The 72,089-nt window shown below is 38.2% G+C and overlaps 3 protein-coding genes across 4 annotated transcripts; all 3 read left to right on the forward strand.

The window, feature by feature from the left end:
• The first annotated feature begins 40,038 nt into the window (after positions 1 to 40,038).
• LOC147509276 (uncharacterized) lies at positions 40,039 to 50,513 on the forward strand. Of its 2 annotated transcripts, none has more exons than XM_086601611.1 (5): positions 40,039 to 40,161; positions 41,122 to 41,376; positions 48,186 to 48,337; positions 49,867 to 50,003; positions 50,195 to 50,513. In XM_086601611.1, the coding sequence occupies exons 2-5, from the start codon at positions 41,129 to 41,131 to the stop codon at positions 50,360 to 50,362; spliced, it is 705 nt and encodes a 234-aa protein (XP_086457737.1). In that variant the 5' UTR covers positions 40,039 to 40,161; positions 41,122 to 41,128; the 3' UTR covers positions 50,363 to 50,513. The 2 variants fall into 2 exon arrangements, with proteins under 2 accessions (XP_086457737.1, XP_086457738.1); XM_086601612.1 differs by having other exon boundaries at positions 40,055 to 40,161; positions 41,125 to 41,376.
• On the forward strand, positions 40,073 to 41,040 carry LOC147509277 (golgin family A protein). The gene has a single exon (XM_086601610.1). It carries the CDS (start codon positions 40,073 to 40,075, stop codon positions 40,943 to 40,945), a length of 873 nt encoding a protein of 290 aa, XP_086457736.1. The 3' UTR covers positions 40,946 to 41,040.
• A 57-nt stretch (positions 50,514 to 50,570) lies between the features above and the next one.
• On the forward strand, positions 50,571 to 55,155 carry LOC147509278 (DUF1666 family protein (DUF1666)). Its single transcript, XM_086601609.1, has 4 exons — positions 50,571 to 51,309; positions 52,182 to 52,583; positions 52,857 to 53,062; positions 54,666 to 55,155. Exons 1-4 carry the CDS (start codon positions 50,892 to 50,894, stop codon positions 54,939 to 54,941), a joined length of 1,302 nt encoding a protein of 433 aa, XP_086457735.1. The 5' UTR covers positions 50,571 to 50,891; the 3' UTR covers positions 54,942 to 55,155.
• Positions 55,156 to 72,089: the final 16,934 nt, after the last annotated feature.

Consider the following 72,089-nt stretch of genomic DNA (forward strand, 5'->3'; position numbering starts at 1 on the left):
AATTCTTCATTTTTGAATGAGAATCATATGGGCAAATGTTATGCATATTAGTTATATGCATGTGTCTAATACTTTATGTTGTAGATGATATGGTGTGAACACACAGAAGATCATATCATCGATTATCTTTATAAAGTATAAGTAATCGTTCACAACCTAGATGGATTTGGACAAACCATTAGTACGGTTGTAGTATAATCTGGTATTAGTCTATCTTGACTATAAGATTACACTAATACAATTTGTGTGTATTGAACAGGACCAAGTGAGGTTGTTTCTCCTTATACTGACTATATAAGAGAACAAACACCTCTGTTATTATGGATGCTTGTCCTCCTAATCCGGATATAATAACGGGCACTTACATGCATTGTACATTGCTTTAAATCATCAGTGAGTGAGATTTATTTGTGAATCAACAAACTCGATAGATTGGGTAATGACATTGTATGTAAGGTGTGCTGTTGATTATAGAAGGAATCCGTGCCCCGCAAAGAAGTCGGGTTGATGATGTCCCCTTGAGGAGCTCAAAAAGATTGTCATGTAAACCCTGCAGGTGGATTTAATCCGACATGACAATGAGGTTGAGTGGTACTACTCAAGGATATAAGAAGTTGATTAATGCAGTTGTCAGTAACTTGACTTAATCAACGGATATTCGATATCTTAAACACGGGGAGATCAACGAGCATATAATATGGAGCCCATAAACGCTGACACGTAATTTGAGATTAGGGCGGCAGTGCAACAATGGCCTTTAGTGGAATAAGCCATTTGTTGACGGACTTGGGCCGTGTGTTCGGGGCGAACATGGGAAGCCCAAGCCCGTCAGGAGGCCCAACCCTAATTTCTCCTCATGGTCCCTATTGTAGCTTATAAATAGAATACTCTTTCTCTCTGGCCGAAATTAACTATTCACTGGTTCTGAAAAAGAGGCAAGAAAAGTAGATATGAATTCGTTTATGATCTTGAAAGAAAGAAGGGGATTGGTAGATCATTGTCCACACAACGTCCAATCTATTCTAAAAGAATACAACAGAAGATCAAGGGGTTGATTGTTGATTCAGATTCATAAAGCTTGGATTCTCAGAGTTATCAAACCGGATCTAAAAGGTATGTTCTCTATCACAAATTGTGGACACCCATTGATTCCGCTGCGCGTGGTTCTCACGGTTTGTAGAAATATTTGCATTCTGAATAACGGTTCCTACAATGAGCCCATGAGCCATACACCTTTACCCTTAGCCATGAACCAGGGCTATGACCCTGAACCTATTGAACATGGTAACAACATTTTGACTTTGACAATGACAGGTTGACTTTGACAATGACTGTTGACCGTTGATTGTGGAATGTTGACTTTTTCCAGATTTTCACATATTTAAGAATATGGACAAATGTAGTAATAAAATGTTGTCGAAATTGTATAACCTTATTTGTCATTATCTAATTAAGATTTGACGTGAGTAGTGTGTAAAACATATAAATACTGGCACGTAATAAGAGGGGAATTCTTATAAGACTTAGATATATATACGTTTTTATGAAAATTAAACTACACATGGACTCAGATTCATGGACTTTAGTTTTGGGTTTTTTGATTGTTGATCAGTTTGACCTGACTTGTGATTTGGACTCGAATAATTATGCGTGATATTTGGACTTGAGTTGTTCTTTCTTTTTAAAGTCGTTTCATTTTGATATTTGGTGGAATGGACTTATATTTTGATTATTTATATACTATTTATATTGTGCACAAATGGAAATAATGCGTGCCTTTGATGGTAAATTGAGTTCACATAAATATATTGAACGAATACATTACATGATTGATTACTATTATGAGTTGCTACTTAAATGAATGGTAGTATTTATGAAAGCTTGAGATATTCCATATGGTGTAGTGCAATATATGATTGGCACGTGAAATAATAAGTTTTGAGATTTGAAATAGAGATGCTTGGATATTATGCAATGAATAGACTTGGCACGTGGTAATGTGGATTTTATTATAACGAGAAACGTTGAGCTGCAATACAATTAAGTATACTGGCATGAGATAGAACAAGAATTATTATGAGACATGAAGGTATGACACCTGAATAAATTACGTAACGAAAATCCTAGAACCTAGCTACCACAACTCATGTGATTTGGCCCTTGTGATGGGCATATGTGATAAGATTGGTGATAACCGTAAAAATAATAGAATCCTAAATATTAATGCTACAAGAACACTAATACGTAATCCTACCGTTCTTACGTTTAAATCAATTCTTCTTACTCTCAAAACATAATCATGCAATACAACGAGTAAGGATTTCGTTCCACTCTTAAACCTTCAAGACTTAAATAGAATTCAATTGATCCAACACAAGGAACAATGGTGAGAGTGATGTGTTTGGTGTTTAAACTAAAACTAATTATAAATTTAAGACAACTAAATCTAAAGATTCTAACTTTATGAAATTTAACAAACAATAATTAAAATCTAACATCAATAACTACGAAATGACTAACAACCAAGAAATGAAATTAGATCTAAGCAATAGATAAATGACAAAATCGAATTTGATCAATAATAAACTACTTGATTTATCTAATGAAGCAATAACAATATTTTAATACTTTAAATTAAAACAAGGGAAATGAAAACTAATAAAAATGGAGATTCAAAACTAGATCTAGATCTAAAAAACTAATCTAGATCTATCTTTTTCTAACCCTAAACTCCATTAACATTAGCTTCCTAACCTAACTGCCATTAACAAAGAGTCAAGCTTTTGTTTTTATACTTCCAGATCCAAAAATCGTGCATGGGCTTGGAGCCATGTTTTGGGCCGGAAAATCGGACCCAAAACCCAATTTCTTTAGTCCAAAATGGGCTCTTCAGCTGCAGTTGGCTTCGACAGATGTTTCATCCACTTCTGCTCCTCTGATTGGGCCAAGGCTTGGACCATTGGAAAGCTCTTTTCGAGCCGGTCGTTTTGACATAAGGTAGGCCCAATTCGAGGTCCGAGTCCAAAGATATGGCATTCGGAAGTTCTCACTTCTTTTGCTCCTTTATCTCGCTAAAAAGTGGCACATTTCTGCACATAATGGACTTTGAAGCCCTGAAATGTATATAAAACACATAATCGTATTAAATCTTACTTATTATTCACATAATTGGTCTAACAAGATGATTATTAAGGGGTTAAAACTACAGTTTTGGGCTCTTATCAAACCACCCCCAAACAAAGATTTTGCTTGTCCTCAAGCAAAGATGAGAAATTAGAATAAGTGACCAAAAATGGAGTTCTAACTACTCTCGTTTACTGAGTCGCGATTGCATTGACCATATGCAACAAGGCCTTAAACCACTAGGAATTCCCTAGTGGACGAAGTTATAGCCTCGTGAGAGTTTTCCAAAACAGGTACTCACAAACTTCATCTATACTACAACGACTAAGAAATAAAACTATTGTTTCCTCATTCATGTCTCAACTATCTATACATCTCACTAGCAATTGAATACAGAATAATCATGTCGAAACCTAAGCTAATATATGCATAATAATCAATCATCTACTTAATAAACATATATACAATGAGTAATGCTATGAAATGCTTAGCGGTCCGTTTCAAAAAACTCGAATAAGCGCCCCAAGTAGGTCCTCACATAAAAGTCAAGACAAAAATCACTCTCGATTTTTCCGCTCAAGTTTCTACTCCGGTGTTAATGGGCACACACTTTACCTTATAATCTCAATGACACACAAGGAAGCCGGAGTCAATCAAACACAACCGCGACTTACTATCACACTAACCTATTCCTAATTGAGCTAGAGGTCTTTATTAGGTGTTCATGGGATTAGGAGATGGTTTAAGAAGGAAGGAAATGGATATACAAAAGACAAGTCCGAGATAATAGAGTCTTCATATTATATAACTTAGAAAAACCTTGTTATTTTCTTTTTGCTTCTATACTTTGTTTCCATCATTAGCCATATTTTTCTTTTTCTTTTCTTTGGCTTTTGACTCCCTTTTTATTCTATTTTTGGAGTTTTATTTATTTCTATTTTTTTTTTTTTTTCTTTTCTTTGGATGGAAACTTCTTTTCTTTTCCTCAAGCAACTAACTAATTTTTGTTTACACGGTTTTTCTCTTCTTCTTTCTTCACTCATTCTATTCTTAGACTTATTCTAGATTGGGTAAGTTGAATTTTTTTTTTTTTGTTTTGTTTTTGTAACAGGGTAAAGGAATTGTGGTTTATGGAAGGGCTAATGAAAGGCTCGGAGGGGCTTAATTAGCGGAAAATAATTCATAGGTTTGAATTTTTGGCTATATCGATCCAAAGAGGGCCTAAATTCTCGCTTAGGATATGGCATAGTGATCAAGCAAGTGGACGTGTGCTTTCTATCCGGTTTTTACTTCTCCCTTGTGTCATTTCTCAAATATTTCGCATCATATAAGGCTTTTAGGCTATATTCTCACAGGATTTGTAGAATAAGTACTCTAGCCTAGATTTCAAAACTTACTACTAACAATCATAGATACTCATGTAATATATTTATAGATAGATGCAAAGATTATTACCTACATATTAACCTAAGTTTCTAACAATTATTATTCGATGCAAAAGCTTCATTGAGACTTCTAGATTGTTAAGAGCATAGAGAAAGAAAACAATACCAATATTCCTAAGTGTATAGTATAAACTTATTTATTTATATTTTTGAAATTTTTAACTTGAAAACAAATGCATATTATACATATCTATATCCTAACAGATGCCTTAATTACACGTATTTCTATGCCCCCAACAAGAAGAATGCTTTGTCCTCAAAGCATTTAAATAAAAGAGGGTAGAAAAATACCATGGAAATGCGTGAAATTTTGGAACATCCGCAAAAACAAGGTTAGAATATACTAATATAGGAAATAAAAACGACGAACTCTATAAGAGTTCCACCCATTATGGGGTTAACAATTAAATTGCTTGGGACATAAGCGGACACTAACCGAAACTAAAAACTTACCTCCACTCCAAATTTACTTTCGTCATCCTCCTCTTCTATAAAGAAGTGAGGTTCCTTCGCATCCCCGCCATGCCATTATAATTTGCCAAGCTTGCCGCCATTTATCATCTACGGATCCTAACTCATTAAAAAGCCCACTTGGTCGGATGGGGTGTAAGGTGTAACCCGATGAGGTTGTATCCTCCACCCTTCCCAAGTCATTGCACGGAAAGATCGAATAATAGAATTGGTGGGTCTCACAATGTCGACCCCCAACCTAGTCCGTGAAACGGGCACAAAAAACAGGGAAGAAACATAGTATAATACGGCAAACTAATATAGGCATAAGAAGATACTTATGCCTCATGCTATGGGCTCGTGCTAAACTAGACATTAAGGTCTTAGGAAGGTCATATAGCAGGCGCCTCAAAGCTAAAGCAAGGAAAACATCGCAAGTGGCATCATTCGCGAGAAAGAAAAATGCCACTCCCTAATATGTTTAGCATGATAAAGAACATTACCGTATCACATTAAGGGACAAGCTACCAAGGGCTACGTTATATGTCCCTTGGTCCTCTACACGGAAAATGCCTGACCCATAAGCCTCATGCAAAAGTCATAAGTGTAGACATGCATATTATCTACCCAATAGCATCATGGGTCTTGTATTTCAAATGGCATGGCAAGTCCAAGAACAAATGCTAGCAAGAACCATAAGCGGTTCCCACCACGCGTGTGTGATCACCTCACAAACCAAGCACCATAAGTAGTGCTTTTGAAACAAATCTTTGAAAGACTGTTCGGTATTATTGTAGGAGATGTCATCTCAAAACTACGCCTCGAAACAGCTGCAAATCACCCGAACAACCCGCGGAAAACTGGAATTTTTCTGGTCCACGGAAGTCGGTATGCGCTGAAAGCCAACTTAACTAGGCGCCGAAGTCGCTATGTATTTATTTAAATTCCGGTGTTTGAGCGCCGAAAGTCGCGCTTTGGTATGAGGGCGGTCGCTTCTAGGTCCAAAGCGGCTGGATGAGCTGGTCGACAACAAAAATTCTTCAAAAAGTAAAGGGCGAAAGGCGCGAGCGCTCCGTAAAAAACCCCGAAAAACCGGAGTTTAGAGCAAAAAGAAGGTAAAACTTGGAGTGGAAAACGTTTTTTTTTTTTTTTTTTTTTTTACAAGGGAGCGAGGTGGGGGTAGAATAGGAAGTTTAGTGATCAAGCATGGAAAAACCAAACACTTTATTCCCCAAACAAATTTTTGAAAACAAAGGTTTGTAAAAATTTGTTTTAAAACGCAGGTCTTTTAAAGTCGATTCCCTAGACTTAAAGTGATATATATGTATTTACATGCGGTTTCCCATATATCAATAATCTAAAAAGTTGTGGGTCTTTCCACAAATAATTAACATGGAATGCACCATCAAACGTAATTAAGCACCAAGATTTCCTATGACGTAGCTTAGTGGAATGAGAGTAAAGCCTTATAGATCTAAAACCTAATCGAGCATACAGTTTCTTCTTTGTCCTCCTACGGCGGAATGCCAAGTAAATGAACATGAGAAAATTGATGGTTGTGGAAGATACATAGGATGTGGATAATTTTGAGAAGGAAAAATGGAAAAAATGAAAAAAAGTATCCGGTGGCTTTGTCCTTGGGTGTTACTTCTTCACTAGTTGGTTTTAGATAGTTATGAAGCATAGGAGAAACACCAAGGTCAAGTACAAACTCAATGGTTCTTTGAAAAGGTAGAGGCGAGGAACATTACGTGATGGAAGGTGAATGAGTGACATGAGGATGTGAGGTGGGTGAATGGTGTTCAACTAGTGTTCTTAGGTCTATGTCATCGAGGCCTTGAGATATGCAAGACATTCCTCAATAGGTGGGTAAGAAGAATCACCGGGATAAAGGGCAAAAAATTCTTCTTCCGTCATGGCGCCAAGAGATGAATGGATGTCAATAGGAGAAACTTCATGAGGCTGACAAAGAGGGGTTGCAAAAGAGTCGAAGGAAATTCTCCTTGATGTTATCTACGCCTAGGGAGTAGAAATTGTGATCCTTGTCTTCTTCCATAAGAGGGGTATCTACTAGTGTGGGGACTAAAGTGTCACCGCGACTAATGTGAGGTACAAAACTCTCAATGGACTTCACTTCTCCTTCTATAGGCAAACCTAGTTGTCCCCTGCTTTTTGTCTAAACATGTTAACTTCTACGTAAAGATTTCCAAAAGAAAGAGTCATTGAGCCATCCCGACAATTGATTTGGGCATTGGGGGTTGCCAAGAAAGGACGCCTAAAGATGATGGGAATGGAATCATGAGCAACTTCGTGGTCAAGAATAACAAAGTCGGCCGGATAGTAAAAAATCTTGAACTTTAACGAGAATATTTTCAACTACACCCTTGGGATACTTAATAGAACGATCGGCATAACCGCAAAGTCATTTTGGTTGGTTGAAGTTTTGTTAGGCCCTAATTGTTTATATAAATAAAAAGGGAGTAAGTTAACACTTCGCCCCCCAATAATAAAGCAGTTGTTATGAAGGTATCACCTAAGGTGCATTGTACAAGAGGGACGACCGAGGTCCTTGTACTTAACAATTCCGTTATGTTCGGATAAAGAAAAGGGATATTGTTAAGTTAAGAAGCGCTTCGTGGGGTATGTTGGTTTTCCTCTTCTTGGTGCACAACTCTTTTAGAAACTTAGTGTGTCCAGGTAGACTTTTTATAGCTTCTAGAAAAGGTAGGTTTATAGTCAAATTTTTAAACACTTCCCTAATCTCATCAAAATTCTCGCCCTTTTAAACACAACTAGTTCTTGGGGATATGGTGCTTTATCGCTATTTTTAGCGTAAGGGATAAAAGTATTATTAGTCTTTGCTTTATCTCTATCCGTTTTCCATCTAGGTGTCCATATTGGAACCTCTACAGGTGTAGGGTCTTCACTTCCTATTATTGAGTCTTGTAATGTTTTCCCTTTTGGTTGTGGTTTAATTGGTACTTCTACAGTTGTAGGGTCTTCAGTTTCTATTATAGTATTTGGTATGGTATCATTTTTAGTTTGCGGGTAATCTTTAGGCATAGTCACTTGGTTATCAACTACTCGCCGAACGGCGGTAGTGACTGCCCTGTAGGTCCCCTTTGGTTTATATTACCATTACCGTAAATCTTTTTATTTCAAAGGCGGTGTTTGTTGACTTAGGATTAGGCAATTGCTTGACTTGGAAACACGCCGGTTTGGTTATTATTTTGGTTAGAAGACATGTCAATAACCTTTTGGCACAAAGACTGCATCATTTTCATTGTTTGTTTCATCATATTAGAGTTTTGATCATCCGATCTTTCATCAAGTTGAGTTTTGTTGCATAATTTGATTTTGTTTCTCCAACAAGGTCACTACTACTTTGTCCGTAGATGGTTGTATTGAATTAAAGCTTGTTGAAATGCTCATGTCTTGATATTGATAGTTCTCGGGTTATGGGTACTAAACCTCTATTCTGGTCACCTAAGTTCCCTTGTCCTTGATGTTGAGTTAACCGGGTTGAAGTGTGATGGTTGTGGTGGTGTTTGTGTATAGACAAGAGGACAATAGAAGTCGGAATGCTCAAGACTACAAATGCACATTACAACGAAAGTAGAGTTAATGTTCATGACCGGAGTGGGTTGTTGTTGAACGTAGATGACATCTACCTTTTAGTGAGGGCATCGATAAGAGTTTTAAGCTCGGGATCATGTTTAACCTCAAGAGAAGAAGGAGAGGAGCGGGAGGAATCGTTACCTCCCCAATTGTTGTTCCTCTTAGATTGATCTTCTAAGAATGTATAAGCCTCCAAGGCTCCTTTACTAAGAAAACTACCCCGCATTATGATATCTAGAACCTCCTTATGATAATGTGAAAAAGCCCCTTGAAGAAAAACGAACAAAGCGTGTCTTTTCGCAAGATTATGATGTGGGCATTCAATGAGAAGATCGCTGAAACGATTCCGTGCCTCCTCAAAAGGATTCATGAGGATTCCGGGCCGCAAGAAATGAATCTTGTGAAGCATTTCATCCGTCTTTAGTGGTGGGTAAAATTGTTCCATGAACAATTGAACAAGTTGAGCCCATGAGTCCACAAAGTTTGGCGCTTGGGCAGTTAACCAAGACGCCGCCTTTGTCGGCTAGGGTGAAAGGAAACACCCTAAGTTTAACTTGATCCGACTTACGCTAGGATGATGGAATGTAGTGAGAACTTGGTCTATCCTACGACGTGTCTTTGGTAAGGCTTCGTGGTCTAAACCATGAAAACCGGTAACAAGTTAAATATATTAGGGGATTCGAAAATCCCCCACTAGGTCTGCGCAAGAACGATGCACCCTTAGGGCCATCGTTTAGGGCTTTATAAAAATCGAGAGAGAGGAGTCTCTTGTTCTTTTTAGCCATTGATGCAGTGTAGTGTGTGAAATTCTAGATAGGCGTGTTATATTTATTTCTACGAAAAACAAGCCCGATTATACTAGAATTAAAACTCCTCCGACGTAAGAGGCGAGGGAGAAGAAGAAGGAGTACTGAATGCCTCCTTTGCTACGCTGTTTGAATAAATGTCTTGTATATCGCCGATTTCAGTGTATTTAACAAGTTAGAAACACTAAATAACTTTAAGGAATAAAAATTTGCATTTTTCTGTGAAAATTGGGCTGTTCACACTGAATTTTCCCTTGAGGGCGCGAGTTGGGCGCGAGTGCCCTCTGTTTTGTCGAATGTCCAAGTTTTGGGCGCGGTCGCGCCGGGTTTGGGCGGTTTTGGGCGCGGTCGCGCTCCAGGGTTTTCAAGTTTTAGGCCTTTTAGCGTACTCCAAAAAATCTGAAATTTTTACAGTAATTTGCTAAGACGTCTATCAAGTAGCCTGTAAAATTTCAGATCAATCGGAGCTTTGAAAGTCCCTCTACAGCCCTTCAAAGTTTGCGAAACGGTTTTCGGACACAATACAAACAACCGAATGGTTAAACCATCAAACAAAATCCAAAAATTGCCAAATTTTTACTGGAGACTCCTGACAGATCCTACTTATTCCTGTAAAAAATTTAGAGCAATTGGAGTTCTACAACCTCTCCTTATTGGCTGGTGTTTCAGATATTAAGTGTTTGCAACACTGAAGAAACACACTGGAAACACTCTACTATTTAGGAGGTCAAAACAAATCAAAAACTCATCAAATTTTTACTACAAACTCCTTAGGTAGGATAGATACTCCTGTAAAAATTATAGAATTTTTAGAACTACTTAAGTAACCTTACTCGTTTGTTTTTCAAGAACATACGGTGTGAAAACTGAAATGCAGCACTGTAAAGATCGTATTTTTTTCACAAGGTAAACCAACTTTGAAAAATCTGAAAATATTCCAGTAAATCAACAACACATTAAATATTATGTATGAAAATTTTCAAAATTTTCGAAAATTTAGAAATACCTTCACCACAGTGTTTTTCTCTGTTAATCCATGCCCCTATGCCTGAAACAAAGGAACAGCCCGAAAATTCAAGAAACAAGAATGAAAAATTAAAAGGGTGGGTGGGTAGAGAATGGGGGATTGCCCCTTGGATTCAAGCAATTGAATTCTTGTCTTGAACGAGATTAAGATGGCAGCGGCGCCATTTGATATCCGTAAAAACAATAGAATCCTAAATATTAATGCTACAAGAACACTAATACGTAATCCTACCGTTCTTACGTTTAAATCAATTCTTCTTACTCTCAAAACATAATCATGCAATACAACGAGTAAGGATTTCGTTCCACTTTTAAACCCTCAAGACTTAAATAGAATTCAATTGATCCAACACAAGGAACAATGGTGAGAGTGATGTGTTTGGTGTTTAAACTAAAACTAATTATAAATTTAAGACAACTAAATCTAAAGATTCTAACTTTATGAAATTTAACAAACAATAATTAAAATCTAACATCAATAACTACTGAAATGACTAACAACCAAGAAAATGAAATTAGATCTAAGCAATAGATAAATGACAAAATCGAATTTGATCAATAATAAACTACTTGATTTATCTAATGAAGCAATAACAATATTTTAATACTTTAAATTAAAACAAGGGAAATGAAAACTAATAAAATGGAGATTCAAAACTAGATCTAGATCTAAAACTAATCTAGATCTATCTTTTTCTAACCCTAAACTCCATTAACATTAGCTTCCTAACCTAACTGCCATTAACAAAGAGTCAAGCTTTTGTTTTATACTTCCGGATCCAAAAATCGTGCATGGGCTTGGAGCCATGTTTTGGGCGGAAAATCGGGCCCAAAACCCAATTTCTTTAGTCCAAAATGGGCTCTTCAAAGCTGCAGTTGGCTTCGACAGATGTTTCATCCACTTCTGCTCCTCTGATTGGGCCAAGGCTTGGACCATTGGAAAGCTCTTTTTCGAGCCGGTCGTTTTGACATAAGGTAGGCCCAATTCGGTGTCCGAGTCCAAAGATATGGCATTCGAAGTTCTCACGACTTTTGCTCCTTTATCTCGCTAAAGTGGCACATTTCTCGCACATAATGGACTTTGAAGCCCGAAATGTATAAAACACGTAATCGCGATTAACTCTTACTTATTATTCACATAATTGGTCTAACAAGATGATTATTAAGGGGTTAAAACTACAGTTTTGGGCTCTTATCAATTGGCCCTTCTGGCGTTTCAGTGAATCTGAATGGACCTTTGGGTGTAAGTGATTTGATTGGCCCTTCTGGCATTTCAGTGAATCTGAATGGCCCTTCTGGCATAGCCGAATAGTGGCTTGAGTATTCCGTTCACAAAATTAGAACGAGATGCGCGATATTTTATGCCGAATAGTGGCAGTACTTACATAATGGCTTTCGTGTGTGGGTTACCTGGTGTCCGGCATCCCGCTCAAGGTAGCTACGCACGGAGTGGTTCATTATATATGTGAGGGGAGGCATGTGGATGTACATGTTCGGCGTTAGATAGCGATTGTGGTAGCTAGGGAAACTAGGTAAGACATAGATACAACGTGATGTTAGGGACAAGGAAAGAAAGCCTTAAATAATATAATTATGGTAATATGTTGGTTAATAATATATCTTTAAATATATGATTGTATATGGCTGTGCAGAAGGGTGGGTCAAACTAATTACTTGGGCAGAGATGACCCACTCTGTAATTGAGCATGAAATGCGGTACGTACAGAATATGTTTGGCTAGTTATTAATTTAGTTAGAACCTAAAGCGCCTCGGGGGAGGAACTAAATGCCTTTTATTATATGTATGGTTTGTTATGTGGTTAGTGAGAAGTTAAGGCACCTCAGTGGAGGAACTAACTGCCTTACATTTGTATGTACATATCGATATGATTATTTTTATTATTGGAAGCTAAGGCGCCTCAGTGGAGGAACTACCTGCCTTAATTATGGTACTTAAGAATGTTGTCTTAGTCGTTGGAAGTTAAGGCGCCTCGGTGGAAGAACTAAATGCCTTATGGATTGTGTATATATATGTATAAGTATAATTTATATTTTTGGGCTACTCACACCAAAGATTGTTTATAATGTCAATTGACCGATTTGCATGTTTGCTTATCGGGTGTGTTCATTAAATGAACATAGTTGATAAGTCTTGACAGGTTTCATGTTGAAGAAGATTGGTTGCTGCTTGTGGTTTGCATTAGCATCGCATTCATGATATGTTTTGTTTTCCTTTAAGGTGTAATAATAGATTTTAGTTGAGACAAATGTTGTTTTATATTTTCGGTTGTAATTATAATTAAAGAGGATTGAAAGGAGATCTGTAACTTAATCAGATTTGTGAATTTTTGTAATGAAGAGGACTTTTGTTTATTTGAAAATTTTTATTAGTTTTTAATTATCCGCGTATTTAAACTGATTATGGGTTTTTGGGAGTGGAGAGTGCATCACACCTCGAAAATCGAAGAGTCGGGAACAAATATTGTTTTTCCGAATTCTGTCGAAATTCGGGGTGTGACAGGAACTTGTTTGTAATAGTTAGTAATAAAAAGAAAAAAAAAACTTGGTTTTTGATTTATTTCTTATGATGAACTTGAATTAAATTTGGTTTAAGTTTAATACTTACCAAGGGATTAGAGTTTTAATTGCCTTAGGAAGTTCAAGTGTGTGAGACAAGTTGTAGATCATAGCTCACACACTTTAAATCAACTTGGTAATCAACACTCTAAGTCCAATTGACTCTAGTTAATCTAAGAGATTAATCTAAAACTAGTTAATTAGACTAAAACTAGTTAATTAGATTAATCATAGTTTAGTTTTAAGTTTGAGACCTTGAAGGCAAAGTTGTATAAATTGTCAAAAACCCAACTTGTGGGGTTTTTTTTAAGTGGGACTTTATTTGTAACTTAAAACAGGGTAAAGCTCGAAAGGTTGGGCTTGATTCTCAGATCAAGTGCCAACCGACATTGTCTTCTCCTGAAGCAGTGTGTAAGCACGGCTTGAGCGGTAAATTGTAAACCTCTTCGAAGCCCAAGTAAGAGGATATTTGTGTGTTCAAGCATGCTTACGTGATTGTTTGAAATTTACTTTCCGCACTGCAATTTACATTCGCGCATAAGGCTGAACCCGAGCCATAACAACTATTGGGAAGTCATTATCCAATGTAGGTAAATTGGACATTGCTTGATTCTTGAAAGCCCTAGACCAAAAAAATTAATTAAAAACAATCAACTAGAGCCCAAGTAGTCACGCTCCTCCAGAAAAGGATAATAATTTAGCCAGGAGGATTTAGAGTAATCAGTTATAGAATTCCAGTGGACCAACTACCTTTTTCACTCCCCTCCTCCAGATTCATCATGAGTGAGATTCTTGGTAGCACACCACTTGGTGAAGTGACTGCCTACTCTTCTGAGATGTGTAGTAGAGCCATCCTAGTCTCGCGCCCAACTGTTCCTCTGAACAGGGCATAGTAAAATATAGACCAAAGGCAAAGTTTTCAAAACTCCATACCTGCAAAAATGAATTTCGATTTCTTGAGCATATTTTGCACCGTTTGCGCATGTTAGGATAGTTTTGGGGTCTTGCTAAAAGTGTATAATACTGCGTTCAGGCACTTCTAGTATTAGCAAGAATAAAACTTACTCACGTAAGAGAGTTCATCGACCTAGACAATCTCCTGTTTCTAGTGCTCCATCTTTTAAGATGGCTGACGAAGTAGTGCAAGCTGAAGAGCCTATCTCCAACTTCTACACACCATTGCAAGATGGGCCTTCATCTTGTATATGACTCACACCATTTACGAGCGATTTTAGGGTTCCACCGAACTTGTTCAATCTTCTACCTATCTTCCACGGGTTAGAACACGAGTTACCGTACGAGCATCTACGCCGGATACATGAAGTATGTAATACCTTTCATCATCCGGGCGTCACCGACGATCAGGTTAAGCTATGAGTGTTTCCTTTCTTTCTAACTAGCAAGAGTCACGCTTGGCTTCTCTCACAGAAGGCCGACTCTTTCGATACATGGGAAAAGGTTTTGTTCTCCTTCATGAAGAAGTACTTTCCGCCAAAGAAAACAAAAGAGATAAGAAGCAAGATACAATTCTTCAAACAAAGTCCAAGTGAGACATTTTTCGAAGCATGGGATAGATTCTCTGACCTACTCCATTCATGTTCTCACCATAAACTAGAAAAATCCACTCTTCTCCAATGTTTTTTCAAAGGCTTTCTCCCATAACACAAAGTAACCCTCGACATCATGAGTAATGGTAATTTTTTGAATAGAGTTGCAACCGAAGCTTTAACCTTTCTTGAAAACCAAGCTAAAAAGAGTACCCATTGGGGCGACATAAAAAATTCTAGAACATCCCAACCTAGTACAACTAAGGCTAGTGGTATTTTTTAGGTGAAATTTGATCCAGAAATCAAAACCCTCATAGAAACCCTCACAAGAAAGATAGATGCCCTCATAACCAAACAAAAAGACCAAAACCCTCATTCTGTCATGAACGTAAATACTTTACCATGCAATTTCTGTCTAAGCTTAAATCATATAGATGCCAACTGTCCTTGATCACAAACCTATCATCACTTCAGCCAGAAAAAGTATGTGCTTTCAATGTACCAAATACACCATGGAGACAACATCCAAACTTTGCATGGACAAATATTCTATAAAACCAAACACCACCAGGTTTCAACAAACCAACAAATACCTTTAGACAAGGATAATGACAAGGTACCTATAACAATCATAACAGAGTATTGGTTCTATCCCAATTTAACCAGAACTATAAAAACCAACCTATCAACAACCAAAGAGATGTAGTTCCCGTTACACCATCAACTAGTGTCCAAACAGATAAGCCCACCGAAATAATGCTATCTATCATGCAACAGCAAACCTAAATCCTAGCATCCATGCAATAATCTCTAAACTTGTTAGCCCAAGAGAAAACTCAGAAAGGCGTGTTCCCAGGTCAAGCTATTCCTAATCCTAAACCAACGAACATAGCATTTGAACCAACAAGTGACGTGAACAAAGTTGGAGCGCTAAAAACTCTTTCTTAATCATAGCATCTACGAGGATTGACTCCTCTTTTCCGATGTATTCCTTTCCTTTCCCATTCCATTCAATCTTTTGCTTTAAGGGGATACATCAATAAGGTAACCGGACCTCTCCATTTGGAGGATGTGGTTGTAAGTGCTGGAGCCTTAGTCCATAATATATCTAGCATATTCTTTGTAAAACACTTTTTACTCGTCGTTGGAGTAACTGTGAACCTGTGGAGCGAGTATACAATTTTTCTTTTCTTTATTTTACACTTCTTTTTCAAAAATATTTGAATTCTTTGTGCTATTAATGATAGATTCTTGATACATCAATAGTTAAGTGATTTTTCAAAACGGGCAATGGATTTTACACAGACCAACCCCTAGAACTACGCAATCTAGGGGAGGTTTTAGATCAGCTTTGCTTACTAAGGGTCGCCTATATCATGGAGCTATTCGCCCAGGTAAAGATATTCCATATTTTGCGCAATAAATCCCCCAACTCGCGTAACTGAAGCTATGTCTGTCTAAATTAGATTCGCCACAGAGCCGACACGAAAGTTGCCTAAGAATATCTGTTATGATTTGTTTTAAAGTAATAACATCTAGAATCACTGCTTTTTTAGTACGAGTTTCTTAAAACATCTCTTCATAATTTTCTAAACCTTAAGATATAAAAAAATGAAAGTTATACGTCCAGAGTAACCAAAATGATACCAAAGTAACATATAATTTTATTTTTTTGGCAAAAACCTCTATATGGATAGAGATATATTTTGAATGAGAAAACAAACAAAAAAAATAAAAAATGAGGCATCTCCAAACGAGAATTAAACAAATAGAGTAACCCAAAGTGATACTATTCTCTGTTTAATTCTATCATTTTGCTTCCACCTTTCTATTTTGTCTCGAGAATCTGACGTTAAAAGACTCAAAATTTTCTTTCTTAAAAATCTTTCCCCTCTCGTTTAAATCTTTTCCCCTTCTAATCTTTCTCGTTTCTGAAAAACTTTTCAAAAATATCTTCTGTAGCAAAGAAAAACCCTCCACCTAGCAAGACTAGATGGATCAGTTTCAATGATCGTTTGCAAACACTTCCAAGAGAACTGCAGCTTAAGATATGGACACATATACCGAAAATCATTCCTAGTTTAGGTAAGAGTTCATACGCACCTAAGAGACGAGTTAAGAGAGAAGGCTGGTGCTTGCATTGTCAAACACCAACTTGCCTCAGTCTTCAACCTTATAATAACTCTGTTTATAAAGTCTACATGTGTTATCCCCCAGTGCATTATGCTCGGTCAAAGAGTGTAATTCAGCTATCTGGTTGGGATTGACTCAAGTTTTCAAAAACTTCCAAGTCTTGGGGATCTGACTTTAAACAACCCACATTTTTTAAAAATTTTGTCAAACTTATTCAAAACCCAAAAAAATTAATTAAAATTTTCTCTATGTTATTTGTACATATTTTCCCTACAGTTCCTATACAGTTCCTTCTATTATCTGTTTCTCATCTACCATTGGATGTGAGTGTATCATATACCGTTATGTTGCAATTTCGATGCTGATCGTTTTGGTACCTCACGGGTCAAGATCGGACGAGTGACAAAGCATGGATCGGCTCTCGAAGTTAGTAAGGCATTGAGAACAAGATCAGAATTTCCTAATTTATTTGAGCTTAGCCAAAATTTTAAATTCTTAAAAGAGGCACGTGCCATAAAACCCTTAACCCCACGTGATAAGAGCCCAAAACTGTAGTTTTAACCCCTTAATAATATTACATTTAGACTAATTATGTGTATAATAAATAAGAGTTAGTATTGTTTACGTGCTTTTGTGTATTTCAGGTCTTGGAGTCAAATATGTGAAGAAATATGTTATTTTAGCAAGAGAAAGGAGCAAAGGTTGGTTGCTAAGAAGTTCTATGGTTAAAACCCAAGTTTTAAAGAGAAAAAACCTTTATAAAGCCTAGTCAAAGCTGAAAAGTCAAAGTCAACGCGGGTAGAAAAATAACATAAAAGTTAATAGAACTTCTGGCCGTATCTTTGGACTCAGACCTCGTAATTGGGCCTATTGTATGTCAAAACGACTGGCTCGAAAAGAGCTTTCTAATTGTTCAAGCCTTGACCCATTCAGAGAAACAAAAGTGGACGAAAAAGGGTATTAAAGTAATTTCGCATAGAGAAACCCTTTTTGGACATATGTAATTAGGTTTTGGGCTTGATTTTATGGCCCAAAACATGGCTCCAAAACCCATGCACGAAATTGTAAACCTAACCTTCTCCTATATAAAGAGGTTTAAGGCTAAACAAAACTTGGCTACTCCCCTATTTAGTTTAGTTTTAAATTAGGGTTCTCTCTCTCTCTCCCTCTCCCTCTTTAGTTTAAGTTAGTTTTAGTTTATGAGTTTAGTTTGTAGCCACCATTAATTCAATTCAAATTATCTTTAATAAAGTAGTTATTCATTATGTTTTCTTCTTTCTATTTTTATGTCCATGATAGTCCCATGATTCATAGCTAAACTCCCCTTGGAAGGAGTTTGAATAAAGTTTTGAGAGGACTTTATTTGTTAGTATAGATTTATTGTTAGGGTTTAAGTTTAGGTTTTTCTTGACTTTATTGGTAAGACTGTCGATGTGATGATGGTAGAGACGCTTCTCAAAGGGGTTAAAAACCCCAAGTCTCACTACGCTTATCAGAGTTCGCTACGAAGGAACCAACTAGTAGTATCTCAGTGGACAACATACAACCTGCTAGGCTCGGCCAAGCCTTCGGATATAGGTAAGACGATGCTTCATATTTTATGGATTCTTTAAGAGTAGAAAAATAGCTTATGCATCATCTCCTTTATCTTCAAGCAACTCTACAAACCGAAGAAGACATCTACCCCTATACCAGTGCTGGTCACCAAGATCATGCAGCACTGGGGGTTCCAAGCACCAGATGCCCTAGTGGAGGTCAAGGACGCTACCATAGGTCCTATCTATGCCCACTGCGTCCAGAAATTATGGCTTCCACCTAAAGCCAGAGCCACTGAGCAAGCACGCCTGAATGAGAAGGTGGATTACTTCGCTAAAAATGCCACTCGACAGTTCACTCAGCCCATGGACGGAATTCACTTCTTCCATGGAGGCCAGAGGATTCTGCACTCATATCTCTACCAGCTCAGGGAAACTCATGGTAACATCATAGCGGAACAGCAGAACATAAGAGTGGAACAACATACCCTTAGAGAGGAGCAGCGGACCTTCAAGCAGGAGTAGCAACATTTTCAGCACAGTGTCACTAGAACACTACAGAGCATCAGAGACGCTGCTCCCGCATAGTGATAGACATTCCAGGCCTCGACGTTAGCAAGGAGAAGGATCTTCTAGACGTCAAGATGAGTCACGCACGGATTTTGACTAGGATTCCTAGTGTCCGTATAGTTGGATCTATTTATTTTTATGTTTCTTTTTCACATGTATGACGTAGTATAATTTTAACTTTATGTTTAATATTATCTGCTTGTTTTATTTTATTTTTCTTGTGGAATTTGGTTTATGAATAGAAGGTAAAACAAATACATCATGCCAAAATTTTCCATTTTTCTTTCGTGCATGTTTTCAAAAATACAGAAATCCAAAAAGATTTTATAGTAGAATAAATATCCCTAGCTAGTATAATAAATCATGTATTTCTGGTTCTATATCAAATAACCCATGCCCTAAACTTATTTGGGGGTGGTGTATTTTCATCATAAAGAACAGAATATAGGTGTATCGTCGTTTTTGCTCATGTTTCTATGGTAATCTCTTTCCTTATCTCTTCATACTTTAAGGACAAACATAGTTCCATCATAGAGTTGGTATAGTAATATTTTGCAAAAACTATGCATTTTCTATATAGTATATAATAGTATGTTTCTTCATTTCTAAATTTTTTTTCGAAAAAGACCAAATATATTTTTTCGTTTAGTATTAAAAAGTCTTGTTTCCTTTTTCTATGATGAATAAAAAGTTAGAAGTCTCATTATAGCAATAGAGTAAGGACTTGTTCTTTGTACTCAGACTAATATACATACAATAGTTTCTGCATCTTTCATGAATGACATACATCAGTATTTGTTTGTATATAGTAGTGAGTTTCCGAAGCCAATGTTAGAACAATTAAGTTCCATATCCTGTGAGAATCTAGCCAAAAGCCTCATCTGAATGATTATTGAGTGATGACACAAAGGATGTCCGGATAGAAAGACCACACGTCTACTTGCTTGATCACCACGCCATATCCTATGAGGGAATTTAGGCCATTTTTGGATCAATATAGCCAAATAAACATTAAAACCCCAAAAATATAGTTTTCTTTAGTTATCCCTCTTGAGCCTTCACCCTTTCTAAAAGCCTTTTTATTCTTCACCAATAATTCATAACCCATCACAATACCCAATAAAAAGTTTACCCAGCTGATGAGTTGAGAACTAGATAGTTATCAGAAAAAGAGAAAAGAAGACCTTGTACAAAAACAGAACAATTATTTGCTTAAAAAAAAAAAAAAAAAAAAAAAAAAACCCATCCAAAACCAAAACTCCAAAAATCCAAAAGAGTTCAAATAATTGAATCTCCCAAAAGTTTAAAATCAAAAGAAGATGATATCAAAAACAAAAAGAATCAAAAGCAAAGTTAGAACTCCCAAAATTCAAAATCATATGGAGTCACAAAGCCAAAGGGTTAAAAGAATGTATCACAATTCGGAAGCAAAAGAACAAAACAAGGTTTTTCTCTAGTTACAAATATCTTGAAGACCCAGTTTCTCATCTTATCAGATTTTGTCTTTCCCTTCTATTTTCTTTCTAAACCATCACCCTATCCCCGTAAATCCTAATAAAATACATCTAGCTCGATTAGGAATAGGATGGTGTGATAGTAAGTGGTAAGCGTGATCAATCGACCCCGGTTTCTTTGGACATCATTTGAGTATGCGAGGAATATAAGTGCCCGCTACACTTGAGAGAATGAACTTTGAGTGAATCTATCAGAGAGTTGTGATTGCAACACACCCCTGTGAGAACCCACTTTAAGAAAGCTCTCCAAAAGCCTCGGAAACAACTCTGCTTTTGCATTTCATTGCTCGTGTTTTGTATAATTATCTTTAAATGCTTGAATTACTGTACATATGTTATTCTAAGTTCAAAAGAGCTTGTCCTTATTCACCACTAATGAGATGTATGAACTTTTGAGAATAAATAAGGAAATAAGTTATACTAAATAGAAGAAGTTTGTGAGTACCTTCACTAGAAAACTCTCACGAGGCTTAAAGCTCGTCCACTAGAGAATTCTTAGTGGTTTAAGGCCTTGTTGCATATGGTCAATGCAATCGCTCTGCGAAATGAGATTAGTATAACTGATAATAAATCACTCATATATGATCTTAGTTTTTTTTTCTCATCCTTGCTTGAGGACAGACAAGATGCTATTTGGGGGTGTTGATTAACTCTCAAATGTGTGTTTTATTACCCGTATATTGCTGCATTACAGTTCCTCTTACGCTTAACGAAAAGACAGCTCATAACTTTTACTGCCTTTTTCAAGTTAAGAAGTATTTTAGATCACTTATCATAAAAGCAGCGTCTTAGTACCTAAAGGAGCATTAATCACGCTTATTATGAAGACCAGTAGCTGCTATGGAAAAGTGTTGAAAAAAGTCAAGTTAACCGATCAAAGTCAACGGACAAAGTCAATAGTCAAAGGACTCAAATCAGAAGACCAAATATGGAAACCCTTATTTCAAATTATGAAGACTTATCCCTAAACCTACCTTGGTCAAAAGCAAAAGCAAAAGCAAAAGTGAAAAGGGAGAGTTGTCTAGTTTAGAATGAATGAGGGCAAATCTGTAAATGGCAAAAGTAGTGGTATATAATCAAAAAGTAAAAGAGAGAGAACTCATCTATTGTCTTAGGATCCAAATCATTTGGTTTGTTTATTTTATTGTCTTGTTTTTCAATTTATGTTTTTAATTTCCTGTTATTTCATTTCCTTTATTTCAATCAAACTTGTTATTGTTCTTTGTTTTAATCTTCATCTTGTTCTTGTTTGCTTGTTTCATTTCAATGTTTTAATCAATCTTCCTTTCATGTTTTCAAGTCATTTTAATCTACAATAAAAGCTTGCAAGTTCATTAGCTTAGAACTATTCTAATATTCAAGAGTCTACCTTTCTTCTTCTATCTCCCTCACTCAAACTCTAAACAATTTAGAATGAACCTCTCAACTTCTAAACTATTTTGAAGTGTACTCACTATAATATTAAAACTTCAACAGGATTATGCGTACCAGATCTTAATCTCATGCAAGTTTTAAGTCTAATATGCAATTCCTAACGAGCATTCAAAAATAGCCTGATTATTACTAGAAATAGAATCCTCTAACAGTAATTTCGAGGATGTATAGAGGTGTTACCTGGAGCGTCCTTGCTACGCGTATAAATAATGTCTTCAACAACCTTGAAGCACGTCTATGTTACTGGAACAATTATACGAGTATTGGTCTGGGTGCATGATGTGGAGTGTGAAGTGATCAACTCCAAAATGTGTGTTTTATTACTCTTATATTACTGTATTACAACTCTTTTTATGCTTAATGGAAAGACAACTCATAGCTTTTATTGCCTTTTTCAGGTTATGGAGTATTTCAGACCACTTATCATAAAAGATGCATCTTAACACCAAAAGAATCCTTAATCACGCTTATTATGAAGACCAGAAGTTGCTATAGAAAAGTGCTAAAAAAGTCAAACTCAACGGTCAAAGTCAAAGGTCAAGGTCAAAGCCTTCAACTCAGAAGACCAGAGATGGAGGCTTTTATTTTAAAATATGACATTCTCCCAAAACCTACCTTGGTCAAGAAGAAATAAAAAAGCAAAAGAAAAAGAAAAAGCAAAAGTGAAGTGTGAGGTGTCTCATTTGGAATGGAGAAGGGCAAATCTGTAAATGGCAAAAGTAGGGTATATAATCTAAAAGCTAGGGAGAGAAAAAACATCCATTGCTTTAGGGTCTTAACCATTTGGTTTGTTTTAATTTCTTGTCTAGTTTTTCAATTCAAGTCCTTTACTTTATTATTCTTCATTTCCTTTTATTTAAATCTTGTTATTTTACTTTGTTTGTTTTCAATCTTCAATCGTATCTTGTTGTTCTATTTCAATCTTCAAGCAATACTTTTTTCAATGTTTTCATGTCATTTCCATACCAACAACTTGAGTTTTCATGTTTTCATTAGCTTAAACTAAACAATCTATACCAAGAGTCTACCTTTATTTTTCACAACTCCCACACTCAAACTCTAAACAATTTAGGATGAACCTCACTTCTTACAAACTCTTTTGAAGTTACCACCACTAACTAAAACTTCAAATGGCGCCGCCGTCATGGATTGAAGGAGCAAAAGTGTTTGGTTAAGAATCTAAGGAGGAAGCACCATTCTCATCTTTCCATTTCTATTTTTTTTTCAATTTTCGGTCATTTTATTTTGTTGTTTTTCAGTACTGATTTACTTTCTTGCAAATTATGGTGCGGGACCAACAAGTTGGAGAGGAGCTGAAGACACAGTCGAAAGATGACCAAACTTCACCGGTGCTGGCGAGCGACTGCGAGCTAGCTAGGGGGCAACTACCCAGTCATCTCCACGCACAAGGGTCCAATATTTTGGCAGCTCAGTTGGTTTTTGATGAATAGTTGAACATCAAGCCCGAATTTTGTAATAAAGTAGGAAAAATCAGTGGAACTTGTTTGTAATAGTTAGAGATAAAAAGAAAAACGAAAAAAATTAGAAAAAATTGGTTTTTGATTAATTCCTTATGATGAACATGGGTTAAACTTGGCTTAAGTTGTATAGTTACCAAGGGATTAGAGTTTTCATTATCTTAGGAAGTTCAAGTGTGTGAGCCAAGTTGTGAATCATAGCCCACACACTTTGAATCAACTTGGTAATTAATCAACACTCTAAGTCCATTTGACTCTAGTTAATCTAGATTATCAATCTAAAACTAGTTAATCTATTAGATTAGTATAGTATTAATTAGTTTAGTTTTAAGTTTAGGCCCTTGAAAGAAAAGTTGTATAAATTATCAAAAGCCCAACTTCTGGGCTTTTTAAGTGGGCCTTTATTGTAACTTAAAATAGGGTAAAGCTCGAAAGGTTGGGACTGATTCTCAGATCACGCTCCAACCGATGCCGCCTTCTCCTTAAGCAGCGTGTAAGCACGGCTTGAGAGGAAAATTTTAAACCTTCTCGAAGCCCAAATGATAGGAATTTAGTCCGCCTAATTAAATAGACTAATCTAACCTTATAATTAAACCGCAAGCGCACAACTATCGTTGAAAATAGTTGCGGCAAACGGGTCGATCCCATAGGGATTGCTACTTAGGACAAACGAGTATTAAAATTATACTTAACTAATTTAGACAATATTCTTGTTATGGAAAATTGAATTAACTACTCACTAAACTATTTAAACTACGAAAACTATAAACTAAATAATTGGGTTTTATCAAATGGAGAGAATTCTAGGACTGTTGAATCCACCTTAGACTTCTGTTTATATTTCTACGAGTAATTTTAATATGTCAGATTTAATATGAGTAGCACGAGGGAAATGTAACCCTTGCTTTCTCGAAGATATGATCGTGAAAACTCTTAACTAAACATGTATCTTCTAAAAGTTCAGCAGTAATGATCAAACTCAAAAGATTACTCGTCTTTTTACGGCACGAGTAATATCTAAACTTGATGCAAACAGTTAAAACAGGCTTAATCAATAACGATGAATATCGAACTATATCACATGTGTGACATACTATATGAAAGATAAATTCTTGCTATCAAATTACGAACTTAGAAGAATATAACGATATTAAACCAACTGGAAATCATCAAAATCAATCCTAATACACAAACAGTAATCTAAAGTTTCATCAAAGTCCTAGACAAAGTTTAGTTACACATGATAATAATAAAACTAAAATTAAAGTAAGATAAAGAAAAACTCATGTCGACAGCAAGTTTGGCTTGGCCTTCCTTCTTCTCGCTCCAATTCTTGCTCTTCGGCTCTCTGTTCTTCTATGTTGTGGAGAGCTCCCTCAACTTTCTGTCTCCGCTGTTTATATATGGGTTTTGTTCGGGTATTGGGTAATGTTTGATTAGAATTAGAACTGTCTAATTCGGTGACCATCAGCTAGTCGGTTTCGATCAATTTGATTGGAATGAGGACTGTCGGTCTTTTGTTTTTGTTCGTGAGTGAAAGAATGAAAGAATAGAATGTTCTGATCAAGTGGTCTAGTCGGTAAGTTAGGTAGTAGTGTGTGCTTATGTTTAACAAGAAATTGGTCCCAAGGCCCAATTTTGGGGAAAATGAAGTCTAGAGGACACGGTTTTTTATGAGTAACTCACAAGGACAAATTTTGGGGAAAAGTAACTCACGAACCCACTATTTTAAAATTAGTAACCCTCAAGGACAAAATAAGTTGGCCCCGCCTTTTTACATGTTTTAAAATACCAGTTATACCCTTCAGTGAAAATAACCCTCAAGGACAAATGGCCCGGATTTAAAATAAATATTTTCCGATTTTACCCTTTCTGTCATTTTACTATGAACAATGAGTGTTCATACCTTCTGCTTGGTGTATGAACAGTGATTGTTCATATCCAAATAGGTGAATGTACCTTATACAATATATTGATGTATGAACATTGAATGTTCATACCAAAAGGACTATGAACATTCAATGTCCATACGCAATCAATGTTCATACCCAAAGGACCAAGGACTATAAACATCGAATGTTCATACCCAAAGGACTATGAACATTGAATGTTCATACCCAATCAATGTTCATACTCAAGGACTATGAACATCGAATGTTCATACCCAAAGGACTATGAACATTGAATGTTCAAACCCAATCAATGTTCATACCCAAGGACTATGAACATTGAATGTTCATATCCAAGGACTATGAACATCGAATGTTCATACACAATCAATGTTCATACCCAAGGACTATGAACATTGAATGTTCATACACAATCAATGTTCATACCCAAGGACTATGAACATTGAATGTTCACTATGAACATTCAATGTTCATACCCAAGGACTATAAACATTCAATGTTCATACCCAAGGACTATGAACATTGAATGTTTATACTAAATACACCGGGTCGTTTCGTCTGGGCCGGGACGTTAATTATTTTGCGACAGGGGTATACTTGACATTTCATCTACCCGATCCATTTTTTATTTCACGTCAAGAGTATACTTGACCTTTCATCTACCCGGTCCTTGTGAGTTACAAAAATAAAAAGGTATCCTTGAGAGTTACTTTTTCAGCATTTTTGTCCTTGAGAGTTATTCTCTGTATGTTTAATTGGGTGCACATGGGCTGGTCCTTAGTTCTTGGTCATGGGTCACTTTGGATCAATATTCGGCCCATAGTCTAATGATTCTAATCAAACAAATCTATGCCTTCTTTAGTCTTTAGTCATGTGACTTTGAGCTTATGACTTAGTCCACACCCTTGCTGGTCACGTGCTCATCCAAACTTCCTTGGGCTTTACTTGATTCTTCACTTCCTAATGCTTTAAGCCTCATCTTGAATATTTTGATCCCAAACCATCTAATATATATTTCACGCCACCAAACTCCCAAAGCCAGTACAACATGCTGCTTCAAGATCATGATATATAAGTATGTAGTTGCACAACCACATTTACTCGAGTTCTAACCTTGACACCAATGCTACAACCTTTACGTCATTTTAATGTATTACACCTATTTTCTGCAAATTCACCGGAAACACACTTTATTACATAAAAGTAATCAATTAATTAGACTAACTAATATAAAATTGGGAATAATAATATAGCATTTACATGCTTATCACCAAATAAAAGGATACCTTGTGTGTTCAAGCATACTTACGTGATTGTTTGAAATTTAATTTCCACACTGCAATTTACATTCACGTATAAGGTTGAACCCGAGCTACATAACAACCATTGGGAAGTCATTTCCCAATGTATGTAAATTGGACGTTGCTTGATTTTTGAAGCCCTAGACCAAAAAAATGAATTAAAATCAATCAAATAGCCCAAAGTAGTCACGCTTTAGAGTAACTACCGAGTAATCAGTTACCAGGAGGATTTAGAAAAATATAGCCACGAGGATTTAGAGTAATCAGTTACCAGATTCCAGTTGACCAACTACCTTCCTCACTCCCTTCCCCTAGATTTATCATGAGTGAGATTCTTGGTAGCACACTACTTGGTGAAATGACTGCCTACTCTTCTAAGACATGTAGTAGAGTCATCCTAGTCTCGTGCCCAATTGTTCCCTTGAACAATGCATAGTAAATTATAGACCAAGAAAAATATTTCAAAAAGCCAAAAAAATGAATTTCTACTGTTTGTGCATCATCAGTGATTGAGCATTCATGTCTTATGCATTGCAACCGTAATGGAATTATAATGCAAACCCAAAACCTTGTTCTTTTTGCGGTAGTCCTTATCACTGGTTATCCCATTGTCCTTCATATTCCGAATTCGAGTCTACTACTGGAAATCCTTACGATTACGAACTTCAATTTTCAAACTTCCCTAGTACCCCATACACTTAAAAGTTTCTAGTCATGCCGACAATTCATGAAATTCCACCACAAATAATCAACTACCATTCATGTATCCATATAATCAATCAGAGTGCGATTTCACCTAAAACCCATTACCATTCACAGCACCATCTATATCAAATTCATATTCCACTCCACCATCCATTACATACCAACTCTACCAGGAAATGGCCAAGCAAACAATACTAAATCAGCAAATAGCAACTACCTTATGTTTTCTCCTATCCGATTCAAAATATTCCACATCTTAGACCAATATTCTTCCCACCAGTCTAGAACCCATCCAACACGAGAAACAAGGTGTTACTATAACAAAGCCCATTGCTAAAGCCCATCCTGATACTTCTGACCAATCAAATCCCCATCAACCTCTACCTGACTATAGTGTGAATTTCAGATCTTATGATGACGACTATATGCCCGAAGTCATAGTTTCTCTCACATGCCTTAATATATTATTACCCATAATTGTGAAAACTCTGGTAGAAGAAACTCAAGAGCATGTATTGGACTCGACACACTTGGACAATGGTATTAAGAATTTTTATGAAGATCTAGGCAGAGAGGACAAAGAAAATGAAGTGTTTCGAAAAGATGAAGTAAAATCTCTAGGGGGAGTGGATTTCAATTTAGTTTGGCCGTTAAAGAGTTATCGATGGAACAAATTTGTGACATCCTTACTATTGCATATATGAACCACAATCTTGTGGAAATGTCAAAACTAGATGAAGAATTCTCTGAGTCCTCGAGATCATGTGAAGAACCACCACCCAACCATTGCCATCCTAAATTAACACCTCTTGAATTCTAACCTCCATTCATAAAAAATCTATCAATTTCTGAGGACAGCACCACAAAACCATTTCAAAGAAACCTCAAATTCATACTTAAGCCAATTGCCTTTGAGATCATTCATAATTTTCTAAACCTTCCCAGTAAAGAGACTTTGCCCAATATACAAACACAAGAGTCCATCATTTCAGTAGTTGAAAAACCTTGTATGTCCTATTCCCAATCAATTGAGCTTCATGGAGGATATCTACTACCAACCTCTCAATCTTTTGGATAATTCAAACATGACGGGTTATTGCATAAGTTCCATGATGGGTTACACAAACATCCTCTTATCATTCTGTATCTTACTCTCCAACTATATCATTTCATTTTGTTTGGGGGTGCATGCTTTCATATGTTTTTCTATAAAGATCCCTAACTGTTTAGATTATTAGTATAGTTAACAGCATGTCATCCATCTTATGCATAGTCTTGGGGAATCTGACTTAAAACGACCCCGCACATATAGTCATGAATATCCTACTATAAAATATTCATGTTCTGTTTTCTCGATACATTCCATGGGAGTGCATCCTTATTCCTTAAGGTAACCGGACCACTCCACTTGGAGTGTGTGTGGCTGTAAGTGTCGGAGCCTTAGTCCACGTATATCTCGCATTTTCATTGTAAACCACTTTTTACTCGTCATTGAGTAAGTGTGAGCCTGTGGAGCGAGTATACAATTTTACTTTTCTTTATTTTACATTTCTTTGTTAAAATAGTTGTTTTTCTCCGTTCTCATTATCCAAGGCTCTCGATACACCAAGAGTTGTGTGATTTTCTTTTTCCAAAAACAAAACGAGTAATGGATTCCACATAGACTAATCCTTAGAAGTACGCAATCTTCATTCTTCTAAGGGCGGTTTGAGGATCAGTTATGTGTTACTAAGGGTCACCCATATCACCATGCAATTTATGTCTCATCTTAAACTATATAGATACTAATTGTCCCTTGCTCACCAATATATCATCATGTCAACCATCAATTATATTCAGACAAGGACAAAGTACCTACAACAATCAGAACAGAGCATTGGTTCCCATCCCATTTTAACCACAACTACCAAAATCCACCAAAGAGACCTAGTGTCCAATCAGATAAGCCCTTCCACTACGTCTTGCGTAGTAAATCTCCCAACACACATAACTGAAGCCATAGTCTGACTGGATTGGGTTCAATAAAAAGCCGACACAAAAGTTGCCTGAGATTATCTGTTACGATTTGTTTTCAAAATATTAGCATCTAGAATCACAACTTTTGAAGTACGAGTATATTTAAAACATATCTCCATAGTTTTTAAGACTAGAGGATATAAAAATGAAAATTATACGCCTCAGAGTAACCAAAATGATACCGGATCAACGTATAATTTTATCTTCTTGTCAAAACCTCTATATAGTTAGAGATACCTTTAGATTGAGAAAAACAATTACTTTAAAATTAAAACACACACACACACACACACATTTCATATGTGTCTGTATAGATAGTTGTTTACATACTTTATATTTCTAATTTTTTAGTATAATAATAATCATGCTTACATGTTAGAATTTATGCATTTCATATATGTTTTCAAAAATACAAAAACCCAAAAAGATTTTATAGTAAAATAAATATCCCTAGTATAATAAACCATGTATTTCTCGTTCTATATATATCAAATAACCCATGCCCCAAACTTATTTGGGGTGTCATATTTCCATCATGAAGAACATAATACAGGTGTATTGCTGTTTTTGCTCATATTTCTATGGTAATCTCTTTTCTTATCTCTTTATACTTTGAGGACAAAACATAGTTCTATTTGGGGGTGGTATAGCTAGTAACATTTTGCAAAAACTAAGCATTTTCTATAGTACATAAAATAGTATATTTTTTCCTTTCTAAATTTTTTTTAAAAAAAGACCAAAAATATTTTTCTGTTTAGTATTAAAAAAATCTTGTTTCCTTTTTCTATGATGAATAAAAAGTTAAGAAGTCTCATTATAGCAATAGAGTAAAGATTCGTTCTTCGTACTTAGACTAATATACGTACAATAGTTTATGCATCTTTTCATAAATGACATGCATCAGCATTTGTTTATATATAGCAGTGAGTTTCCGAAGCCAAGGTTAGAACAATTAAGTTCCATCTTATGAGAATCTAGCCAAAAGTCTCATCTGAATGATTATTGAGTGATGACACAAAAAATGTCCAGATAGAAAGACCACACGTCCACTTGCTTGATCACCACGCCATATCCTAAGAGAGAATTTAGGTCCTCTTTAGATCGATATAGCCAAATAAACGTTAAAACCCCAAAAATATAGTTTCCTCTAGTTACCCCTCTTGAGCCTTCACCCTTTTCTAAAAGACTTTTTATTTTTCACAAAAAATTCCTAACTCGTTACAACACACAATAAAAAGTTTACCCAGCTGATGAGTTAAGAACTAGATGGATACCAAAAAAAGAGAAGAGAAAACCTTATACAAAAACAGAGCAGTTATTTGCTTCAAAAAGAAAAGAAAAGAAAGACCCATCAAAAACCAAAACTCTAAGAAAATTAAAGGAGTAAAAAATCAAATCTCCCAAAAGTTCAAAAATCAAAAGGAGACGATATCAAAAACAAAAATAAACAAAAGCAAAGTTAGAACTCCCAAAAATTCAAAATCATATGAAGTCACAAAGCCAAATGACTAAAATAATGTATCACAATTCGAAAGCAAAGAACTAAACGAGGTTCTTTTCTGGTTACAAGTATCTTGAAAACCCAGTTTTTTTAACTTATTAGATTTTGTTTTCCCTTCCTTTTTCTTTCTAAACCATCACCCTAGCACCGTAACTCCTAATACAAGACATTTAGCTCGATTAGGAATAAGATGGTATGATAGTATGTGGCAAGTGTGATCAATCGACCCCAGTTTCTTTGAACGTCATTTGAGTATCTGACGAATATAAGTGCCCGCTACACTTGAGAGAACGAACCTTGAGTGAATCTATCAGAGAGTTGAATTGCAACACACCCCTGGGAGAACCTACCTTAAGGACTCTCTCCAAAAGTCTCGAAAACAACTCTGCCTTTGCATTTCATTGCTCATGTTTTGCACATTTATCTTTAGATGATTAAATTACTATACATATGTTATTCTAAGTTCAAAGGAGCTTGTCCTTATTCACCGCTAATAAGATGTATGAACTTCTGAGAATAAATACGGAAACAAGACCAGTTGTACTAAATAGAAGAAGTTTGTGAGTACCTTCACTGGAACACTCTCACGAGGCTTAAAGCTCGTCCACTAGAGAATTCCTAGTGGTTTAAGGCCTTGTTGCATATGGTCAATGCAATCGCACTCGCGAAACTAGATTAGTATAACTTATAATAAATTACTCATTTATGATCTTAATTTTTTCTCTCATCCTTGCTTGAGGACACACAAAATGCTATTTGGGGGTGGTGATCAGCTCCCAAATGTGCATTTTATTACCCTTATATTACTGCATTACAACCCTTCTTAAGCTTAATGGAAAGACAACTCATAGCTTTTATTATCTTTTTCATGTTATGGAGTATTTAAGACCATTTATCCTAAAAGCTGCATCTTAACACCAAAATGAGCATTAATCACGCTTATTATGAAGACCAGAAGCTGCTATGGAAAAGTGTTGAAAAAGTCAAAGTCAAAAGTCAAGGCCAAAGCCCTCAACTTTGAAGAGTAGAGATGGAGGCCCTTATCTCAAAATATGACATTCTCCCAAAACCTACCTTGGTTAAGAAGAAATCAAAAAGAAAAAGTGAAGTGTGAGGTGTCTCATTTGTAATGGAGAAGGGCAAATCTGTATAAGGTAAAAGTAGGGGTATATAATCTAAAAGCTAGGGATAGAGAAAGCATCTATTGTTTTAGGGTCAAAACTATTTGGTTTCTTGTAATTTCTTGTCTAGTTTTTCAATTAAAGTCTTTTACTTTATTGTTCTTCATTTTCTTTTATTTAAATCTTGTTATTTTACTTTGTTTGTTTTCAATCTTCAATCTTATCATCTTGTTGTTCTATTTCAATCTTCAATCAATATTTCTTTCAATGTTTTCATGTCATCTCCATACCAACAACTTGAGTTTTCATGTTTTCATTAGCTTAAACTAGACAATCTATACCAAGAGTCTACCTTTATTTTTCACAACTCCCACGCTCAAACTCTAAACAATTTAGGATGAACATCACTTCTTATAAACTCTTTTGAAGTTACCACCACTAACTAAAACTTCATGAAGTCCTGTAAAAATTTTAACCTTATTAGTCCAAGAGTTTTTAAGAATTAGGTTAAGGCTTTTTACGATAGGCTTCGTGTTGGGCCTTAATGTTTGGCCTGTGAAACGGGCTTTGGTAGTAGGTGGGCTTACTAACTAATATTAATTATTATTATTATTATTATTATTATTTTGGTATTTTTGTATCAAACCAACGGCCAGGCCACTTAAGAATTGAGGGAGGTTGTCCATATGTGCAGATTCATTAATTAGAGAACCCTAATTCTTTGAGTTTTCTAGACACCGTTTAGAATGAAAAAAATAATTTTTAAAATTTTGTAGTTGGTTGAATATGAGTATTGTACTGTAATCGTGAGATAATATTGCAATGAATATAAAAATATTATTCTACGCTAATTAACCTATTAGGGCACGCGCGCTTGCAAATAAGGTATATTGGGCGTGGTGCGCAAGTCAAAGTAGAGTGCGGGTCGCGCTCAGTGAAGGCAAATATGAATCGCGTGCACGCTCACAAGTAAATAAGTAGGGTTGAAAATTTTAGGGTTAGGTCACGGGAGGGTAGGGAGTTGGTTGCGCAACTTGTATGCAGTCAGACGATAGCAGAAAAATTCAAAGAAATTGCAAATAGTGTTTTCAATGTTGCATTTTGTGAATAGTAAAAACAGTGTTTTCTAATCTAAACACGCATAATGTAAACGAACTAGATGGCAAGCGGCGCCATTGATAAGATAACTTTAGAATATAATATTATGGAACAGTAGATTAGAGATGCATGAACAGTAATGTAAAGTCCTGAATTCTTATTAAGGGTAAATTAGTCAATGACCTGTGAAACCTAGGGACGATTACGTACGTGGCCAGTCGGATAGACGTTTAGCCTTACGTAACGTAAATTGATTTAACACCGACTGAGAAACCAAGTTAGTTAAGGAAAACCACTTGCAAAATTCTAAAGTTTCGTATCATTAGTTACTTAGAATATACGGATATCGAAAAAGAAAATAAATAATAAGGGATAAAATCATTCTATACATAGTAATTTCATGTGCGCATAACTAAATACTCGCTTAGTCAATACGAGTTTGTCGCCTGTAACCCGGAAACTTTAGACCCGGTTAAGTCATTTGACGATAGCTTCGCAATTACTGGATAACGTGCGCAAACTTAGACCGTTACATGCGAGAGCATGTGATCAAGCACTTGCTTGATTTATTAGCCGTAGGGTGGGCTTGGTGAGTGTCATATTAGGTACTTGAAATTTTCTATTAAGGACAAGTGTGAGTACGATTTTAATAGCTAAAATATATATATATTTTATATATATATATATATATATATATATATATATATATATATATATATATATAAGGGTAAGTTAGTCTTATTGCAATATTCCTTATAAAGTGCGTATAGGATTAGAACCAAACAATTACATACCCATTTCTTTTCTTCCTTCTCTGTCACGCCAACAACTAGACAAGCTACTTGAGAGAAAATCAAAGTTTACCCATTTACCATCTGTCCACCTCTAAATCTTCTAACCACATCTCTTGTAAACATTAAAGTCAAGTGTGAAGTTTCGAAATATGATGTTGGTGTGGCTATTAGGTTTTCTTCTTGCGACAAAGCGAGATTCTAATTTCCTTCATACCAAAGTGAAAGGTTAGTTTAGTCTTCTTCCCAAATAGCTAGTTAAACCCATTTCGAGGGATTTGATGTATTAATGAAAATAATTGAATGAGGTGGTTTTATATTTCGGCAGTAGCTATTTGGAGAAGATAAGGCTTAGTGAAATTAGTAGAGAAGAAAGCTAAAGGAGATATTCTTACTGGCTTGGTAAGAATCATTATATATTCACTCCATTTTAGAGAAGTTCATGTTGGTTCTATACTTTGTTTAAGATCATGTTGATTATTGATTGAATGAGAAGGAACACACACCTATTTTATTACTAGATTTAATGTGAATTGAAGGGTGTGGAATTTGTTTGTAGTTGGAGTTGGGAAAAATCTTAATCGTAGTGGAATTGATATGATTGGTATTGGCATAAGGGCCTGCAGTGGCTGCAAATGGCATGCAGAGGCATGTTAGAGGAATATTGCTAGAAATGGTCTGTAGCATCCTAGCACTTTAGAGTGGCCTGTAGCAGCTGGTAACAGTAGTTATAGGAAAAGTTACCGAAGCTATAGAAACCTTGGGAATTCGTTACACATGCTGTAGCAATCAGAAACACAAATTCTTAGCGTCGAGATTTCTTCTTGGCTTACATTAGAAAAGAATTACTTGTTAGTTTATTTTTTTTTATAAATTCTAATAGCCTATATATATATATATATATATGATGTATATAGGAGTTGGATACGAGTTGATTCGGTTAATTGGGACTTAAGGAAAAATGGAGCGTGCTAAGGTAGGAACTTACATACAAATATATAGCATGCTTATTTTCATGCATGATTTGATTGGTTTAAATTGGTAAAAGATAGTTTGCTTATCAACCATGCATGTATATGTGATATTCATGTTTTGCATTTGTATTTTTCCTCGATATAAACTAAATATATGGATAGCTTTTGTGTGAAAATGAGTTTTTGTGAAATCTGGGTAGTTGGGATTGTTTTCTTTGTTTTAAAAGAGAAAAAAAAAACTGGTTTTGGGAAGGGTTGTCATCTCTTGTTAGGAAGGAGAAAGAGAGATGGTATGGATTACCCGGTTGTTTGTAACTATGTGTGAGGTTATGGATTGTTCCCTGGATATAGTTTCGTTGTTATTTTCTATGATTAGCCGTTTGGGAATCATAGGCTGTCATTTACTATGACTGACCCGTTTGGGAGTCATAGGTTGTATTTAATCGATTTGTTGGAAATCCAGGAACTCACACATACAGGACCAACAGTTTTAAAGGAAAACTAAATATGTAATTATAGTATTTTGAAATAACCGGTAATACGAGTATATAGTACTATTCTTATCACGAGGGGATTTGGAAAAGAATTGGTGAATTCCTATAAAGAAGGAAATGTTGTCGCATTTCTGGCGACGGCAGTTTATTCTAGGATTTACAACTGTGGTATACACCTTTCGAGGTGGTGGGCCATCTTTAAAGGGATGCATCACAGGATGTAGTTCAGGAATTCCTTTTCTACTTTTCTAGATAACCATGTTTGTATGTGTCACGCTGTATGGTGCTTAGCTTGTGTGAGGTTACATGTTATCTCGATTAGGTTTAAACGCGAGGGGTGAGAGTTTGTCCACTCCTGGACGTGTGTTAGGATCCTGAGCAGTCTGCAGTCGTCGAACGGTTGACCACCGTAAGTTAGGGATAGCCCGTATGGGGGTCATGGTTAAAGGGCCCACCTGAGCCCTAAAAGCTTTAGGATTTTGTGTGTAAGATCACAACAACGGCATTTCAGCTCCCTGCCGGTAAAATCAGGAAACTAACAGTGCATGGTTCACACTGGGAAGTACTGAACCGAGATATTGCCTGGGACTGGGGCTGAGTACCAGTCGTATCCTCACCATTCTAATAGGATGCAACGGCCACAATGAATGTATGATGATTGTGAAAAACCTATTTTGATTATTAAAGAAGCATGCCGATATGATTTAGGCTAGTTAATCATTTATTATATAATCACGCTATTTTGATTATTATGATAGAAACTCTGCATGTTTTAAATGGTTTTGCTATAAGTAGACTATTTATTAGTTATGTGCGTTTCTACTGGGCATAGTTGTTTTGCTCATCCTACATTAACATTTTTCAGACGAACCAGTATTGAAGGAGACCATCACGACCACTAGTGATGATGGTTATGGGGATTTGGGTGGTTTCCCCTATGCTTGACGAGGGACAGGGTCAAGTTCATTTTGTTGTAGAGAGAGTCCAGTTATTTTGTTGTAATACTTGATGTACATAAATGACGGTTCATACAAAAATAGTCTTGTATATATATACATTTTCACTGTCGTCTAAAAGTTAGGTTATATGTACATATGCTTGTTAGAAGGATGGCGTTATTGATTTCCAGGTTATGACAGGTTTAAGTATACGAAACGTTGACAAAACAAAGGAAACTCCGCCTAAAATTCGATAGAATTTGGATAGCATAACGCCTCGAGATTCATGTCCACGTCCTCGGGATGTGTGTTGGGTCCTGGGGTGTTACAAGTAATTTATGATGGAAAAACAGTTATTAAAATACTCTCAATATTAGAGAAATAATTAGTAGTCGTGTTCGGTCCACTCTAGTCGTACGTTACTTGAATGCAAGTCTAGATTAGAATAATGCTTTACTAGTAAGAGTAAAAATAGTAAATTTGAGATAGAAAACAGTGTTTTATATGATGAGAGAAGGATATAGAAGGGGTTTAATCTGCCACACAATTCGATTGACTATTAGTTAGTTATCGAATTGTTTGTTTGATCCCTAATAAACATCAAGACATCTCAGATCAAGGTTTCACTAGCTTGAAAGTTTAGCTCCCCCACAAATCTCTTTGGTGGTGGCTCTAAACTCTAGTTCTTCGTTATGAGCTTTATCTCGCTCTAGACAATCACAACGAAAAACTTGACGTTCTTTATGCAAAACAATAATATACTAATGGCTACTCATCCTCACGTGGCTTCATAAACCTCATCTAATGGAGGTTTAGCCTTGTGTCATTGGAATCATATTAACTAAATAATAGAATAATAAGACATAATGTAAAAGACAAGAATTTAATTGAACTAAAGTTTTTTTATTGACGGGAATTAATGGTGGCTACAATATAAAACTTAATACTAAACTAACCTAAACTATTCTAAAAAAAGGGAGAGAGAGAGAGAGAATCCTAAATTAAAACTAAACTAATAATGGAGAGGATGAGACTGTTTTGCCTTAACCCTCTTTATATATATAAGAGAGGGTTAGAGTTACATTTTTGTGCATGGGCCAAAAAGGGGGACTTTGGACCTCTCATGTGAGCTCAAAGTCATTAGGTTAAGTACGTCTAAAGATATCATAGCTGCTGGAAATTACTTTCATGCTCTTTTTGTCTACTTTTACAGCTCTGATTGGGGCAAAGCCGGATCCATTGGAAAACTGGTTCCGAGCCGGTTGTTTTGACATAAAGTAGGCCCGAGTGCAAAGATACAGCTTTTGAAGTTCTATTGACTTTTCTGTTCTTTTTCTATCCGGATTGATTTTGACTGAGCTTGAAAAAAGTTTTTCTTCATGATTCTTGGGCTTTAAACATAGAACTTTCTCAGCATTCATCTTGACTCGTTTTCCATACAAAAGTGGTGTTTTTAGTCACTTAATCAACTTCAAATCCTGAAATGCACAAAAACACGTAAACAGTACTAACTCTCATTTATTATAAACATAATTGGCCTAAGTAGAATACTATTAAGGAGTTTAAATTACACTTTTAGGTGCTTATCAGTCATCATTTAATCATTTGCTTTTAATGATCAACAACTCATTTTACACCATGTGTATCTTAGCTAACCGAGTCCCAAACTTACATTTTATCTTCTTCATATCTTACCACCACCCCCATTACCACTCAATTATCACCTCATTCATCATCATTCAACAATCACCGTCATCTAGCTCTCTCAACTTTATACAAAGATCAAAATCATTTGTCATATTGAACTTAAAACACTAGAGGCCTACAAAAATTAACTTTGAATTTTAAATAAATAAGATTGGGTATTTGAAATTTCAACTTAAACTCCCTAATAAATAAGACAAAAATCTTAACAACTAACCAGAAATCTTAACCCGAAATCTAAAAAAAATTGAATATCAAAGATCAGTAACAAACTTGAATATTCAAAGATCGTCAACAAACTTGAAAATATAATTGTAAAGTGAAAATGTGATAAATGAGTTTTTGATTGGTAGTTGATTGTGTTAGTGGTGGTCATTGCTTTTGGATGGTGGTGGTGGTATGACAATTCAAGTTGTTATGGAGGGTGGAGGTGGTGATAGAGCGGTGTTCAAGAAAAAAAATGTTAACTGTTTAAGCTCCACCATTGGATTGAATGAATGAGATGATGTCATGTGTAATTTTGAGTAATTGGTCCTACTCTTAATAGCAATATTTGCAGTTTGGTCCTCCAGTAGGTCACATGTACGATATGTGCAAGGTATTATGGGCATTTTAGAAAATATATAGATGGAATAGACGTGGCCGTTCGGTTAACTAACTATCAAAACACTTCAACGACAATTTTGGACCAAAATACAATAAATAATTAACTATGGACCAAATCCTAATATTACTATTATCACTAGGACCAAAATGGAAAAACTCCAAATATTTGCTTTCAGTACTCAAAACTATTATATTAAACCAGCTAAAATGTCACCATTAGAACACATTTCATAAATCAAATATACCTCACCTATTTGGCATATGGCATTATTGCTTCGCTCTAATCAAGTGAGCGGTAGCGAACATTTTTGAGTTGGGTTTGGAAAGTTGGGCACCCCTAATTCTTCTTCTTCTTCATAATCTCTCTCTCTCTCCCGTTCATGCCTATTGCTCCCCCCTCACTTGATTATAATATTCTTCTCTCAAACTACCGACAAAACCCATCTCTTCCTCTCTCTCTCCTTTCTCACCAATACCCATGGCTCTCTCTTCTCCACTCATGCCCCCACTGCAATGCAGTATACTAGTAAATTAATAATCAAGTGAGCGGAGCTTAACGCTCTCAAATGAGGGGGTATGTGGCCCAAAATTGTGTTTGGTTGGTTTCTGTCCGTCTATCCTCATTCTCGCACAAACTCGCTCAAAATTTCTCTCTCGCTCCCCTCCATCTATCTCGCTCATCTTTGCTACGCTTCATCCTTCTCTCTCTGCTCAATTTCTTATCTCTCACTCACCGTTCTACTTAATTCAATATTTTTGGCTTTTCATATACCATTCAAAATATCTATCTTCAAAACACATTTAAATCGAAATCCAAACGATGCCCCCTTTATATTTCAACAAGTTTTAAGTAGAATTCATGCTAGAACTTCACTTGAATAAACAAAATGGAAGAGTTCGGTTGTAGTGGATGAATTTCAAGTTGGAGCAAAAAGTTTATTCTTTGGTTTATTTTACTGGGATTTTAGGAGTTGTTCTATTTTCACTTGATGCTTTGTGGATTGATTCTTCATTTGGCTTTTATTGATTCTCTTTCTAGGATTTTAGATTGGCATAGTGAGACGAGTTTTTCCATTTTCCCATTCCACAGTTCTTTTTCTTAGTTACACTGTAGTCACGCCAAGTTAGAAGAATAACTTTATTAACCCCTAATTTAAGAATATAATATGCTAATTGTTTTTATGGAACCACAAACTTGAAGAAGTTGGAAGTTGAGCATATCAGAATTTTTGTTTTATTTTAGTTAGTGTTAATGAAAATGCTTATTGAGCTGATTTTGAGTGAACCAGGATTGATTCTTCTTGATTGTTTTTTTCCTCCTCGAATATTTTGCTGCCGAGGTATCTCTCTCTTTTCGAGCCAAGTGTTAATTTTGTCAAATAACCATAATAACATACATAGGGGCTCAGCTCACTCCCCACTGCTATGGGCAGTTATTCTAATATAGAGAAGCGCCATGACGAACGAAAAGAAAGTAGTTGTAGAGAAGCCCATGAGCTTGGAATAATTCTGAAGCCCACAACACCCGTACCAGTCCAGCAAAGTCTCGAAAAATTGTTAGATTTCAAGGACAATTCCAAGTTTCTTTGCATAAAAATCGTAAATTCCGAAAATCTCGACCTCCATACACTTGTTTATCATCAACAATTCAACACCTATGTTCTCCAGCAAAGTACACACTTTCTCTCTCCTAAAAACTCCAGTCTTTCACAGCAAAAGCCTCATTTGCTCTATTTATAAGCTCAGGTACTTTTCTACTAGTTTCACCTACTTTATTTCAATGTCTTTATTTCTCTTCCTTGGTTCCCTTTCAGTCTCAACCATCACTTCATCTCACCCCTCAAAACTTATTACTCAAAGAAACACCATTTCATGTACTATAACACATGCAAGAGACAAAATTATTGATTTTGGTAAACATAAAGGAAGAATGCTTGGTACACTACCATCAAAGTATCTTAAGTGGGTGTCTAAGAATCTTAGAGCTAGAGATTTTGAGGAGTGGGCGAAACTTGCTGATGAAGTTTTACTTGACCCTGTTTATAAAGATAGATTAGAGTGGGAGTTTGCTGAGAATTTGTTATCTGGTGATCATGGTAGTAGTAGTAGTACTAGAAATGAGAGTACTGTTGAGGAGTTGGTTGAGTTTAGTGAAAGGTTTGGTTGGGATAATGAGGATAAGATTGGTTGGAGTCGTGTCGATTTCTCGCTACTTGGGACTTCTAAGGGTGGTAGGATTCCTAGGAGAAATTTTTCTAAGAGTGGAGAGTTTGAAAGTTTGGGTGAAAAGAAGAAGAACAAGTTGGGTGGGGTTGTGAATGAAGGGGGTGAAGTTGGTAGTGTTAGAGGGAAGAGGGAAGAGAGAATTGAGAGACAGAGAATTCAAAAAAGAGGAGGGAAAATGGATAGTTTGGAGGAGAAAAAAAATGTTGGGAACCAAGAAGAGGTGATGGCTAACAAGGTTTATAACCCGTTTCCGGGGCGTGAATCGCTTATAAAGAAAGTAATTAGTGGTAGAAGAGTTTTATGAGAGTTTGCATGGTTTGTTGGATTGAGTTTGTACTTTTTGGTGAATTCAATATGATAAATTAGTGTTTGAAGAAAAAATAAAAACATTTTGTTGTATGTTGTTTGTTTCGCACTTTTGAGTGTTTGAATATGTTTTGGGTTTTGTGTTGATTCTGATGATGGCTTATTGGTATGTAGAAGCTAAATGAAGAGGGATACTGACACTGTTGCTTTAATTGATTATACATTTGGGAAGCTACCAGATCATCTATTGACAGAGATATTTATCAGGGTACCTGTCACTGATTGGGCTCAGATAGCCTGTGTTAGAAAGCATTGGGCCATTGTGTTTCGAGGAGAATGCTTGTGGCGCAGCGCTCTTATTAGAACGTGGCCTGCGGCTGGCCAGGGAAAAGGATGGCCTGGTCCTATTCCTCGAGGCTTGAGTAGGAGGTGAGAAATATTCTACCTCTAAATTTTAGATGGCAATTGGTACACTGGACTGACTTCGTCGTGTCTTTAATATCTGTAGATAAAAAAAAACTTTCACTATCGCTGCATACTTTTTATATAGTCTCATGCTACATGAAGGATGACTAGATATGTCAAGTTTTAGTCCATCTAGTTTAGGTGGAAGAAAGAAAACTAGAACTTAGTGTATGAAGTTAAGTAGAGGATGACAAACACCAATTTGCCAATCCTGTTTTTGTATGAGAACAAACACAAATATAGCAAACACGTCTTTCTGATTGAAGTGAATAAGCATAACATACACGATTTTATTTTGATACCTTGATATAAGTTATGATGTTGTTCTGGTATAAATGCCAAGGAATTAGAAAAAAATTACATATCAGATTTGAAGACAGATCTCTAAAACAAATTAAATACTTGTAGAGTGTAGACAGTCTTCAAGTTAGGTTTAAAAAGCGGAGATGGTGTTATTACTTAGGACAAATTGGATCATTTGATTAAAAATAGAAAGGTTGTTGCAATAAAGCACGTACTTGAGTCAAATAAAGCGCTGGAGATGCTCCGAATTATGGGAGCTCTTTAAGTTGGGCCACATTTGGTGCTCCAGCTTCATGCTTTGTGGGATAAGGTTATTCCATTCTTTGATTTTGTTGCAACTTAGTGTATAATTCTGTGTATTCTAATGAAACAAGGGTGTGAAAATGGTCAGCCTTTTTTTAATCAGTATATAAAAATTTGAGTGTATAATTAATTGCAATTGAACTTGTGTTACATAACAGAGGATAGAGGCAAGCTCTGCTAAAGTGGAGACTCGATAAACCTCGGGTCGAACTATACCCTGAACACGTATTGTGTAAGTGAATTGGAAAAACCAGTTCCTTTGATTGGAAGACTAAGAAAAGGCCAAATCATTTAGGTGATTTACCATGCAACAAAAAAGGAGATGACTGAAATTAGCAAATGCACAAAGTATTATGAGCTCAATTTCCTGAAGCTATTGTGGCTGTCACATCTCCATCATAGATACTTCAAGTGTAATCTGCTATATCTATATGAATCTGACTAATGCTGATTGTTAGAACAATATGTGATCAAATAGCAGAAAGAGTAATGACAACTAGGTTAAGACAACAAACCTTGATATTTAATAATAGAAAATGATTTGTTTTGCTTCATGCCGAGGAAATCAACCTTTTGAACCTTAAAAATAAACAAAGTTATTCCAGTTAGTTTTAGACAGTAACACCAAGTGTTTCTTAAATTATATAATGTGATGCATGAGCATGGCTTATTAATTAATTAGTAGTTTATATTTTATTTGGTTTCCTAATTGAATTAGGATAAGGATTTAGAATAGTTTCCTATTTGGTTTCTAATTAGGTTTAGTAGTTGTTTTCTTATATAAAGGCATCTAGGCCTTCATTGTTAGATTGGTTATTATTGATTATTAATTCTTTGTGAATTGTTCTTCATGTTTGAAGGTTTAAACCCTAGATTTAGGTGTTTGTTTTATTAAATCTTATTGATGTTCATCCATTGTTGAAGCTTCCGCCAACAAGATACATCAAATTTGGTATCAGAGCCAATTGATTTTTGGGAATTTTTTTTAAGGAAACACTGTTCACGAGTTCCGGGTCATTGCTCATCGCGTTACTATCGCTCACCGAACACTATTCATTAATTTCTTCAATTTTCTTGGTTAATTGTCATGGAGTATCGTAGAGAAGTAGAGTCACCACCGCCCTTGATCATCGAAGTTTCCATGGGTCAAGTACTATGCCGATCACAATTATGGGAGAACTTACGATATGGATTGCAGCCGCCAGAGAGTTGTACTCCTTCAAGAAGGTATGAACTTCCTTCCCTCCTCCATCACCTAGGTTGTTAGTTTGCCACGAAAAATTCAAGTCGAGAAGGGATCGCGAATTTTCCTCCCACCTAATCGATGTATGATTTCGATTCGCCACACAAAAGAGGGATGGTGTTTCTCCTCTTAAAAATTGTCACTACCACCACCACAAAAAAAAATTACTTTTGTTGGTCAAGCGAACTCCCTCACCTTCTCTTCTTGATCAACTTAGTAAGTCATCTAAAGTAAGAAAACCTCGCCATTGTGATGAACCTGCTTGGGAAATTCCTCCACCTCAATCCTATGAAAGTGAACGGCAACGCCAACATCTTTTGTTTCAAGCAGCCTCTATAAGCTCTTGTGAACAACAAGCTTGTGCTGCCATTGATCCCACGACAAACAAACACACTGACCACCAACCGAATGATCCAAGGAATGCTTTAAAAGATTCTACTTCTACACCAACTGAAGATACAAAATCCCAAGCAGCTCATGTGGTTCGGAATAGTATCTTGGTAAGTGAGGACAAATCCAACCAACTTTCAGCATATGATACTGCTGTAAAGCATCATCTATTCCCTTCTCGTCAACAACTATTATCAATTGAAGAGGAGAAACCCTATTGATTCTACAATGGTGCAACTTTCACCGGGCGTGAAAATATTAAAAAGAAGAATCCAAGTTCTTTTTTATCCCGGTATTTTGTTTACTCCAAATATCACTTTTTCGGTTATTGTATTGGTCACCTGCCGCGTAGAGATGAGGCATTAACACTTTCGGCCGGTAACAAAGTCCGCTCATTCGGTGAATCGGGGAAAGAATGCATGGTACTTGGTTCTTTTATGAAGTCATTATTTGGGCAAAATTCGAGGGGCTAATTTTCGCAACCTCATGGTTGTCTACTTTGATGATATTTTGATTTACAGTTCTTCCGAGTCCGAACATATCAAGCATATTGAGATTCTTTTGGGTGTTTTCGCGTCTTGAGAAGCTTTATTTACAACTCAAGAAATGTTCTTTTTCATGGTTGACTCGTGGTATTTTTGGGTTTCATGGTTTCCTCGCGATGGTATTCGTGTTGATGATTCCAAAGTCCGGGCTATTATTGAGTGGCCCGTTCCTTCTACAAATGACTCGGGTTTGTAGTTTTCATGGTTTAGCTTCTTTATATAAGGTTCATTCATAATTTCAGCAGATATTATGGCTCCTTTAACTGCTTTGGACGTGTGAGAAAGCTTTCAAATGGACTCCACGAAGCTAATGAGGCATTTGACTTGATTAAGAAAAAGATGACTTTTGCTCCTGCTCTAATTTTGCCGATTTCACTCAACTCTTTGAGGTAACATGTGATGCTTGTAAGTATGGCATTGGTGCCGTTTTGAGCCAAAATGGCAAGCGGTTGCTTTATATGAGAAAACTTCATCGGTGCTAAATTGAATTATTCTACATATGACTTGGAGTACTATGCGGTTGTCCAAGCCGCATCGACATTGGCATCATTATCTTATTCATCGTGAATTCCTCATAAAGTCGACCATGAAGCTCTTCGTTATCTTAATACTCGGAAGGATGTCGATTTTCGACATATCAAAGTGGAACTCTTTCTTGCGAAATATACTTTCCACTTACAGGTTTAGCCGGAAAGGAGAATCGAGTTCTCGATGCTTTGAGTCGCCGTTAGATCTCTTGGTTACTCTCCGCACCTCTTTGTTTGGTTTTGATGAGTTACGCCGCGACTTATATGCTCGGGATGCCTATTTTGGTCCTATTCATGCCGATTGTTTTGGTACATCATGGTGTATCCGTGAATTTTTTCTCCATGATGGTTTCATATTTCGGGTTCACAGACTTTGTATTCCCGTTTCTTCCCTCCGCGGATCGATTATGATTGAAATGCATCTTTGGGGGTTGAGTGGTCACTTTGGGATCATAAAGACCATTGCCTCTATCGTGGAGAAGTACTTTTGGCCTACTATGCATAGAGATATTAACCGTTTATTGAGCGATGTTATGTGTACCGCATGCAAAAAAGGTAAAGCACACTAATCTTTGGTTTGTATACTCCACTTCCGATTCGACAAACCTTGGGTTGATGTCTCCATGGATTTTGTGTTGGGTTTACCACGCTCTACACACGAAATGATTCTATTTTTGTGGTTGTGGATCGCTTTCTCAAAGATGGCTCATTTCATTCCCTCGCGACTTTCGCATTACAAAATCTTTGCCGTCGTTGCTCATTTATACTTTCGTGAGATTGTTCGTTTGCATGGTTTACCTCTCGACTATCATCACTTCCGGCAGGGATGTCAAATTTACTAGCTATTTTTGGAAAACATTATGGAAGCTTTTAAGAGTAAGCTCCAATTTTCTCTGACTTTCCACCCACGCATCGATGGGCGACCGAGGTTGTAAATCGTAGTTTGGGTGACCTATTGAGGTGTTTGATTGATGATAATCCCAAATCTTGGGAGTTTGTTCTAACACAAGCGAGTTTGCTTATAATAACTCGTCAACCGCTCTATAGCCTTTCTCCTTTCATGATTGTAACTGGAATAACTCCTCTTACTGTTCTTGATCTTGCTCTTATTCCATCGACTGTTCCCGTTTTGTGCATCTCCAGAGGAATTTGCTTCCCGATTCACCTTATTCATGAGGATGTCAAGAAGCGTTTGGAGAAATCTTATGCCATGTACAAGACTAATGCATAAAACACAAAGCACAAGTTAGTGACTTCGAGGTTGGTGATTTGGTGATGGTTTATTTGAGAAAAGAACGTCGGCCTTCATCTCACAAGTTAATGATGCGACGATTTGGCCCATTTCCCATTATCGCCCGTCATGGAGAAAATGCTTATGAATTGGACCTCCCCCGAGATGCGTATCTCTCGCACTCATAATGTAGCGGATCTCACTCCTTTTTGTGGCAATAGTATTCCACCTATTCCCCACCAGATCATAGTGTTGTTCCCCCCATCGCTACAGATCGGATTGAAACTGTCATTGATGTTTCTACTACTACGACTCGCCAGGGTACTTATGATCGTTATTTGGTGAAGTGGTGTGACCGTCCATTCTCAGAAAATTCATGGATTTCTGATGCTACATTTCAACTCATGGATCTTACTTTCTACCAGAAATACAAGGACTTAATCTCGAGGACGAGCTCTTCTCAAGATGGGGGGATTGATGCGAGGACGCAATAGATTATCATGTGCACAACACATGCATAATGCTACAGTTAGAGTTTATCTTTTATTCTACTTCTATTTTAAATCCTTAGTTAATTAGAATTAGACTAGCTTCTATTTTAGTTTCCCAAGTTCTATTATGATTAGGATTTGTTAACTAGTTCTCTATATAAGCAGATGTAAACCTTAAGATTTTCAGACTTGATTATTATTATTGAATTAAAAGAATTTGTTTTTATTCATTAGACCCTAGTTTTGGGTATCTTTATACATTGTGTATCTATTGTTCTTGCTTCCGCCAACAAGATACATCATAATGATTTCTTAAATTAGTTTTAAACATAACATGAAGTTCCCAGAAAATTAGGATAAAGCAGTGTCTGTAAGTTTATTCTTGTTTGCTGTAGTTAAGGATGAAACTAGTGATCTAGTGTGCCATTTGCAGTTATACTCTTGCTTGCTCAAAGCCTCAAAGAACAAAAGAATTGGAAACCAAGACTATATCAGAGGAGGACCAATTTAAAAATAAGGGTCTGTGAGTTCCAAAACTAATTTTGAGGTCAAGAAGTGTCATGCTCATTTATTGTGTAAGACCATTGATTGGGATAGGTGCTTCTTAAAGACTCTTGAAACAGTCTCAACTGCATACTGAAATACTGAATAGAGTTCTTGGGCTGGTTTGCACATGTGCAAAAAAAACCAATACCAACATCTCTGAAAAAGGGAACTGTGGCGCAAGTTCATAGGTGATAGGTGTATTTTGTTTGAGTCGAGAACATAGTCTTTGAGTTGCAATGCTCCAATACCATGTTTGCTCTGATAATGAGACAGTGAAAATTATTATTTATTTCAATGAGTTAAGAGACTTTGTATGACTGTTCTAGAACTTTTACAACAGAATACAGTTACAGACATAACAGTATACTTAACTGGAAACAGTTGCAACTGAATCATGGTAAACTTGCTGATGTGGACACCTGTTTAACTGAATCTTGTTATGATATGGCTTTGAGTTGATTTGCTGGTGTGGCTTCACTCTGTCTAATACTAGTAACTAGTAAGGATCTAAAGGAACATGTGTTTTTTGACAGATTTAGGGTCAACTGACCAGATGTGTTTGTTTGTTAGCTTGCTTTTGGTAACCCCCCTTCCCTTCTCTAATTTGGTAATCTTAAATCATAAATGAAGAGCCAGAATTACAATCTGAGCACGGTAGAGGGGTGACTAGGCATCTTCGTATCCCATAGCCCACTCATCATTCCCCATCCCACATCTATGCTCCCTTAGAAATCCAGTTACTTGAAATTTTAGCTGCCTAAAGTTGGATTCCTGAGTCCTAGACTCATAATCAAACAACCTTTTATTTATTTATTTATTTTCCATCCATACCATATGAAAACTTTTTGGTATAAGTTACACCGACCACTTAGTCTCACTGTGAGAAGGTGAATGGCAAAGCAGTTTCCCGATGCTTCCAAGTTGCTATGAGTTTACAGCATACAAGATTGAGAAGTGATCTGCATCTTCTTCTGCATTGTTGCAAAGCAGACAAAGAAATGATCATTTATTTAATGAATTAATAGTTACAGACGTGGGCCCAAACTATCATCTGAAAAGCATGAATAATTTTTTTTTATGGATTCATTTAGAATTCTGGTCTACTTGTTTGATGTTCACTGCTCTCTGACATCGCATGGGATTGTGTATGCTTCACCTGAATAATATTCTTATGGTTTCTTTACCAAACTCCAGGCGATATGCAGCTCTTTACATTAGTAAATACATGTTTGCATATGATGGAGAAATTGGTGAGATCATTGGTCATACTTATTTATTTTTGAAAGAACAGCTTGAGCACGCAACTATGCCTCCTCCTTCTGGAGTACTTCACGGAACCATAATAGGTATGACCGTGAATGTCTGCCACCAGCTTTTTATTCTTGCACATTGTTTGTTTTATTACTTAAACATTAACCCCAGAATTACTTGCGCTGTAAAGGTATTTTTTTCTTTTTTTTTTACATTTTCTCCCCCTTTTCTATATTATGTATTACACTATTACCCCTTTGATTATTATCTATCAAATATTATTAGTTCAAGCATTTAAGCAAATATATATTCTTTTTAGTACTAAAATAGATATGTCCAGTGTCTTATTTATAAGGCATTTGTATGGGATACAATCAGACTTGATTGTGTCACATTCAGCCTTTTCTTTACCTCTTCCTCTTTGAAAATTTTGAGCATGGTATCTATTCCCAAGGCTAGGACTCTACTTTGAAGTATTGCTCGGCATGTTCTTTCAAAAATGAGAGAAAGGATGAGAACATAGATAATATACTCATCTTGTTTCTTTGAGAAATCTGTAATCTTACAAACCCAAGCAAATATAATATTTTCTAACTTGTGATTTCTAGAACAACAAACCTGTGTGTTTCTCATTAAGAGCTTTATAAATATAGGTAGGAAATAAACGAAATAGTGGATTCGAACGCCATGACAACAGATGCTCAGAGCCTCAGACCAAACGTCAGAAGTCAGAACTTTGAGCTAGCTACTTCTTGATGTGTTTTTGGTTGTTAATTGGGTTGAAAGGTTGTACATGTATTTGGTGTATGATATAGGTGGTAATTTCTAACATCTAACTGTAGCAACTATCCAGTTTCCAAACTCTTAGATCATTGCTTCCTTCTTCAGAAATATTCACCTACTTTTGATTCCACTTGAGACACCCAGGAGACATGTTTATGCGGTGTAGGTTTGAATCGTTTTCCTCTTGCTTAAACTTCGAGCTTTTTTTCCATTTTTTGGTTTTGAAATCCATTTTGTGCTAGTCGATGAATTAGGCTTCTCAATTCCATTGTCGCAGTTATAATATGTTGGTAGATGAAAATAACTGTCGCCTTTGATGAACAGAGGCGATGTGATGACTTTTTCCACATGCATAACCTATATGTATCTTCAATTATCGCTTCCAGTGATCTAAGCTCCTTTCACTGCTATGCATTGAGTTTTTCAGTACTTACACCATGCAGCACTAGTAGATGTCATTCGTAGCTAAGGAGGATATATTTGTAAGAGTACAAGAGTTTGTCGCGGGGAGTCATGTCTGTCTAACTCCAAAGTAGTATTTGTACTGCTCATGTAATATTTTGCATTGATGTAATAAAAAAAGATATATGTGCAGTTAAATCTAAGTCCTCTGTGCAAATCCTCCCATATCACTTTCTAAATTTAAATTTCTTATAAATTGTAGAAATGTGTTAAAATATAATCAACACAGATTGCTAAAAAGTCATAAGAAGTTAGCTGTCTTGCCATGTTAATGACATTAACTGGTAAATAGTATTTTGCAGCGTGTCTTAATCACTGCTTTGTTGTTTTTAGTTTTCTCCAAATAACTAGGACAACAATTTTGTTGCTCTTTGAGCAGATCAGTTTATTGCCTGTGGCAAATCAAGGGATAAAGCACATGAGCTCGCTTCACAGATCTGGGTAGCAGTTATCGATAATATGGATGAAAACGAGCGCACATTTCTTCTACTCAAGCATCTCGTGCAAGAAACAAACGTAAGTAGTAATGCAAATGTTCCATACCCGACTTTTCCAGATTGATAGGCCAAATGAAAACTGCTTACGAATTGGATGCACATTAAAGTATTAAACACTATCTGCGTATACTGGGAGAGTTTATATTGGTGGTTAATCGCACACTGTTTAATGTGTGAGACCGTGATCACTTTACCTATAATAATATGCAGGTTTTCCTTCCACATCCGTACTCAAGGTCATACAAAGTCGAATGGAGGGTGTTTGAAAAGCTCTTAACTGATTTCCGTGACTGTTTCAGTCGAGTGGAGTATTACGACGTCTTGGCATCTGCAAAGTACAAGTTTCAGCACATACCATCCTCTTGGTTAGGTTATTAACCATCACAATCATGGACTACGTAAACCTATATAGCTAAACAACTGTAAAGTGTAAACCAGTCCAACTGGTTTTCCTATAAATTCTCAATTAGCAAGCACTCGAATTGGAAATGGATGTTTTTAATCAACAATTGTTTGACCATTGGCACGACACCAGACAACTCACCCCCAAACCTTTTGTTGGGTAAAAGCTTGTACAAAATAGGGGACAAGTAGGTAATTACACTAAAAAAATGCATCCCTCCCTAGGTTCCCTGTTTAAGTAAATGGATGTGACTGAGTTTCTGACAATATTCCCTCTGCAAACTCTCTCTCTGCGCTCAGAATCCAATGCCCCAACATTATTATTAATTAATTAAAAAAAAAATATGGAAACTATTAATCCCACTTTTCTTAATTTCATCTCATTTCCCAAAAAACATTTATTACTTTTCAGTTCTCTCCTCCTTTCAAAATCTCATTCATTCCACCCTTTCTCGATATATTCATTTTCTTTGGAATCTTTTGAATCTGGATCTTAGAGTAAGAAATGGATTTCTTTAAAGTGAAAAAGTTTAGAAAAAAAATTGATAAGCCTGAAGATGATGATGAGTCAGTTATTGCTTTAGCAGAAGAAGAAGTGAAGATTGAGAATGGGGATGATGGTAAAAATAAGTCAGTAGTGAAAGATGATGAGATTGAGGAAGAGGATGATGATGATGATGATTTTATAACAAATGAAGTGAAAAGGAGACTGAAAGAGTTGAGGAGGAATAGTTTTATGGTTTTGATACCTGAAGAGACATGCCAAGAAGAGGAGGAGGAGGAGACTAGTTCTAGTGAGTGGAGGAGTGCTGAAGTGGAGAATCGTCAAGTTTTTTGTTTTAATTTTGATGAGTTTTATGACAAATATTGTGAGAGGATGTTGTTTTTCGATCGGTTGACCGCCCAACAGTTGAAAGAAGCAGGTATAACTTATTTGTTTCATGTACATTACTATATATATACGTTGTTTTCCTAGAATTGACATGTTTAACACTGTAAACTAATGTACATTGAGTCTCATTGGAAGATTCAGTTGATTTTGTCAACTTTCTCGAGAACCAATCACCCATCCCAAATGTTTGTTGTCAGTGGGGCGAGATGTATCTAAGACAATAACGGGCGTTAAATTATTGTGAAAAGCGTTCATTGCTATCCTAGAAATGCTGGCACATGGAGCAATTGAAATATCATGTTTGGTTTATAGTTAAACAGTCCATCCAATGCGATCCAGTATCCACATTATGTACTTAAGTGTGACAAATTTATCCAAGATAGCTCTCGTGTGTTCTGTCATTGATCCTAAGAGATAAAATCTATCTGCACTTTCTATCCATATCAGAGATTCCGTTAAGACATAAGACACTATCGAGTATCGACTGGTAATAGGTTAATATTACCAGAAGAAGAAACTAGAAAGGTAAATCTTTAATGGATTTTCTGATGGTGCTTTACTTCATCAAGTATTGAAGATAGAAAAAAATGTATCTTTGGACTTTGACTGTGTGCTAATCATTGCTATGTATGATATCAACCACTGGTGGTGGCACAGATGACAGATCTGTCAATTTTGCCACACGCTTTTGTGTTTCATACTATGCTTGATTCTTTTACTTGATTGAATCGAATAGTTGCCAGTCTTTTTGTCAGTTCCGATGTTGGGAACGGTATTCTAGCGACCCAACTTGAACTCTTTGATAGCCAACCTTCACTCTTCACATTTCTTTTGTAACTGTTTGACATGTTAAAACTTGATGTGCATCTTCTACTTGTAAGTTGATGTTTTGTTACACAACAGGTTCTCGATTATCTTTGACTCCATCACCACGATCTGCATCGAAGAAGCTGGCATCTACACTACGTAGCCTTTCTTTTAAAAAGCGTGGAGAACCAGCTCAAGACGATGATGAGCTCCTACAGCAAGATGACCCCTGCCAGGATCTTGAAACGGTATATGTAGCACACATTTCCTTAACATGGGAGGCACTTCACTGTCAGTACATGCTACTGAGCCTGAAAATCTCATCTGAGCCTGAAAGTCCTACCTGTTACAACCATGTTGCTCAGCAGTTTCAGCAGTTCCAGGTTCTATTACAGAGGTTTATTGAAAATGAGCCATTTGAGCAGGGACCCAGAGTGGAGAATTATGCTCGATCAAGACAATCCTTTTCAAAGTTGCTACAAGTTCCGAGTATTAAAGGTAAATAGCTTTATATAGTACTGATATAATGATATGAGTAGAAAAGCTTGGTTATGAACTGTAAAGCATGAGCAATTCTGCTAAGGGATTTATTTTCAGCATATTTGCAAGATGTTAGTTATATTTCCGGTCAAAATCTTCAGACACTGTGTTTCCACGACTCTACCTTCCGGTCAATTCTGTTCTACTTAATCCCTCTTTCACAGACACTTATTAGCACTTACATGCATTTTGCATGCTGTAAGTTGATCTGGTCCTGCATCTTCTTTTCAGATTCAGAGAAGAAAGGTTTTGTAGACGAAGAACCCGATTCACCCATATTGGCTTCGGACCTTATTAAGATTATGGAGAGCATGATACTCACCTTCCTTGTTTTCATTAAAATGGACAAGAAAAAGCAAGGAACTGTTCTTAATCTTTTTGGAGGCCACAACCAGATTGTCAGCCCACTTCAACAAACGCAATCTTCTCTTGAAAAGGTACTGTTATCACTTATTGGCGACTTAGTTACTGAAAAAAGTCCAATGTACATAAGTTGTTTTTCCAATTTTGGAATCTCTAACCAAATAGTACACGAAATTTCAAACTCTTTCAAGTTAGTCCCTTGTTGGTTGTTACTACACCGTAAGACTGCCATGAACGGAAATACAAAATGCTGATTTGGCTTTTAGAGGCAGTCTCACAGCATTGCATCGTATGACTAACTTGTAAATTTTTGAAACTTCAAGTACATTTTGGTCAAGAAAAAATGCATTTCCTAAGCTTAAAAAAAATTACTATAGTACATTGTACTCTTCAGTGATTAAGCATTTATTATATGTGTATTTATGTGTTCAGTGATCATCAAATTTTAACCAATTCAAGTGTAACACTATGGGTGTTTTGTACTTTTTTTTCCCCGTTTTTGGAATAGGCTTTTGTTTCCGAACTTTGTCTAACAAATTTCTACCTACTAGATGAATGATTTTACTATAAGTTTTTTTTATTTTTTCGTGAAGTACTTATATTAGACTTTTATCTGGTTAGGATGCAAATGTGCCTTATTGTCTCCCATATTTACAAAAGAAGTTTGGGGCTGGCAGGATGCTAATTTTGTTGTGTAGTCTTTGGAAAAACTTCTTTTTCTTTTTGTTTGGAGATTCTGGTCCAAATGGAATTTGAAGTTGCTTCAGAAAAAATCATATGCATTATGCACATGCCTAAGATATCATTCATGTCATTATATTCATTTAAAGTCTCACCGCCCCTAGGTGCTTGCGCCTTCAACTGCATAGGTTAGAGTGTATGTATGAGTTAGTGACAAACTCTAGAATAGGAGTTTGCATATCTATCCTCTGGTCCCCACCAGTCCACCACTCACATCCCCACCACCACTCTCCACACTTAACCACCAGGTCAACTGAACAGTTATAAACTTATATACGTATGAATTAATTTCTAATTTTTAATTGAATATAGAATAAATTACAAATATCATTTGAGTTTTGCGTCTGTGTCCTACTTTTTCGAGATATAACTGTGTCAGCATCCATGCAGCATAGATTTTTTTGTTTTGATTCATAGGGTGTATTTACATAACTAATGTATTAATCAAAGACACTATTTTTGTATTACGAAACCTAATTGAATACCCTTTTTTTTTCTTCATATTTGTTATCCATTACAGAATACCCCCTGCTTAGATGCTCCTTCCATATCCCCTTTTTTGTGTGGAAGGTCGATACTCAGTATGAAATGTTTCAAGTTCCACAGCATATATCATGATCCAACTGTCCAAACCCAGTTTGGACTGTAAACTATTGGTTCATGTACCAAAGTTTTGTGGTTTATGTCTTTGTGTTACGACCTAAGGAGCTGTCTGTTTGTTGGATATATATCAGGCTTGTTCCAGTTGCATTTTCTGTCCATTAAAATATACACACATCATTATGTCAATGAATGTATATCATGGGTTACAGTATCTTACTTTTCATCTCTTCATTATGTCAATATTGTAAAAGTTTGCTTGGTTCTCCAGCTTCCATTAATTGTTTCATGCTTTAATTGCTTTCAAAATTTGATGACCTAATCTTTGAACTCCAGAAAGAGATAAGGCTGAAAGAGCTGCTGAAAAAGAAAAAGGGGTGGAAGAAGAAATCTTGGCCTGTGACCATGGAGGAAGTGGAACTACTGTTTGGACTCATAGACATTAAAGTCATATCAAGAACTCTAAGGATGGCAAGGATCAGCAAGGATAAGTTACTTTGGTGTGAAGAGAAGCTAAGCAAACTAGAATTATCAGAAAACAAGTTTAAGAGAGACGGGACCCCAATTCTGTTCCCTTCTCAATCAGTAGAATCGTTTCCTTCTGGGGTGTAGAAAATTTGCATCAGAAGATAGACAGACCAGTGTCTTTTACTCAAGTATTTGTTGATGGGTAAACCAAAGAACCAACATATACTGGTACTCTGGAAATTTTGTAAAAACTTGTGTTATTTGTCCCGAAGCAAGCTTTGTTGGGAATGTTATAGACGTTTAAGGATTTAGCATGTTTGCATATAAATTAGAAATACACTTGAATCTTTTTATGACATTCACATTTTTTAAATACGCGAAAATATATTTTAAGCCTACCCAAATTGACAGTGGAACTAGGATCAGTAACTGTATTTTGCCCTGAATGTAATTGAAGCTTTAGCAGTGAAGACTGCATGTGCAGCTAGCGTAGGTTGTTCTTGCATCTGCAGATATTTGCTCCTTATGGCCCTGTTGGCCAATGCGTGCAAATTGAACTACTGGTAGTTCTGAGGGGACTTGATGTCTTGCTGCTAAATGTTGGAAGGATCTGGTAAATCCGTTGATAGTATCGGCGGGTAGACGGTGGTTGCCAAATAAAATATACCATGTCATATTTGTTTGACACTTTTAAGCTTCCCACAGCGTTGCATGACACGTTCCGAAAAATCTTTGGTTTTATGTCGTGAGGGGCTGAGGGCGCTCTCAGTAAGTTTATTCTTTTAATCCTCGTGTGTCTATGGTGAAGACTAAATGACTAATCTTGAGGTTCGTAGTGTGCCTTTTACGGTGCACCATGTGAGTAGTGTGTATAGGGCAGGGAATTGAACCCAAACCCGATTATTTCGGGTTTGGATACTGTAATGGAGTGATATCCTCCTTCAAGAATATCAGCGCGTACTCAACATAATGGATATACCTCACCGACCTGTAGAATTAGATCGCGTCCCCAAGATAAGTGAACGTTCGAGCGATTTGGCCAAGCCGAAGACGCGAAACTAGGTTATAACGTGACTCAGCTTATCTTCTAGAAGCAATCATGAACAGAGATGCACATGTACAAATCACTACTCCCACCATCGACCCGCATCGCCGCAGCTACTACCTGCATCGATAATCCACATCATCACAGCCAGACCTATAAAGAAAGCGGATCGCGACGCCTCCTTAATCGGGACCCCTCATTCGTGATACACTTTACACGTGGTGGGCGAGGATTCACTCTCAACATATATAAATACCCCTCTTGTGAACTACGCCAGACCTGATTCTTATCTCCCTAGCGAATCAAGAGTAACATACGTAGACAGTTCGCTCTTAAGCCGAACTCGGTCTCAATAATAACCCTTTCCAGTTCCCATCTAACTGTATTTGTAAAGGAAAGTTAAATCACACATTTACATTGGCGCCATCTGTGGTCTCGATTACTTGAGACATCATCTTCACAAAACCAAAAGAACCAAACACCAAAAACCAAATATCTCAAGCCCACGAAGCATGGCAAGCCTCGAAGCTCAAGTTCAAGGCCTCGCAAATCAGTTAGGCTTAACCAATGAGAGCATTTCCTTGCTCAGGCAAAAAAATGTTGCTCTTCGTGCACAAGTTGACGCTCAACAACAGCCAGCTGGTAACGTCGCTGAGAACGGCATCAACGAAGTTAATCAACAGATTAATGAGTTGTCGCGAACGGATCGACCGGAGCGTGAAATGCACGCAAAGACGATCCCGCATCGTTCGAAAATGCTCAAGACGTCATCGCTTCCCTCGCCACCACGTAGGTGCTCAAGAAACCCTCTCCTCAAGATTTTGTCCACCATGTTTCCCGTATACGATGGCGGACATGCCCCGCCAACATGTAGCCCGCTACATTCAAAGCCCGCCCTTTACAGCTCCCCTGGAGTTTGACCATCTTCATCGCCCGCTCTTTCCGCCAAATTTCAAAGATGGCCCACTCGATTGGTTCTTTTCACTTTCGAAGTCGGATTCGATCAAAACTTTCGAAAGCGGCTTCACCGATTTGTTTGCCCGGCTAAACGCGTGCCGCAAACAGACGTAAAAAGCGGTCTGGATTCACTCTTCCAGTTATCATTTGGAGAGAATGAAACCATCTGCCAGTTCCTAGGTCGGTTCAAAGCCGAACTGTTATGCATAGAGAGTGGCCTCAAAGAGTCTTTTGCCACACTGGCATTCTCCAACGCCTGTCGGGTGCGTAACACAGACCTCTCCAGAACGCTGATGAGATCGCGTCCAGAAACCCTGTCAGAGCTATATGCTCGGGTCGACAAATATATCAAGCAGCAAGAAGGGTTGCGACATCACGGTCTATCAGACGACCAAGAAGTTGCGGCAATCTCTAACGACACTCCACCTGCCAAAAAATGGTCCAGGTCACAAGCACCCAAATCAGGTAACCGCTTGGATAACAATAGAGTTTGCTGTCCTGACACGCTCTCCCAGCTACATACTGGAAAAGATTAAGCGAGCCTCATACTTCCAAATTTAGCGCAGACGGCAACCCGCGAGTCGACTGACATGCCCTACTGCGCATTCCACAAAGCAAAATGTCACGAGACCGACGCTTGCTGGGGGCTCAAACATTATCTCCAAGATCTCATTGAAGCCGGACAGATAAAACAGTGCACCAACATTGCTGACGGCGACTTGCGCCACAAGCTTATGGTTCGCCGAGTGCGTAGCAGATCTCCACCCCGCAGGGAACGACAAAACATCCAAGCTCGCTCCCGCAGCAGAGGACGCCCCGTCGACCATTCCCAGCATGATCGCCGCCCACACTCGTCAGATCGTGACAATGGTAGAACCATCCATATGATCACTTTCCCAGATGATTCTGTTACTTCTTCTAGAGAAAAGGCGCGTGTCGGTGCTCTTCAAGAAGTCTACCATTTTTCTTCACAAGCAAAGACACGCCCGCGACATTCGGTTAAGCCATTCGTGGATATCACCTTCACGAGGCTGACCTCTCCAAAGGTCTGCCTCCCTCACAACGATATACCGGTCGCCCACGCCGGGATCAACGATCGGATAGTTAAGCCGCCCCCGATAGACCACGGTAGCTCATGCGACATTTTGTTTTACCACACAATCCAGGAGATGAACCTACCCAAGCCAGTCTTCATAGATCCTATCGCTCCTCTTCATGGGTTCAATGGCTCCAGGGCCGACCCAATCGGTGACATTATACTCCCAGTTTCAGTGGGATCAAGAGAGGATAAAGTCAGCTTCAACACGCGTTTCAGCGTCTTGGACATTAAGTCGTCCTACAACGCCATCCTAGGACGGCGTTGGATTCATCAAATGCAGGCCGTACCGTCTACACTGCATAAAGTCCTCCATTTTCCAAGCCCCAGGGGTATGATGGAGCTTCATAGCAACCATCTCGAAGCCTATCACTGTAATCAAATCCTCTCAGCAAACAAGACCGCTGAGGCCCCAATCAGCATAAGAGAGGAGCCCACCAGCTACACTATGGCCAAAGACCTGGTCGCCGAAGTCAGAGGCAGCGCACCAACTCAGAGCGCTAGAGGCTCCAACAAGAAGGCCTATCCATTTGAATAGACTCCGAAAGTCGCCAAGGCAGCCACTCACTCACTCGTCAAGACACCAGAGATCGCTCCCGTAACCAGTGCTCCACCTGTTCAGACCACAGAGGTCGCCCCACCAGATCCCCTATCACCAAAACTGCTTCTGCAGCATAATCCATCTTCTGTTGTCATAACCACAGAAGTCATCCTAGACTCTGTGGTCGTAACCACAGAAAACGATCCAACTCCTATAGCAGCTCCAATCACTTATCAGACCAACAACCCATCCACAGAGCTCAACCCCCCAGAGGACGCTCTCCCAACACAAGCTATGGCACCAGCTGAAGAGAGGCAGCGAGTGAATCTAGGAACGGAAGACGACCCTAAGTTCGTCTATGTAGGGGCTAACCTCGACCCCATACTCAAAGCTCAGCTTGTAAACTTTTTGTCCATGAATAAAGATGTTTTCGCTTGTTCATATATTGACGTGCCAGATATAGATCCTAGTGTTGCCTGCCATAGGCTGAACGTCAACCCTAGTGCCAAACCAGTTCGACAGCGACCTAGGAGACTATCACTACGGTTCCAAAAAGCAATCAACGATGAGGTCGATAAACTCAAGCAAGTCGGGTTCATCCAAAAGGTCGACTACCCAGATTAGATCGCTAACATAGTGGCGGTTCCAAAAAAGAATGGCATGGTCCGCCTCTGCGTTGACTTCACCAATGTCAACCAAGAAACACCCAAAGACAGCTTCCCGTTACCAAGGATCGACCGACTTGTGGACCAGACCTGCGGCCCCGAGCTCCTCTCCGTCATGGATGCTTATAGTGGGTACAACCAAATACCACTTGCTGAGGAAGATCAAGAGAAAACATCCTTCATTACCAAACAGGGGGTTTATTGCTACAACATTCTCCCATTTGGCATCAAGAACGCTGGAGCGATATATCAACGAATGGTAACTGACATGTTCCAAGACATGTTAGGAGACACCATGGAAGTATATATTGATGGCATGGTCGTCAAGAGCAAAAAAACAGGCGACCACCTTACTCACCTCGAGCAAGCGTTCTCTAGGTTATGCCGAACTCGCATGAAGCTGAACCCAGAAAAATGCCTTTTCGGAGCGTCCTCCGGCAAATTTCTGGGCTATTAGGTCTCGCAGCGGGGGATCGAAGCTAACCCAGATCAAATTCACGCGTTCTTGGATATGCCCGACCCGCAGACAAAGAAGCAGATATAGAAGCTATCAGGCATGGTTGCTGCACTCAACCGATTCATATCCAGGGCATCAGACAAGTGTCGACCGTTCTTGCAACTCCTCAAAAAAGGCGAGCAGTTCTCATGGAACGATCAATGTCACCAGGCCTTCTCCACTCTCAAAGAGTATCTCACAACACCTCCCGTCTTAGCCAAACTAACAGACGGCGAAATGTTGGGGATGTATCTAGCAAATATCAGACTTCGCTATTAGTTTGGTTCTATTCAAGGAAGACAACAACTCAGAAAAACCAATCTACTTTACGAGTAAGACACTAACTCCAGCCGAAAAGAATTACTCTTACATCGAAAGAGCAATTTTAGCACTGTTATACTCTGCAAGGAAATTCAGACCATATTTCCAGGCACACCCAATCAAAGTACTTACCGACCTCCCGTTGAAGAAGATACTTCACAAGGAAAACAAGACAACTCGCATGGCGGTTTGGGCCAAAGAGCTCAGCGAACATCACATCGAGTTCGTCCTGCGCACCTCGCAGAAGGGACAAGTCGTGACTGATTTCCTTGCCGACTTCCTTGTGGACGATCTACATTGGGAGCCAGAGACAGACATCCTACCTCCCAAGCACAGTGACAAGACTGTTTGGTCCCTCTTTGTGGATGGTTCCAACAACCCCGGCGGAAGTGGCGTTGGCATCGTATTAGTATCGCCCGCCGAAGAAGTAATGGAGAAATCAGTTCGCATCGACTTTGTGACCTCTAACAATGAAGCGGAGTACGAGGCAGTAATTATGGGGCTTAGAATGGTGCTACAGTTGGGTGTACAAGAGTTTCAACTCTTTAGTGACTCGCAACTGGTTGTTCGCCAGATTGCTAAAGAGTATACTACCTACGAAGGTAACCTTTCTAAATACCTTAAAGTTGTTAATCAGTTACTTCTATCTTTCAAAAGGGCCACCATGCACCACTTTTTACGCGACGAGAACCACCACGCCGACAGTTTAGCCTACTTGGCTACTAAAACACCGAGCTGCGCCTCGAGACAACTCCTCATTGAAGTAGTTGACAGACCTGCCTACCAAGTAGAGCACGTCTTAGAAGTCAGCGACCTATGCCCACTCTCTGAGGATCAGATGAGCCAAACATGGATGCAGCCCATCATAGAGTACATTCAGAAAGGCACACTCCCGATAGAACAGAGCAAAGCCAGACAGATACCATATCAAGCACGTTGCTATTCACTACTACAGAATGACACTTATACCACTGTTTTTAAGTGTGGTATAAATATATTTACCACTGTTATACAACCGTGACAATAGGTGGTGTGGTATATAATAATAGCAAAACTGTGGTATATATGTTTAACGGATACCACGGGTTTTCAAGGAACCGTGGTTTGTAATGCCCATTATATACCACGGTTGTCAACATAACCGTGACATATAAGCTATTAAAACCGTGGTTTATATTAGTGTATGTGTTATAATACCGTGGTATATAGTTATACTAAAACACTACGGTTTATACCAAACCGTATATATATATATATATATATATTAATAATAATGCTAGTAATGCTTGATTCCCACTTAAAACCGAACCTACATAACAAAATTTACATAGCCTGCCTACATACAACATTTCCATCTTCCCAACAAATTTCAAAATGTACAATAAACTATCAAACATTGCAAAAAAAAGATAATAATAATAATAAAAAAAAAACTTCCATTAATTTTTTGAGTGCACTAAGAAAACAAACTTCAAATTCCTTTTCATAAATTAAAAAGGTAAGACTCATAAATTAAACTGGAGGGGTCCGAACATAGCTAAAACTCATCCTCATTCACTTCCGACTGAAACACCCCATTTTCCTGGATGAACTGAATAATATCGAGTCAAACACCGTCAAGTTCATCTTGCGTGTATGTCTCCTTCAATTATAAATTTGTTATGTGGATGAGTCAAAGCACAACATGTGGAGTTACTATATAAGAATAAGGCGAAGTTGTTGAGCTAAATAAAGTGTTTGTCAAAACTTTCGAATACCTTATTTTCAAATGATCCAGTTGAACAAGCTTCTACTATTTCCCTCATAAACTTCATTGTATAATACCCACACTCTGTGCCACCTGGTTGATATGGGCCCTAACATATAGACTCACAACATATGTGAACATATACTTTTCAAAGAAAAAGACAATAATGTGTAGGATTTGTTTACCTTGATCTTGTCCCACTTCAACGGAACTCGTTTCCCATCAACCCTTTACAATGTGAGGACCGCACTTCACAATAAGCGATTTTGAGAAGTATGTCTATTTCAAGTGCTCAATAGAAGGCATACATGAGAAACACAACTCCTTTATAAGTTCTAAGCATCTAAAAAAAACTAATTGGATGGAAGTGTTAATATCTACAGCAGAGGCATTTTTATATATAAACTCATAACAGCAGGAGCAAACTATAACAGTGTTGATCTGCAAAACTTATATGTCTCTCTGTCTGATCTCTCTGAGTTTGACGGTCACGCTCATTCTTTTCTGCCAATGCTTTTGCTTGAGGACAGAGACTCCATAAAAAACTTGACAACAATTTTCATAAAAAAGAGAAATAATATTGATGAATAATTTAGTATGAAACTAGTCAATGCTTAGGAACCATCTTTTACATAGCTTAATTTTATTACTCTATGGAAAAGTCAAAATGACTTAGCAAAACAAATGCAAAACAAATCTGAGATATAAATCAATAGTGACAGAAACACCATATACTATAAATACTAGTGCAATGCCCATACAAAAGTGAGATTAATTTAAAGTGTTTCATACCGCTGAATCAGGGCACGAAACCTCCTTGAGTATCTTCACATTCCCTAACTTGTGTAAAGATTTCCATATTCTACTGTTTGTTGTTGTATTTATTAGAAAAACTGCAAAGAGTGAGTTCCTCATGCCCTCTTTGATCTCGACAGTCCTCGACGTTTGGACTTTGAAGCTCATAGGTGTGTCGGATCATCATTTGAAACTTTCGAATTATTTGCCATATCTTCATTTTCAGCAACTTTAGTGACTGAAGCCGAAACTCCACGCCCTTCCATATCTTTCAAAATCAGATCTGACGGTTTGGGTAGTGCATCCGGTAGTATGAAAATGTCACCAGGTTTTGGTTTGTATGGTTCCTTGCCACCGCGTGACCTATTCCTCCAAGAATCAACCTTAACATCATAGAAGAAGGAGCCATATGGCTTACACTCCTCTAGCAAGACAACTTCAAAGAATTGGTGTCATTGAAACAACCTCCATGCTTGAACATAGCTCTCTTGCTTGAAGTTTCTTCCAAATAACGGGTGAATGTAGGATCCGAGATATTGATCTACGATGGAAGGAATCGGAATTTTTTGCACCTACAAAGAATAGAATGCAGTTTTAGATAATTGGTAGTAAATTCTTCACTATATATAAAACTTTCATTAATACCTTATGTTTGTAAAGCTCTTGGTTGAAAACATCTTCAAGAGACCAAGAAAACACCTCGTCAACCAAACTTATGTCTTGGGCTACTTCTTTTTCTTCTTACTAGAACAAGCCATTTTATTTCTCTTCTACTTTTTCGGCATCAAATAACCAAACTCAACATATATGGTTAAAATGAAAACGGGTTTCTTAGGACTTTGAAAACAAGTACACACAATGACACAAAAGAGAAAGCTATTTAATTTCTTTCACAAGCCTCTGCGGTTGCCTCTCAACGTAAGCTTGCTCGCTCTTTGCCGTAAGCGTCCGCTTCAACTCTTGCAACAGCAGCTCTCTTTTGCTTTTTAGCTACCTTCTCTTTCTTTTTCCTTAGCGTCGAAACTGCTTTGCCTTCACGCGCCTGAGTTTGTATTCTCCTCTTCAAGAAGAAGTTCGCTCGCACGCCACACGTGCCTCGGCATTGACCTTATCAACAGCTGACCTTTTACACCCCTTAGGGCGAGCATCAACAAATTTCTCTCACGCCTCCCCTAATTAGAGACGGGTATATAGTCCCAAGAGTGTGTCCTAATTCTTAAATTCTGGTGTAGTGCAGAAGCAACTTAGGATCCACTCAAAGTTATCTGTACAACTTAGGATCCACTCAAAGTTAATTTTGAAAGATTCCGTGAAGACACATACTTTACTTTAAACTTAATAGATTGCCAAGTTGCCCACCAAGGTATCCACCAATGTCAAGTCCACTAAAATTTGGGTTCCGGTTTCGAAGAGATGAGGAGGTATAAGTTCAAATTATCGGCAACAGAGATGAAAGGCACACTTTCAAAAAACACAGAGAGGCCTTATAAATTACATGTATATAATAGAAGACCCAAAACATGATATTTCTTTCCATGGCTCCTCACAAGGATCACCTCCATCTGATTTCCACCCTATTAGGCTGTGAAGGGTAATTCAAAGTCTTGTACGAGATCTTGAACAACAAGAATCGCAAGAAGTTCACGTGTAGAAATAAATTTTACGGAATTTCAAAAACAGCTTTTGTCATTCAAAGTGTATAACATAACAATACAATAGTTCCAGTAATAGCTAACATTTTAACCAAACTAAAAAATGCACATTTTAGGTCATTTTCATTTAGAAGATAAAATGGTTAATTCCCAATTACATTCCCAGTTCGGAAATTCAATCCACAAGTCTAATCAGAAAATCAACCCTAAAGCTTTGATAGAAGACATGTTTCTATATGGCTAACAATTTTCAATACAATGCATAATAAACATATTGACACCTTACCTAGCCGATGCAGCTCTTTGTTCATGAAAATCAAAAGTATAAACATGACCCGGTCGGGTTAACAGCTCTAGCCAAAGAAGTAGTAAGTGAACCACTACCACCCCCAGATTCAAGAACTACACAACCGGGAACAATTTCCAAGAAGGAAACCACAAAAGTAATATCGAAATGTTCAAAATCTGTGTCCTATGACTTAAAACCAATGTCCACAACTCGGTGTTGGAGCTAAAAGTAAATAAATCCACCTTTGTTACTTAACACTTAGGACCCATATGATTTCCCTATCCAAATCACCATGTTTAAATACCCCAACCTATTTTGTAACTCAACCGTCACTTACTTTAATTGCTTTCATTGTATCGTGGCGTTAGGATACTATAATTAGATCCCCATTCGCTATCTTACATTGGGATGATATATTTTTCGTGCCATCTATAGATAACATTATTTACCACGCAAAACAAAAACCCAATCAACTTAAAAATACTAACTTTAATCTAACAATAGGGAGTAAAAAAGATGGGTTACCTGATAAAGATGACAGAGATTGAGGAGAAGTGATTAGTAGTTAGGTGCTTTGATCCAAATCGAAGTTGTATCAACCCAACTAAACACTGAAAACGAAAAACAATTAATTGAGAGAGATGAAAAATAATTAATTCAGAGAAATAAAAAAAACAACTTACCCCTAGTTTTTATTGAGTCGTAGCGGCAGTGAGAGGGAGTGGAAGAGAGAGGAGAGGGTAGCGGCAAAGATTGGGGTAGCGGCAAAGAGAGGAGAGAGAGAGAGAGAGGTTATGTTTTATGAACAAAAACTGCTTCCTTTAGTTCAATTTCTCGAAGGTGGAGGTGGAATAGATAAAGAAACATGGAGAAAACATCATGGAGTTAAGAGGGAAGGGGTTTCTCTTTGTTGTGTTATTGAGTTGAGGTCGAGAAGAAATCCAATTCTTTGCAATTGTTATGGTGTAGTGACGGTGGGTTTTCTCAACCGCTGGGGGAATCCTAAGAGTCGTAGAGTTGTAGAAGTTGTGGGAGAGGCGAGAGAATAGCGGGAATCCAATTTGAATGAGTTTCCTACTCGTGTATTTTTTTTCGCGTATTTGACTATTTGGCATAAAGTCATAAACCACGGTAGAAAGTGGAAAATTTATATACCACTGTTTATGTTTAAGATAGTGGGGATGTGGAGTACTCTCATGCTGAAAAAAAACTAACCATGGTATATGGCCCAACTTATCCCACGGTTTTCATCTAACTGTGACATATACTAGTAAACCAATGACTATAAGTATTTCCCATGGTTTTTGAAAGAACCGTGGTATAAACGTTCTTATTGACCGTGGTATATGTGTCATTCTGTAGTAGTGATTGTGTTATGAATAACAAGTTGTTTCGAAAATCTGTCGGAGGACCTCACTTGAGATGCATAAGTCCAACTCAAGGTCAATTGATTTTTGTTGAGATTCATGAAAGAGAATGCGGCAATCATGTTGGAGGTCGTTCTTTGGCCCACAAAGCGATCTCTCAAGGATACTTTTGGCCTCGCATGCAGAACGACGCCAAAGTATATGTGCTCAAATGCATCAAATACCAAACCTTTGGCCACAACATCATCCAACCCGCTCGTGAATTGATCAGCATTGCAAGTCCCTGGCCATTCCACATGTGGGGTATGGACATCATGGGACTATTTATCCCACAGAAAAGTACCGGGTTCCACTTCGTTTTAGTTGCAACCGATTACTTTACTAAGTGGATCGAAGCAGTTCCTTTGGCACATGTCAAGGAGTCACATGTTAGAAATTTTATTTGGACTCACATTGTCACCAGATTTGGTCTGCCACACACCTTGGTGATGGACAATGGTTCCCAGTTCAAAGGCAAAACGGTCAAAGAATTTTTGGCCAAGTGGAAGATAGTTCACGCATTCTCCACTCCACAGTACGCTCAAAGTAATGGTCAAGCAGAGACCAGCAATAAGGCCATATTAGAAAACTTAAAGAAAAAGATTGAAAAGAACAAGAGCTAATGGCCAAACCAGCTAGAGAACATTCTGTGGGATCATCGCACCACAGCTCGCTCCAGCACAGGCGAATCACCATTCTCCTTATGTTATGGCACCGAAGCTGTTATTCCAACCGAATTGACAATCACAACAACTAGATCCGAGCTTGTCGAGTCAGGACATAATGACTCGGTCCTAGCCTGAGAGGTTGATTTGTTGGAGGAGCGCTGCGATCTGGCAGCTATCAGAGTGGCAGCATATCAACAGATTCTAAAGAGGTCCTACAACAAACGAGTACATCCTAGATCCTTCCAGCCTGGTGATCTAGTTCTGAAAAAGACGCAAGATGACTCCAAACTAGCCGCAATATGGGAAGGACCATACGTAGTGGATCGAGTTGTTGGCAATGGGGCCTACTGGATCAAGACACAAGAAGGGAAAGCACTTCCACGACCTTGGAACACTTACTTGTTAAAGAGATTTTATCAATAAAAATTCAGTCTCGTACACAATCATGTTCTTAATCTTCGATAATTCAGATAATTTAATTACATTCGTATTGTCAACCACTCCATTCAAATACTTCTAGGATCAACTCCGGCGAGCATCGCTCTCGGTGAGCGTAGCGCCCTCGGGGGCTAAAACGCCTCGAAAGAAGCCATGCGCCTCCAAATGCTAAAACGCTTTTCGCGGCAAAGACGCTCGGGGAGCTTACAGGCTCATAGCCTCTCCAAATCTCGCTAAGTTGAGGACCTATACTCCTAGGATCAACTTCATGAGAACACTCTCAGCGAGCCATGCGCCTCCAGCGGCTTAAAACGCTCTTCGCGAGCAGCACGCTCTCAGGAGCTTACAGGCTCATAGCCTCTCCAACTCTCGCTAAGTTGAGGACCTATAATCCTAGCATCAACTTCGTGAGGATGCTCTCAGTGAGCAATACGCCCTCAGGGGCTACACACGCTCTCAGAAAGCAGTATGCCTTCAGAGGCTAAATGCGATCATCACGAACAGAACGCTCTCAGGAGCTTACCGGCCCTTCGCCTATCTAAATCTCGCTAAGTCGAGAACCTATACTTAGAGGTTCATCGCAGTGAGATTGCTTACTTGAGTACTACTTAACAAGCATATTGCTTTCTTAACCTAAGTCTCAAGCTTCATATCCACAATATGCTACAAGCATCATAAACAGAACAGTAGCGAAAAGAGATCAAGCATAAGCAAAAACATGAATTCCATACATATTTGTTAAAAGTACCGCGAGCCCAAAGCCCAGACACTTGTTCACGCTTCCACCGATCTGCTGGGTTTACCCAGGAAATCCAGATCGGTAGCTTTTATATTTGTTGAAAGGCATCGAGCTGCAACTTTCGTGGAAACCAGCTCGTCAAATATCTAACCAAAAAGGCGAACTGCTCAGGCAGACCTGAGAAACCAGCTCTATTGTTAACTCTCTTACAGAGAGGCCAGATCGCAACACAAACAAACAAAACAACTATTTTCAATGCTTACAAAGAGAAGCTCAGGTAATCAGTGTCTTGCATCTGTCACAACATGCTTATCCCTTGGTGCGGCACTGGTTGAGGGAAGATGACTCGCATCATGGGCAACAACAAGCGCGGCGGCGTCTTCACCTCCTAGTCATGCTTCTCCAGTAGCTCCACGTACAACTCCGCCAGTACAAAGTGATCCTCACAAGTTCGATCATACTCTTTTTGCACCTTACGAGCCACTATTTGACACTGTTTGGCATACTCAGTCGCAGACGCCAACTGCCTCTGCAGATCCATCATGGAGTTTTACCAATACAGTCTTCTCCTTCAGCGTCTCATGATGCTTCTGTCTTAGGGATGCCAGCTTCTTCTTATCGGCCTCCCAAGAAGAGCGCATCCTCACCAGCTCGGCCGCGCCACTATCACCATCACCAGGACACTGAACAGTACGTTCCAATCTATCATACCCTGCCAAGAACTGCACGAAGGACGTTAACGTTCAACCATCCTCTTTCAATCCACAATCAAAGGTATAAACAGAAAGCTTACCAAACAACAAGCCGCGTCGGTAGTCTTCAGGGTCGTCTCCAAGCTTTCACTCTCCAGCTCGGCTTTGTCACCATCGAGCATTATCCCTTCTAAGAGACAGCTCGCTATGGACGCCGAGTGGAAGCTACAATCAGAACGTTTCACCATGCGCTTCTTCCCAGTATGACCAATGTAGTAGAAGTCGCTCTCAACATCACCACGACGCGGGGACGAGCTGCCAAACGCACCATGGCGATCTTGCCCCCGACCATTGCTCCCTCCGCGACTAGAAGACCTGAAGACGACCCCCCCAGGTAGCCCACCTCCCCCTATTTTCGCACTTTTGCCTTTCCTAGCGCTAAAATCATCAGCTTTACGCTTACCATGGTTCCCCAGCGGGTGAGGTCGGAACGCCATCTCCTCCATCATGAGGGGTGAAGTTTCCCTAGCCCCCTCACTACCACCAGCACTCTGGGCATTACGTCTAGCCATTTTCAGACCTACAGAGCACATTCAAGCATCAGCGAGCTACCACACAAACAAAGTTTCCTAAGATAAACCACGAATCAAGCAAAGCACAGACGTACCTGAGATGATCAGTAGAAGAGCGGAACCTCGCACCGTCTAGGAAAGCAGAGCAAACTCGAAGAAAAAGAAAAGCAAATACTCTTTAGTTTCTCGAAGCAGTTCTATTTATGCCTACAAAACGTCTCTTCCCAAGACAAGTCATAATGGCATTGAGACGCCAAACGGCAGGCCACCTGGCACCCATCATTTCATATCTCCCAACCGCCCATATTCTTACACGTGCCACGCATGCGCTGTATCTCAAGCAGCTCCAAAGTAAAGAACGCCCCTTGTGTCCTCAAGACATGTACGACCTGCACCATTTAAATCGGATAGCAATCACGACAGACCAGCAAAGTCACAGGTCATCGACACCGTACCCTCCGTACGACAAGTCGCAACAGCATACCCATACTTACAAAGTGCAAACATTCATATCATACACAATACTACTTATAGAAAGCAAAACAACATGTTTCACATTCACAAAAAGGAGCGAACTGACGACATCAGGGAAGCCCCAGTTCGCAGACTAACCAAGCTGCTGAGAATACTCAGGAAATTCAGCACAGTTAGCCACTAGTTATCATGATCACTGGCAAAGAAGAAAAACGAGCTGCCTAGGTCAACCCAGGAAACTAGCTCTATTGTTTACGGCCAAAAGCCAATTACAACCACAAACACCAACAACTTTTTCAAACAACATCATCAAAGTTTTTTGCAAGAATGACATTCAACACTGGGGCAGAGCTCGGATCACCAGTAGATGCCACAACTGCCTCGGTAGCGGCCACATTTAGCTCGCTAGAACCCTGAAACTGATCAATCACCACACCAGTAATAGGAGGAAGCACGACTGCAGGAACAGTGCTAGCATCTTTGAGTGGCCTGCCCCCGCGTTCTCCCAAAGCTCTTCGCTCCTGCTCCTCCTGCAGGTTGTCAAATTTCTTCTCCAGTTCCTCCACCTCAGCACGGATGGTGAGATAGGCCTCTTTCGCTTGCAATGTGGAAGTCTTACATCGTTCAACATAGGTTTTCGCTGCGACTAGCTGGCCCTTTAATGCCTCCACCTCATGCTTCAGCCCGATCGACTCATTCACTGTCAGATGTCTTCTCCAGCGATCAAGGGAGTAAGTTGGGGCTTCAAAGCATCTAGTTCTTCCTTCTCAGACTGTTGCACAGCTCGCAGATTCGAAAGCTTGTCCCTCAGTGACTCGACCTCCGTCTTCTTCAGTTCATCGAACTGAGCGGCCGTCTTCAGCTTCTGATACCCAGCGATCAGCTGCGACAACTAGCACAACATATCGCGTTAGCATCAAACAACAGCATATAGCACAATAACACAGCCAAGTTTGAACGCAAAAGTTACTCACCAGGCACATCACCTTATCCATCCCCCTCAGATTCGACTCCAGCTCCATCGCATCCAGGTCTTTCCTATCACCGTCCAGCGTCATACTCTCCAGCAAACAAGCAACTATAGGTGTGGACTTGTAGCTGCAGTCAAACCTCCTCACATAGCGCTTCTTCCCGGTCACTTCATCTATATACATCAGGTTACACTCCAGCTCGTCTTTCCCAGCACTGGAGTGCCCCTTACCAGTCTCTCTCATACCAACTTTTCCCTTCATCTTGCCAGAAGCATCTCCAACAACCCTGGTCGGAGCGACCTCTGGGGCGTCCTCACCCAGGACACTGAAGTCGGGCATCGGTCTCGCTCTAGAGCTACGAGCCGACCTTCCCCCAGTCCGCCCTTCACCACCCCCCAGCGTGGTCTCAGCTACCCTCGCAACCTTGAAAGGTCGAGACTCTGGGTCGCTACCCTTCCTCGTCGACAAGCGAGGTTCAGGGAGTTCAAACAGAGAGTCCTCCAAATCGAAGGGCGAGTCCTCTTGACCCTGCCCAACTCCTGACCCAGACGCACCCGCACCTCCGGTGGGTCGCTTCACCCCAGGACGAGCGCGAGTCCTATCTTCCCTAGTCACCAGATCACTCCGACGTTTTTCCATCACAGACTTCTTCGACGTTCTCCCGCTTACCTTACCTCATGCCCTGCTCTTTTGCACCTCCCTTTTCTCCCTAATAGCAGGTCCGCCCCGTTCTTTAAAGAAATGTGCGACTTCTGGAAGCTTCGCCTGCTTCTCAGCTCGAGTCAACCTAGCAAACTTTTCAATCACCTTTCGGCTCGTCTCTTTTTCTAGGGGGATATCTGCAAAGACAACAAAACAGCAATGTCAATACAACTCAATCAACGTAAGGTCAATATTCTCAAAGAGCATACCGATACCCACCAGTAAAGTCACATATTTTAGTCTCCACACTGAACCTGCTCGCGCAGTAGTTTCCCACAAGCAGAAATGGTCTTTTATCCCAAGACTCGTTACTCACACCATCCAGAATGCTCGACAGCTTAGCTCGGGTTTGCAAGCTAAAGTTAAGCGACCGAGATCGCTTTAGAGAGTAATGCTCAATAATATCAGCGACCTCTATACGGTACTTACCACTGGCGTTCAGCAGGTCGAACACCTTGAACAACCGCCACGTGTTACCCACAAACTGAACAGGCGCTTTGCCACAGCGGTTCCAAAACTCACAAACCAGTTTAGAGAATGGGATCGTCATATGCGCCCTCAGCTGCCCCTCACAGACGATAACCCCATAGTTCGGTGGGGTATACCTATTGCTAAAACCGAGGCGTCTTTGTTCGGGCTCATGGATTTCCGACCGCTTCTACGGTTATCCCATATTTTTTTTCCTTAAATAGGGGAACGCCCTCAAAGCGTCCCACCTTCAAATCCCTAAGCGGCTGACCGGGCGCCGACCGACCACCATAACGACTGAAGTGCTCACTTCAAAGACCTACGATGCAGATCGAGCTTCATCTTCCCCACTTCCAGCCTCCTCAACTGCTTCATCTTCATCACCAGCCTCACTCACCTCACACACCGACTCATCTTTCTCTTCCTCCTCATCAGCCCAACCAAGAGAAGCTTCGCGAACCTCATCAGATCGTGTATCATCTGAGTCAGACATCTCTCTCTCACCCTAATGACTAGCCGCTAATAAATAAGCAAACGTCCTAACAACTCTAGAGAAAA

This window comes from Coptis chinensis, chromosome 3, assembly GCF_015680905.1.
Source record: "Coptis chinensis isolate HL-2020 chromosome 3, ASM1568090v1, whole genome shotgun sequence".
Classification (NCBI taxonomy): domain Eukaryota; kingdom Viridiplantae; phylum Streptophyta; class Magnoliopsida; order Ranunculales; family Ranunculaceae; genus Coptis; species Coptis chinensis.

Excerpts from the sequence above, each read along its gene's own strand:
- LOC147509277 (XM_086601610.1), top strand. The coding sequence starts at position 40,073 with ATGTTCTCCAGCAAAGTACACACTTTCTCTCTCCTAAAAACTCCAGTC.
- LOC147509276 (XM_086601611.1), top strand. The coding sequence starts at position 41,129 with ATGAAGAGGGATACTGACACTGTTGCTTTAATTGATTATACATTTGGG. Across the intron at positions 41,377-48,185 it reads CCTCGAGGCTTGAGTAGGAG|GCGATATGCAGCTCTTTACA; the intron begins GTGAGAAATATT and ends ACCAAACTCCAG. Across the intron at positions 48,338-49,866 it reads ACTTCACGGAACCATAATAG|ATCAGTTTATTGCCTGTGGC; the intron begins GTATGACCGTGA and ends CTCTTTGAGCAG.
- LOC147509278 (XM_086601609.1), top strand. The coding sequence starts at position 50,892 with ATGGATTTCTTTAAAGTGAAAAAGTTTAGAAAAAAAATTGATAAGCCT. Across the intron at positions 51,310-52,181 it reads CCAACAGTTGAAAGAAGCAG|GTTCTCGATTATCTTTGACT; the intron begins GTATAACTTATT and ends GTTACACAACAG. Across the intron at positions 53,063-54,665 it reads CGCAATCTTCTCTTGAAAAG|AAAGAGATAAGGCTGAAAGA; the intron begins GTACTGTTATCA and ends TTTGAACTCCAG.